The 72,089-nt window shown below is 37.6% G+C and overlaps 1 long non-coding RNA gene and 1 pseudogene across 1 annotated transcript; both read right to left on the bottom strand.

Annotated features, from left to right (window-relative positions):
- Positions 1-27,750: 27,750 nt before the first annotated feature.
- Positions 27,751-47,645, bottom strand: LOC114501380 (annotated as a pseudogene).
- A 1,127-nt stretch (positions 47,646-48,772) lies between these two features.
- Positions 48,773-68,555, bottom strand: LOC118501863. Its single transcript, XR_004904525.1, has 3 exons — positions 68,545-68,555; positions 63,981-63,985; positions 48,773-48,941 (listed from the first exon to the last, which is right to left on the bottom strand). It is a non-coding gene; the product is annotated as an uncharacterized LOC118501863 (long non-coding RNA).
- Between the last annotated feature and the right edge of the window lie 3,534 nt (positions 68,556-72,089).

Here is a 72,089-nt window from a genome sequence, read left to right as displayed (position 1 = left end):
ATAGGATAGACCACATGTTAGGACACAAAACAAGTCTCAATATATTTAAGAAGTTGAAATCACATCAACTAACCATAATGGTATGAAACTAGAAATCAACCACAGGAAAAAAAATCTGAAAAACACACAGTCATGGAGGCTAAATAACATGTTACTAAACAATGAATGGGTTAACAATGAGATCAAGCAAGAAATCAAAAGATACCTTGAAACAAATAAAAATGAGGGCACACAACCCAAAATCTATGGGGCATAAGAAAAGGAGTGCTAGGAAAGAAACCTATACCATTACAGGCCTATCTCAAGAAACAAGAAAAAACTCAAGTAAACAATATAACTTCACACTTAAAGAAACTTCAAAAAGAATGACAAACAAAGCCCAAAGTGAGTAGAAGGAGGGAAATAATAAAGATTAGAACAGAAATAAAGGAAACAGAGTTTTAAAAACTGATACAAAAGATAAAAGAATCCAAGAACTGGTTCTTTGAGAAGACAAACAAGATTGACAAACCACCCAAAACTGAGCATTGTGGCTCAGTTGTTTGGGCATTGTCTCACAAAATGAAAGGTCACTGGTTTTATTCCCAGCCAGGGCAAATACCTGTGTTGTGGATTTGGTCCCCAGTCAGAGCACACATACAAAAGGCAACTGATAAATGTTTCTCTCTCACATTGAAGCCCTGGACTGGATGGCTTCAAAATTTTACCAAACTTTCCAGAGAAAGAAATAACACTTCTCAAACTATTCCAAAAAATTCAAAAGGAGTGAAGACTCCCAAGATCATTTCGTAAATCTAGCATTATTCTAATTCCAAAACCAAATAAAGACTATAGGCCAGTGTCCCTGATGAATATATATGCTAAAATCCTCAAAGTAATAACAGCAAACCATATCCAGCAGTGCATTAAAAAGATCATATACTGTGATCAAGTGGGATTTATCTCAGGAATGCAAGGTTGGTACAATATCTGCATATTGATAAACATGAAACATTACATAAACTGAATGAAAGATGAAAACGACATGATCATATTCATAGACGCAGAAAAAGCATTTGATCTAATCCAGCACCCATGTTTTACGATAAAAACTCTCAGCAAAGTGGGAATACAGCAAACATACCTCTCAACTCAATAAAGGCCATATATGATAAACCCACAGCCAACATCATACTAAATGTGCAAAAACTAAAAGTGTTTCCTTGAAGACTGAGAACAAGACAGAGATGTCAGCCTTTACCACTCTTATTCAAGATAGTCTAGAAGTCCTAGCCACAGCAATCAAACAAGAAGAAATAAAGAGCATCCACATTGGAAGGGAAGAAATAAAATGGTCTTTCTTTGTCAATGGCATTATAATGTATATAGTAAAGCCTAAAGACTCCACCAAAATGCTACTAGAACTAATGAATATATTTGGCAAAGTAGTAGGATACAAAATTAATACCTAGAAATTGGTAGCATTTCCATACACCAACGATGAACTGTCAGAAAGAGAAACCAAGAAAACAATCCTACTTACTACTGCAACAACAAAAAAATAAAGTACCTAGGAATAACTTTAACCAAGGAGGTAAAAAAAACCTGCATTAAGAAAACTATAGGACATTGAAGAAAGTAAACGAGGAAGAAGAGGATTTCCAGCCAAGATGGAGGTGTAGGTAGGTACACTGTGCCTCCTTGCACAACCAAAAGAAGGACAACAACAAATTTAAAAACAAAAAACAACTAGAAAATCCAACTGTATATAAGCCTGACAACTAAGGAATTAAAGAAGAAACATTCATCTGGTAGGAGGGCATCTGGACAGACAGGACTCAAGGCAAGGGGGTGGCTGGCAGAGTAGGTGAGGCAGAGTCTGGCAGAATGGGAGTTCCCACTTTCGTGTGCAGATAAATCAGGAGGAACAACTGGGGAGCGAGAGAGACCTCTCAACCCAGGGTTCCACTGCAAGGAAATGAAGCCTCAAAGACTCTGATTAAAAACACCTGTGGGGGTTGAGGTGGCAGAAAGAGAAACTCCTAGCCTCACAGAAGCGTTCATTGGAGAGACCCACCAGGTCCTAGAATGTACACAAGCCCACCCACCCAGGAATCAGTACCAGAAAGGCCCAATTTGTTTGTGGGTAGCAGGGGAAGTGACTAAAAACTGGCAGAAAGCAGAGAAAGCATCACTGTTCCCTCTTGGACCCCTCCCCTACATACAGCTTCACAAAACAGTGACTTGGGTTGCTCCACCCAAGCAAATACCTAAGGCTCTGCCCATTACTACATAACAGATGTGTGGAGACAAAAGAAAAATGCCCCAAATGAAAGAACAGATCAGAGTTCCAGAAAAAATACAACTAAGTGACAAACAGATAGCCAACCTATCAGATGCACAATTCAAAACACTGGTAATCAGAATGCTCACAGAATTGGTTGAATATGGTCTCAAATTAGAGGGTAAAAATGAAGGCTATGAAAAGTGAAATAAAGGAAAATGTACAGGGAACCAAGAATGACAGAAAGAAAACCAGTAATCAAATCAGTGGTTTGGAGCAGAAGGAAGAAATAAACAAAGAATGAAAAAACAAGTATTCAAAAAAAAAAATGAGAGGCTTAATAATCTCCAGGACATCTTTAAATGCTCCAACATCTGAATCATAGGGGTACCAGAAGGAGAAGAGGAAGAGCAAGAAATTGAAAACTTATTTAAAAAAATAATGAAGGAGAACTTCCCCAATCTGGCAAAAAAAAAAAAAATAGACTTCCAAGAAGTCCAGGAAGCTCAGAGAGTTCCAAAGAAGTTGGACCCAAGGAGGAACACACCAAGGCACATCATAATTATGTCAGCCAAGATGAAAGATAAGGAGAGAATCATAAAAGCAGTAAGAGAAAAGGAGACAGTTACCTACAAAGGAGTTCCCATAAGACTGTCAGCTGATTTCTCAAAAGAAATCTTTCAGGCAAGAAGGGGCTGGAAAGAAGTATTCCAAGTCATGAAAGGCAAGGACCTACATCCAAGATTACTCTATCCAGCAAAGTGATCATTCAGAATGGAAGGACAGATAAAATGCTTCCCAGATAAGGTCAAGTTAAAAGAGTTCATCATCACTCAGCTCTTATTATATGAAACGTTAAAGGGACTTACATAAGAAAAAGAAGATAAAAATTATGAACAGTAAAATGACAAAAAAATTCACAGTTATTAACAACTGAACCTAAAAAAATAAAAACAAAAACAAACTAAGCAAACAACTAGAACAGGAACAGAATCACAGAAATGGAGATCATATGAAGGGTTATTGGCAGGGGAGTGGGAGGGGGAAAAGTACAGAGGATAAGTAGCATAAATGGTAGGTAGAAAATAGACACGGGGAGGTTCAGAATAGTATAGGAAATGTAGAAGCCAAAGAACTTATATGTATGACACATGGACATAAACTAAAGTGGGGGAATGCAGGTGGGAGGGGGTGTAAAGGGCAGAGGGGAATAAAGGGGGGGATGGAACAACTATAGTAGCATAATCAATAAAATATATTTTTAAAAAAGAAGAAAATAAGAAAAAGGGAAAAAAGAAATAAGGAAGATAGAAATAAGCAGAAGCATATAATGTGTTCATGTACTGGGAGAATTAATATTAAAATCTCCACAGCACCCAAAGCAATCTACAAATTCAACACAATTCCTATTAAAATACCAATGACATATTTCTCAGATATAGAACATATATTCCAGAAATGTATATGGAACCAAAAAAGAACCCAAATAATCTCAGCAATCTTGAGAAAGGACAAAGTTGGCAATAACACAATACCTGAGAGCAAACTATACCACAAGGCCACTGTAATATCAACAGCCTGGTATTGGCATTAGACCAGACATATGCATTGGTGGAACAGAACAGAGAGCCCAGAAATGAACTTATGGCCTATATAGTTAATTAATATTTGATAAAGGAGGGAAGAGCATACAATGTTGTAAAGATAGTCTCTTCACTGAATGATATTGGAGAAACTGGACAAATACATGCAAAAAAAAATGAAACTAGACCACCAACTTACACTATACACAAGAATAAACTCAAAATGTATAAACAACTTAAATGTAAATCACAAAACCATAAAAATCCTAGAAGAAACTATAGCAGTAAAATGTAAGACATCTCTCAAAGCAATATTTTCATCAATATGTCTCCTAAGCAAGAAAATAAAGAAAAAAAAATAAACAAATGAGACTACATCAAACTGAAAAGCTTCTGCAGAGTGAAAGAAGGCATCAACAAAATGAAAAGGGAACCCACTGTATGGGAGAATAGATTCACCAGTGATATATCTGAAAAGGTGTTATCTCTAAAATATATAAAGAACTTATACAAGTCAACACCTAGAAGACAAGCAATTCAATTAAAAAATAGGCAAAGGACCTGAATAGACACTTCTCCAAGGAGGACATACAGATGCCTCAAAGACATTTGATAAAAATCCTCAATCAACATTACTAATTGTCACAGAGATGCAAATTAAAACCATAATGCGATATCACCTCATACCTGCCAGAATGGTTATCATCAATAAACCAACAAAAAACAAGTGCTGGCCAGGATGTGGAGAAAAGGGAACCTTAGTGCACTGTTGGTGGGAATGCAGACTGGTGCTGCCACTATGGAAAGCAGTATAAAGTTTCCTCAAAAAATTAAAAATAGAACTGCCTTTGGTAATACATCCTAAGAAACCAAAACACCAATCAGAAAGAATATATGCACCCCTATGTTTGTAGCAGCATTATTTACAATAATCAAGATCTGGAAACAGTCCAAATGCCCATCAGTAGATGAGTAGATAAAGAAACTGTGGCACATAGGCAATGCAACACTATGTGGCCATAAAAAGAAGGAAATCTTACCTTTTGTGACAGCCTGGAAGGACATGGAGAATATTATGCTAAGTGAAATAAGCCAGTTAGAGATAGAGAAATACCATATGATCTGAGTTATATGTGGAATCTCATGAATAAGATAAACTGATGAACAAAACAGAAACAGAGGCATGGAAACATGGCACAGATGACAGCAGTCAGGGGAGAGGTGGGAGGGAAGAATGGACAAAAGGAGAAGGTATTAGCCAAAGAATGTATATGTATGACCCATGGACACAGACAACAGTGTGATGATGGCCTGAGGGAAGGGGGAGATAGGGCTAGGAGGAGTGGGGAGAAGTGGGGTGGAAATGGGGATATCTGCAATAGTGTCAACAATAAAAATAAAGAAAAAACTTAGAATGCTGAAGTTGTTTTATTTAGTTCAATTAAACTTGAAGTGAAGCATCTCATATTTAGAATCTAAATACAAATATGTATTGAGTGTACATATTTGCATATATCATTCATGTTTATTATTTGTGTATAAAATGTACATATACATAGACACACACATATATGAATATATATGCATATACACATATTTCAGTATCCTGGAATAAGTGATTTGTATATTACAACATCATAAGTCAACTAGAATGCGAATTATTGCTGTATTCATTTCTACAATTTGTTTGCTGGTTCCTGAACTCCAGGGACTCTGTTTAATTTTACACCCCTTGAACCGCTATGTTTTGCAATAAATAGTCACTCAAAAACTCTTACCTAATTGAATTCTAATCCTTTTAAACAAAGGATACTTTATCATCATAGCTACTTGAATATACAACTTATTTTAACTTCGCAAAAATAAAATGTTAGGTTTTGGACTCATGTATAAGAAAAAATATGTGCTTTGTATATGTAGAAACCATAATGTTATTCAATATTGTTTTAGGCCTAAATTTTAAAAATGACCTGTGATGCCTGCATACTGCTTGTTCTTCATTACAATAAGTGTTTAAGGCAGTTAAACACTTTCTGAGGACGTATACCAGAAATATTCTTTACTTAGATAACAATTACTTTGCAAGTCATATAAATTTTCACTTTCTAAGAATATATGCATAAATAGAGGAAAATATGATTAAAATTCATAAGCCACATGGTAATGGAAAATACTTCAACATATACTGTATGCATACGTTTCTTATTTAATGTGTCCCTAATGAGGACCACTTCAGATAGCAGGATTCTTTGTTCACACTGAAGCTGATCAACTAAACTAAGAAAGGAACATCATCTTTTAAAAGATGTCAGACCTTTTAAAGCCTTGTTTCCCAAGTTTCATTATTAATCACTAATTAAGAAACCTCTTCAACTAATATTTATCCATGACTCCTGATGATAAGACAGTAATTTCCACACATTTATCATTAACTAAATTTTCAAGATGTTTCAATTCATTGTGTAAAACTAGATAAAAATTATTAAAATTATATGCATCAGGTTTTATTTCATCAAACATGTCACTATTATGATTTTATTCCTGATTTAATAAATTAGTTTTAATTAAAAACTTTAGTTTAGTATTTTAGTCTATTCTAACCTTTCTCAGAAGTCAATCTCAGATATTTTATGTATGTTTCTACATAAAATATCACATACTATTTTATCCAGTAGATGTTCAAATAGTCCAGTAAAATCATTACATGCTTCATATAAATAATTAATGAAACACAAAAAAATGAGAAAAGTAAAATTACCTCTTTCATTTGTAGATTTAAAAGATAGTGTGAAAATTAAGATGAGATTGCTTGTATAACAGCTTAGGTGTTAAAGTTATTAGAAGAGGAAACTGTGTGAGCTCCGAAGTTGATTCATACTTCAGTGTGAACCACAGCCTTGGTTCTTACTTAATGCTCACATTTACTTGCTGTGCAGTCTCACCTGGGTATCTAACCTCTCTCCCTCAGTTTCCTCATCTGCACTATTGAGATAATAGTTTACACCTTTAAAAAGTTAGAATAAGTATTAAATGATTTATGTGAAGTGCTCAGTGTCTAGCACAGAGAAAGTGCTTAATAAATGTTAGTCATAACAGTCAATAATTGATAATAGTAGTAGTGTGTGTGTTCATAATATATGTGTATGTGTATATATACACATGTGTATATTTATGTGTATGAAACCTGCAGCAATACAGATGAATATATAACAATATTATTGACTTCATAAAGACAACTCAAGAGAACAAGAAATCTCAGTATTTATTAAGTTCATTTGCCTTGTGCCAGACTCTGTGCTGAACACTTTAAATGCCATTTTACTGAAGTCTCACAGCATACCATTCCCGTGAGCCAGGCGGACTCAGGCTAGCTGGTTAACATGCCCAAAGCTGTACATACAGGTTTGAATCAAGTCAGCTCCAAAGTTTGAATGCCCTTTCTATTGTCTCACCTATTTAAGTAACACAAACTTGATGAGAATAATTTTGCAAACATGTTTTGAAAGACACTTTGGTATTCCTGATTAATCAAAGAAAATAGCAGATCCCATGCTAAATTTTCACAGACATACTACACAATACCTGAGTAGTTCTTAAACTAATTTGAAATGATTACACAAAAGATACAAAAAATGTGTATGGACACATTAAATATAGTATTAATTCATTTTTACTTTCCTGGTAAGAGAGTATGTTGATATGAATAAATTCCTCACTTGGGAGTATGAGTATTTCAATAGAATTACAATCCCCTCCTTTCTTTACCACAAATAAAAAGAACCCACAGGAGTTGAAAATAAATGAATTTGGGAAAAAAATTTGCAAATGAAGAAATCTGAAAACTTCCAAGTGAGAAAATTAAAGAAAAACATTTTATCCACTATTCTGAAGCTGACAAGTGGTAAATGTCCATGGTTTAGAGAAAAATGCCAGTGTCCTGAGCAGAAAAATGGAAACAATATATTGAACCAGAGGATCATATTTGAAAACTTCCCATTATCTTTGAACTTCTCATGAGAAACAGAAAATAATAATTAAAAACTTAAGGACTTGGTCATACTATGTATTTTCCCTTAGCAAATTAATAAGTATATTTACTTCATTCATCTAGAATCAGCTTACCAGTAAAGGACAACTAAAAGAGCTTCATCTCAGAAAATCCTCTGAGATGTTGGAGTTTTTGTAAAATGTCTGCTGTGAATTGTCACTCTCAAACTACAGCTATACTCCCTGAACTTCACTAGGGTCTATTGTACCAACTGTTACAGGGTGCAGCCAAGAGGGGGGACCCCAAACGAGCATTTTAAAATGGGGTCCAGAACTTAAGGTGTCCAGGAGATTTTAAGATGTCTCCAACCCCCCCCCCCCCAGGGTGTGGGTTGGGGGAAGGGACAAATGAAGCAGGGCCATTGAGAGCTGTTTTGCATAGAAACAGCCTTGCAGCTAACCTCTGGGTTGGTCATTTAACATATCTATAGCCTTTGGCTGGTTGCATAGATAGGTTAAGTAGCTGTGATCAGCTCTAAGACAGGGGAACAGAAGTAACTTCCCCACCCAGAAGTAACTTCCCCACCTAGATGTAAATGGGGGGGTGGGTCCCCTGCCTTACAGCGCCTGTGCCTGCGTGGGAGCTCAGAGAGGATTGGCTCCAGGACATGGGGCCACGCCTGCCCAGAATCACGATGGCAGCCCAGAAAAGCCGGAAGGACACAAGTTCTGGCATGTGAAGCCGAGTGTGGGAGGAGTCGGAAATGGGGCTGCAGAGGAAGATTGGCCGCGGGGATTAAAAACCAGATTTGGCGGCCATTGAGGAGAACCATGATGCTTTAGAAGGGAGAAGCATGCTGCTTTAGGGAGGAGAACCATGTGCAGCCTTGAGAGGAGGAGAGCCATGCACAGCCCTGAGAGAGGGAGAACCTTGAGCAGCCCTGGAGGGGAGAAACCACGCGGCCTTGACGGAGTGGAGACTCCTGCAGCCCTGAGAGAGGGAGAACCACATGGCAGCCTTGGAGGAGAGAACCATGCAGTTTTGGCAGAGTGGGGACTCTCCCTTCCTGCAGCCCTGAGAGAGAGAGGACCACATGCCTGGCAGAGTGGGGCCCCCACAGCTTTAGAAGGGGGAACCACCACCTGGTTTTAGCAGAGATCCCGGTGACTCAGCAGAGGGTGCCGGGAACCCAGGGAGGTCTCCCAGTCGAGATGGAGTTCTAACTGGGAAGAACCAGAGGACTGCCTAAGCCATGGACTTCTATTTCCTTTCTTGAGATACGGTACTCTGGACTGGGCAAAGGGGGGAAGGAAGGAAGGACTGTGTGTTTGTGGGTGTTTTTAGGGACTTGGGGATTTTGGTAAAGACATTAGGTCACTGCTTTAAGTTTGTATAGCATTAAATAAACATTTCCTTTCCTTTTCACGAATCTCTGGCATTGAGAGACGTCTTTCCTCTGGCGGCGGACATAACGGACCCGGGGCCTTCTTTCAATAATAGTATATCATCCCAGGCCCCCCTTGTTGTGTTCTGTAACACAACTACCAGAGCTCAGCAGGATATTGTCCTCTACCTTCCTGAGTCCTTGCAGACCAACCCAGCTGACACTCTTTCATCACACATTAAACTCACACACATATATGCTAAAAGACATTGGCTAAAAGCCCAAAAGCCTATATTTCATATTTACTACACACACCGCCAAGTTTCAGTGTCTGCCTGTGGTTGTCACAGGATGTACTTAAAATAAAGTAGGGGAAAACACTATTAATTGTGCATGTGAAAGAATTCTATAAGCTGTAACATTTAATTACCAGCATCAGTATTGTTGTTGTATTGATATTCACTAATGTTAGTGCTCACTCACCACAAAGAGTTTAAATTCCATAGCACAATACAAAAAAGTCTCTATTTTCAGGCCCTTTCCTATTTTGTAAACTTGCTCTCCACCATCTTTCTATTTTATCACATATTGGGTCCTCACAAGATCATAAAGCCGACATAATTACTTTCACATGCACATGCTATTCCTATTAATAACAGGTATTTTCTTTACTTTCAGCTTCTCTTGGGCAAATCTTTACTCTGTACAGGAATAAATTCATAATGGTAGAACATTTTTAAACCTATATCTGATAAGGACTTTTACCTATTATACATGTAGAACTTTTGCATCTCCATAACAATAAGACAAACAACTCAATTTTTAAAAGGTGGTAGGGAGATGGATAGGTTTTGAACAAAACTTTAAACCAAAGAAAATACATGCATAGTACATAGCTTATGAAAAGATGTTCAGATTCATTAATCATTAGGGAAATGCAAACTAAAACCACAATGAGAGATTGTCACACACCTTTTACAAGGTCTAAAATTAAAAGACTGGCCATACCAGGTGTTGGGAAGGATATGAATAACTGGAACTCTCAAATACTGCTGATAGAAACACAAAATAGTACAGTTACTCTGGTAATTAGTTTAACAGTTTCTTCCATGTGATCTAGCCATTACACTCTAAGGTAATTATATAAAACAAATGAATGTATATGTTCACACAAAGACTTTGTAGAAGAATGTTCATAGCAGCTTTATTTGTAAAAGTCAAAAACTGGAAACAATCCAAATGTTCACCTACAGGTCAATAAATTATTAAACTTTGGCACGTCCATACAATGTCATGGCACTCAGGGGAAAAACTGATTAATCCAACAAAACGAATAAACATCAAAGTAACTCACAATAGAATATTGTATGATCCCATGGATATAAAATTCTAGAAAACACAAATTAATTTTTAGGGGCAGAAAGGAGATCAGGGGTTATCTCAGGAGGAGCCAGAAGGAAAGTTTACAAAGGAGCATGAAGAGACCTATATGTCACTGGCTGTATTGCTATCTTTATTGTGGTGACTATTTCATGAGTACATACATAGGTCAGAACTTTTTAAATTGTGCACTTTAGCCCTGACTGGTGTGGCTCAGTTGCTTGGACATCATCCCTCAAAGTGAAGGTGACTAGTTTGATTCGCAGTCAGGGCATATACACAGATCCCAGGTTGGGTCCCCAGTAGGGGCAACTAATCAATATTTCTCTCCTTGTCTTTCTCCATCCTTTCCCTTCTCTCTAAAAAATATTAAAAAATAAATAGATAACATAAATAAATAAATATGTGCAGTTTATTGTATGTCAGTGGTACCTCCTAGATCTCCTTGGTTAAAAAGGAATATGGGCTACTGACACATCCAACAAGATGGCTAAATCTCAAAATTATTATACTAAATAAAAAGAAAACAAGACACAAAATGCTACACACTATATGATTCTATTTATGAATTATTATAGACAAGCAACATTAGGGACAGAGGGGAGATGAAAAGGGGGCTGAGTGCTAAAGGGCGTAAGAGAACTTGAGTCCGAGGGGGTGCAAAAAATGTTCTATATCTTCATTGCAGCAGTGGTTACACAAAGGTATACGTTTGTCAAACTTATTGAAGTATATGCTTAAAAAATGGGTTTTACTCAATGTAAATTATATCTCAACATAATTACCTGAATGTAACTATATCTCAATATTAATAAATTATATCCCTATTAAATTGAAAATAAAGCATTCATATGTCATCTCTTATGTAACCTGCCTCAGAAAAAGTTAGTGGGGCATTTACTAGGTTTCTATAATCTTTCTCCAGTACTCAACATTTTCATCTATCAGAGTGAGTAATAATAATTTCATTCATATCCCCAACCAGACATGAAAATCTTAGGAGAGAATTGTTTCTAGTCATTGCTTAATCTCAATATAGAATTCAATGCTTGAAAGTGAGGTTCTCAACACACATTTTCACTCTATTGGTATTTTACCTTCCTTCTCCATTACAATTACTAATTTATTAAGTGAATACACCCACGTTATGCTTGTTTTTAAGGACTGATTTAAAAAGTGGGCCAGAATAACAGAGATGGTAAGTATGACAGGGAAAGAATGAGACACATTAAATTGTTGTATGTGGGGTCAGGAGATTAGAAAAGATTTTGAAGGTGGTATCTGAGCAAAGACCTGCAAAGCAAGTGGAAGTTGGCTATAGTGATGAGAGAAAAATGATGGAGTTGGTGGCTGAGTGTTTCAAACAAGAGAAACAGCACTTTTGAAGGCACAGAACATGGTGCTTTTGAGAAACTAAAAGATTTATTCCAGTTAAAGATTAAAGTGTAGTATCTCAAGAATGGAGATGGGGCTTGGAGTAGAAGTCACATGGGGTCTAGAGATGTGAATATACTTGGACTTCAGGCAAAGAACATTAAGAAGTTAACAAATTGTTTTAAATTGAGGGGGAAATTATCCAATTGGCTTTTTCTACATCACTCTAACTACTATCTGGAGAATTGATTGGAGGCCAGGAAGATAAGGAAAGGGGAGCAGTTGGTTGTTACAAAAATTCAGAGTAGAAATAATAATTAGTTTGCTGAAAATTAGCCCAAATTAGGAAAAAATAGGCTTCTTACGTACCTAATAACCTTACAATGACCAAATAAAGTTTATTTCTGCCACACAAACTAAGTTTTAAAACATGACCAACTTGTAAGAATACAATAGCTAAAACACTATAAATCCATAACCATGATCAAATCACAGCTTTCCGTACCATCCTAAAGAACACCAGTTTCAGGTCAGCTTCAATCCCTCACTTTCTCTCATCTTCCACACTGGACAGTTCCTAAATTCAGTTTAAAGACCTTCAAAGCATCTCTAGAATCTATTCTATGCTCTGCACATTTTTATTGTGACTGGATTATTGTGAAAGCTCCCTACTATTTTCCTGCCTCTTGTCTCTCCCTGTTTAATCCATCCTCCAAAATGCTGCCAATTAATCTGAACAAAAAAAAAAAGAGAGAGACAGCTTTCATAACCTAATCTGCTACAGACTTCTGATGGCCCAAATGTCATAGCCCAAATCTTTGTCACCCACATTCACAAACATCAGAATCTAGCCAAGTATTTCTTCCCCACTTCATCTCTTGTTATTCCATGTATTCCACAAGTAATATCCTCTGCCCCAAGCGTTTTTCTGATTCTTCTCTATGCAGCAAGTTCTAATCTGGAAGTCATTAACTGCTCCATGAAATCTCTCCTGGCTTTTTAAACTATCCTTTGTGCTTCCATTTCCCATGGTTTTGCTATCTATATACTAATGCAATAGTTATCACCTTATGATGGAGAAGGCAATATGTGTTTTCCAAGTAAATTATTTGTGTTTGAGGGTGAGGATGCTGCATTTTTGCATTTGTATTCCAGGCACCTAGCAAAGTGCATATAAGTTCATTCCTGTTAACCTAATATACATCAATTATTTTCAATTTCTAGCCATGACACAAGAAAGTCAAGAACATAAGCAAAGCAAACTCAATATGCAATCATAGGAGAACAACACTCAAAGATTCAAAATATTAAAAATAACTAAATTACCAGGTCTAGTGATATTATCAATCAACACTTTCAAGTGATGGGAACACAATGCTTAGATGATACTTTGCTATCACAGATAAATGTGATTCTTCTATATTAAAATAGAGTGCAGAGAATGCATCAAACACTCAATAAATAACATGTTTGGCTTAAGTAATACTAGAATTATTCCACATGTACTTTTAGAGTAAGGAGTATTATTCTCATTTACTATCTTTTAAACTAAGGCAAAGACATTAAGTAACTTGCTTGGGACACACAGCTGTCAGAAGGCAGAGTTGAGATTTGCACAAAGGTTTCAATGATTGCAAAACCCTTGTTCTGACCATTGGAATATATGGAGGGCAATCCTTGTATACATCGCCTAGCTAAAAGCTCCATGAAATCAGGGACTATGTCTATCTTATTCATTATTGTTTCACCAAGGCCTATTAGAGGCCTTGGCCAGGTTTCTAAGGACCCATAAACACATGAAGTCTTATACAGTTTGTTGGTGTATGTAAATAAAATTTCTCTAGGGAAAGGGTCAATAAAAACAGGTGACACATTAAGAACTTACTATAAATTGAGCAGTGTTTAAGATGCTTTACTTATTCTATCACAAGTATAACAACAACACACAATACATATCAGGTATTCAATAAATGTCAGGCATTGTTCTAAGTGTCTTCATGTATTAACATATTTAATCATCATACCATGTGTATGAGATAGGTATAATAACCACATATACTTTAAAAAATGAGGGAATTGGGCCTCAAAATGTTAACTTACCCAAGTCCCCTAATCTCTGCCCCCTTTTAGTAAATAGGTTGGCAGGAATATAAACCTCCCTATATGACAGGAAAGATTTCTCTCTTGGATTTTATATGGCATGAGTTGGTCATCCTCAGAGACCTTCATTTTCCCAAATGTTAAGATACACACACACACACATACACAGATGAACTCCTTATGCATTTTCCAGAAAAACGTCTTGATAAAACCAAAGGTTTTCACAGCAACAAATCATCAGAGGCTCTGAGTTAAGTCTCCCATGTCACAGCATACTGCATCACCCTGTATTAAATACAAGGTAGGAAAGACATGCAGTAAGTAAGCCTGGTATCTTCTTTAAGGTGTACCCATAATGAACGGGCAAGACAGTGTTAAGTTCCAAAGGTACTTATGTAAATATCTGAATGTGTATACCTGTAGATCCTGATACATCAGGAGCCAGGTGCTGTGGCCCTTACAGACATATTGCAACCTAAAAAAGTGCCACCTCCTGCAGAGAATACCCAGCCAAGCACAGGGGGACATGGCTTGCCCTGTGGGTCTGGTTAAGGTTCAGATCTTTATTTCCTCCTCAGTTGGGCACCCCTACCCAGTTAGCAACTGATGACCATTTGGGAGCAGCCTGGTTACTCTCATGGCTCAGACCCATAGTGCCTGGAAGTGATTCTACATGGTGGCATTGTACACTTAGGGGTTTTTCTTGTTTGTTTTGTTTTGTTTTGTTTTGTTTTGCATCTGCAGCTTCTTAAGGACCTAAAGCTATGATATCTCGTTTAAGACCCTACTTTCATTCCCAGGGAACTGAATCTTTTTTTATGAAGGTGGAAAACATATATGTTAAGAGCCACAAAATTACAACACTGACTAATGGACACACTGTAGTCACATGTTTGCAACATAGACATTCTTACTTACCATGTACCAGGACCTCCAGCCATCCTATAAATGGATAGATGGTGACTAATGCAGTGGCATCTTTTAGAAGCTCCAAATATTATAGCCTTTTCAAATGCAGTCAATTCCCCTTCTACTTTATTTTACTTTTAAAGCAAAATTCTCAAACTCTCCAATCAGACGTTCCAAGACTGGTTCATATAATTCCTAAATATTAAACTACAATGAGAAATAAAATTTCCAACAATCAAATGCTCAAGATCTTATGTCATTATAACCCATTGTTGGCAAGAGCATGATCAATATACTGTGGCTATTGAGGAAAGTTCTTTGCAATATTTACCAAATTTAAAGTGAATATCCCTTGGAGCCAGCAACCCTCTCAGGATAAATAGTCTGCACACCCATGCAAAGATAATGTACACAGGTATTGACAGCATCACAATTTGTAATAGTGAGAAACTGGAAAAACCAAGTGAAAATTCTAGCATTCTAGGGATATTGGCTGGCTCCTTTTGGTAGATACACTTAAAAAAGAAAAATTTTTCAGTTATTGACAAATAAATATTTGAAAGCTACTAAAGAAAATTAAATTTCACAATGCTGGTCTGATTGGACTATCCAATTTTTTGAAGTAATGACAGAAAAATTTCTGTGGTTATATAGTTGGAGGGACAGAAACCCAACTAACAATGGTGGTGTGGAGTGGAACACGGAAGGGGTCACTTTATATTCTACTATAATTTTTTCATGTTGCTTTATAAGCCAGCAGTCCTTTCAAAATTCATACAAATAACAAGAATTTTTAAAAGAAACATAGAACTCAAAAATAAAGCTATTATTTACATGCAGGTATTAAGAAAAGTCTTAGTAATTTACAAAATTAATTTGTGTTCTCTTACATTCTTATCATCGCAATTGTAGAATAAAATGCTTGTGAAATGTTAACAGACACACTTTAGTGGAAGGGCTGCACTAGCTTCATAAAGCATGTTGGGAAAATTCCATATTAGTAGGTCTATAAATGGACCTTAGTAAGGATGGAAGAAGAGAACCAAAAGCTCTTCCCCCTCTACCTTGAAAAGTGAAAAGTGAGTAGTTAATACCACTGGCCAACTCTCTCTCTTCCACTCCCTCCCCCAAATGGTACCAGAGAGGAGCCCAGCCCACACTTGGCTTCTGACTTCAAAGGCACAATAAAAACACTGATAGTGGATGCATAGATAGAAAAATGGAGGAGGTGTGGTGGGAAATTGGGGACTGCAGTATTATTGCAGAAAAATGGTGATAGATGGAGAGGAAGAATGTTTTAATAATAAATAAATTCTTGTACAGGAAGAGAAAAAACAAGTAAAAGGAGTGGAAAACTGGGGTGAAGTAACAAAACCAAAACAGGAATGTTTCTATCAGTGAGGCAGGTATTTAATTTGCAGGGCCTCCCAGGAAGTTGAGAGCATCAGTACTCTGTACCCTGTGACCCCAGCCCTCATCTGAAAGCTGACTGGAGACTGTCTGCATATTGGACAGGTGCCTTTGATGGTTTTCAGCAAGATATAGAAGCACAATGCACCAGGTATGAAGCACTTATACATTCAATTCAAAGGTCTATCACTGCTAGCTTATCCTGTTAGAGATGGAACGATGATCGCTTAACTAGCACACCTTTTAAACAAGCTTGCAAGGGACATTTCTTCCTAAAGGAAGCTAAATGGTTCAAATAGTTAAATCTATCCATCATCTATCTATCTATAGATAAGTATACATATATACACACATATACATGCAGGTAAATATATATTTATGTATATATGTAGGTAAATATATGTTTATGTGTATGTAGGTAAATATGTGCACACACACACATTTTTTCCTATAATCTCCCTAGCATCCTCACAGGAAGAAGCCCACTCTCAAAATGTCTCTGAGAGAACAGATGGAAGCTGAGACTGGTGCCAAGGTCTTGGGGTGGTGCTCCAGGACCCTCCTCACAAACCTCTACTGTCCGCAGGCATCCAGATGCCCTAGCCTTGCCCCAAGCCACAAAAACTCCACCAAAGCCCCCAGAGACCTGGCAGCCACGTGACCCGCTGTCAGACATCAAAGTTTTCTCTCCAAACAAATCCAACTTTCCTTTCACTTGTCGTGCAGAGTGGACCTTGAGGGCCCCACTGCTTCTCCTCCAGCCCTTTCTTCTTGGCGCTCTGCGCGCTGCGGGAGGCCTCGGGGCATCTGCTTTCAACCTGACAGGCCTAGGGACCCTGGGCTCAGCCCCTCCTGAGCGGCGCCCCACCTCCCGCCGCCTGAGGGGCTAGAAGACTCTCGGAGGGCTTCGCTGGCGACACTTACCAGCACGGAGCAGCTCCGGAACTCCCGCGTCGCAGTCAGCTGCACTCCGGCCGCTGCATCTCCCAGCCGTAGGTCCCCCACCCACCCCAACAGCCCGTGTCCGAGGCTGCACTTTGCAGAGCCTGGGAAGTTGGCCGAAGGCGCAAAGGTGGAGGGTGAGGGAGGAGCTGCGTGTTGGGGAGAGGAGGTTCAAGGATGTGGTTGTTGTTTGTTTGTTTGTTTGTTTGTTGTTCCCGATCTCTAGCAGAGACTTTAGACCATATGCTGGGAGGATATTAGCTTTGCTGGATGGTGACAAGACAGCGGCCTGACTCTCAGAGTCCGATCGATTTACTGAACAAACTGAAACGTGGGTGGGGATGTTAAACAGTAACCAGCAGCCTCGGTGAGAACTGAGAGCTGCGAGGCCACTCATTTCCCTGTTCCCAAGGCCCGGCGACCCTCGGGAGGGCCGGCTCATCCCAACCCTGGCCTCCGCTAACCGTGGCGGCTCTCCCGCCTCCAGAGGCCGATGGGCCTCTGCGGCACCTGCACATGTCTGCCGTCTCCCCCCAGGGCGAGGCGCCCGCGGCTTGACCGTTTGGGGCCGGAGTTAAAGCTCCCCTGCCTTCTGCACCCGGGGAGACCAGCCAGGTACTGCCCACCGCCAAGGCCCAGAGCCATCCCCGAGACGCCGACCCGTGCCCAGGCAGCGCCTAGGCTCGGGCGGTGTCAACCCTGGGGCAGTGCGCGGTGGCTGGGGACCTCAGAATGCAGATATAATTCCGAGCCAATGAGGTCCGGGAAAGGGCCGGAAGTGTTATTAAAGGGAATTTAACAGGTTCCTACGGACAGCTCTGCAGCCACAGCATTAGGGGAACCTGCAACCATTTCCTGAAACTGCACCTAAGGCGCTGGGCTTCACTGCTGCCAGTCGCTTGGGCGAGAGGGAAGAGGAAGAAGAGTTCCTAGTCCCGGGCCAACGCAGCCACCTGTAGCTTAGGTCATTAACCATCTCTTTACACCGCACTGATGGGAAGCTTCCTATCTCCCTCCTCTACTGTAGGCACCTTCCCAAGCTTTACTCTTGGAGAAATGATGCTCAGACCCATCGAGAGGCGCTGGCCACCTGGATCAGGCTTTTGTTAACCAAGCAATATAGACAGAAACTGTGGCATTTAAAAACATTTCAACAATTTAACTTCGTGGTTTCAGGAATGAATGACTTGAGGTCAAACAACTTATTATCCTCATGAGATAAACAGTTATTAATCCTCTAGGTTTTTCTTTTCTGACCAGGGGGTTGGCAGTTATTTTAAGACTGTGATAACAATGCCAGACACATCAAAGAGCTAGGTATTTTTTTTCTTTTTCCTTTTAGATCGAGTTTACTAAACTTAGTTTCCTCATTCTGAATTTCTTGCTGAAAGACTCTTTTAAACAACTAGTAGGTTGTTTTAGAAATTAGAACAAAGCAGAGAAATCACTGTACTCTTTACATCGAACTTCGTGATCAAAACACATTCTTTGGGCCCTTGTTGCTCACCTTCTCTGCAAACCGTGTAAGGAAAGTGGCCTCTGTCCATCGGAAAACAGCCAGAGAAAGCTGAGGAGGAAAAGTAACAATTAACAGGTCCTGTTTGTTATGCAAATCTTTCACGGGTGTGTTGTTTATACAACACCTGTGCACAGTCTCTTTAAAAATATTCTCAGAGACGTAGATAGTGGAGGCTGTCTTATTATATGCCAAAAAGTTAAGTATCTAGTTCCCATAAAATGCTGAAAGTCTGAAGACAGAAATTCTCCATCCCCCATTCACGGCAGCTTAATGCCACCAGACATGTGTTTCCACCAAAGAAACAATATTTTAGTTCAGTAGTGTATTTCACTATGATGTCTCAATGTCAGTGGATTTCAATAATCAGCGCAACATCTCTGTGTGTTGAATTCGCTGCTCTACGAAGAAATGATTATCATATGTTCTGTGTTAAAATTATTTTGACACTATATTTAGAAGCTTAGCGGGAGAATTTTAGCACCAAAAGGATTTTGACTAATGATAGCAGTCCATTCTGGTAAGGCTTGGTTATTATCTAAGAGAAGCATTGCGTTTGTCCAATGCAGAAAACTCTCTAAGAGTTTATGGAAGAGCGCCAATCCTCCCGCGTCCTCGGCACGAAGGGAGTAGTTTCAGATGACTGACTAAATAAGCAAATAAGCGGCATTAAGAGGAAATGGCTGGGCTCCGGGGCTTGGCAATTTTTACTAGATCAACCAATGCCAGTTGATCAAGCTTTATAGAGCATCACTTACATTCTTCCTGAAACTAATTTATTAGGATTTCTCATGGCATGGGTTTATGAAGCGAAATGGGGAGGGAAAAAAAAGTACTGTATGGCGGAGAGCTGCCCCTGATGCATAGGGGCTGAGGGAGGCGCGGCGAGAAGAAAAGAGATTAGGATAGACTTTTAGTGAAAAGTTCTCAGGTGCTAAGTTATTTTTCAATAGTTAGTGCTTAGGGGGAAATTACACGCATATGTATTTATGTCACATTTGATCTTTTAACATAAAATTCGGGGTCAAAAAGCCCTTTACTTCACTTTCCTGTTAAATGTCATACTTAGCCTATGCTTTTCCTTTCCACTTTGATCATCTTTTTGACACCATTTTTTCGCCTTCTTAGCTCAACCAGGTCTAGATGAGAACTTTGGGTTTTCCCCCCAGCTGTTCTGATACTATTAATTAAAAGCCGTGGCCCCGGGGGCAGAGCGCTCAGGTAGGGCGGGCACGGGCAGGCGCTAGGGACCCGGAGGGAAAAGGTCTCAGCAATACAAGCATCCAGAGACCCTACTTCCGAGTTGCCCTGGACAGAAAACCATCACGAGATGCGAACGGGAAGTGCCCTCTTCCTGCCGCCGCGCTGCACCTTTGCTGAGCTCGTTGAGCCCGGGATCCTCGGCATCGCTGTGAATGTGGCACACCCACAGTGGATCCAGCCACGACTGGGCGCTGGCGCAATTCATAGGGACTACCGCCCACCCTCACGCTCAGGAAAGAAAAAGGAAAGAAAAAACTCGTACAGTTCTCTACCTGCCGGTCCTTTTTGGGTTTGGGTAAAGCCCAGTGACTCCTTCCAAGCCACTTGTTTGTAAAGGACCTCAGGTGGGAAAAGGCCGCGGGGACCTCAGTCTGGAGCTGCTCTAAGTGCGTCCCCAACTCAACCAACCGTTGGGCCTGTGTTTGACCCAGGGGGCGAAACAATGGATAAAACAGCCTCCGCCAGAATTGCAAAAACTCCCTGGAGGCCACTGAATGTTTTATGCATCAGAAGGAAAGGCTGGGATTCCGGTCACCGGGACTAGGAGTGGGGAAGGGCTTAGCCGGCGTGGTGGGGCTGGAGTGGAGGCGAGAAACATCTGAAGACTACCAGGCCCGGGATGCAGGGGTCTTTTTCTATTGCCGCTGACCACTACCCTGTCTCTTTAAGGTACAGCACAGTCCTTTTGGTCCCTAGCGCAGCCTAAAGCGGCGACACATTGCCAGGCTATTAAGTTGCAGGCTCCAGCCTCTGGGAAGGGGGACACGCAGCCACTGCATCTTCTCCGACCCTGCGCAGGGCCTCCAGCGAGGTCTGCCCCTCACCCCCGGCTTTAGTATCGCGTCTGCTACTTGCTTTGTCGGATTTGTCGGATTCGCCACCTTTAATGCACCGAATTTAACGTGGTCAAACAAATTAGTAGAACAGTCAGATCGAATAAGAAAGAGGGATCAACTAGTGTCCCTCCAGCACCAACACCCTGTAGATCCTAAAAAGCAACGTCCAGACTCTTGCCTGGCTCTTCTGGGGAGTCAGGTGCTTATAAACACTTTCGAAAAGCCGCAGGCATGGCCTCCAGGAATAGGTACCCTGCTTGGCCATAAACTAACACATGCTCAAGGGACAGATCAGGAGCACCCAGAGAAAGCCCATGTGGGTAAGATCACAGGAATGTCCCCAAACTATATAACCTGGTCATATAAATGTAAAGCCAAGATTTTAGAGTAAGCATCTAAATTGAAACTGCTTTGTATGTATATGTTATTCATCTGGCTAAGGTTGTGAACAGCGAATATTCAATAATTTTCAATGTCAACGTAAGGTTCCTTTGCCAAAAAAGCAAACTGCTAGACTGGCTCTCTCCTCCCCACCCCTTCTCTTTGTAGGTTTCCTGCTAAAGTATTGATTGTCAAGGTCTCTGCAGGATTTGCAAACTTTTACAGTCATTTATGATGCATGCAATAAAAAAGGGGTGATATGAGCATGCTCAGTCAAGGTGTAATGCAAAGATGTATTTGGTGCCCTTGGCAACTATCAGTGAGACCTGTTTGTCTTTGCAGAACACACCCTTCTCTGCAATGAACCCCTCTGTACAAAGATTGACCCTTTACATTTCCAAAGCTTTGGCCCCTCAATGAAAAGACACATGTGTTCAAACCAGAAAATTCAGTTATTTCAACCTCAATTCAAATCGGGGGGGGGGGGGGGGATGCAATAAAAACTGTGGAGCAAGAAAGAAAAAGAATCTTTTTAGATTTCCCTACTGCTTTACTATCTCCTATCATAAAGAAAAGAAATAGGAAATTAATCTCCAAGTTATAGTGTAATCTCCAACTGCCACTTATATAACAGGGATCCCCAGGACCTTCCCACTTTGAGAAAATAAAAGGATTGAGATTATACAGAGACAGCGTGCCACTTTAGAGTGTATGGGACCAAAGGGGAAATAAAACATTTTTAATGTTCTACAAAAAAATTCTTGGCTAGTTATGTAAAGATTTGTTGCTAGGTTTTAGTTTTACATTTTTCAATAAAGAAAATATACACAAGACGGCTGTTGTTTCACTCTGCAATTGTAGATGGCACCTGAAAGCTTTATTAGAAACCTTATACTCCTTTACCAGTTTTACCTGTTCTCTTTTTTTTCAAGGCTCTGTGTAGGAGAATGAGGGGAAGAAAGAGAGAGACTCCTTTCTAAAATTTTCTACTTTGAACTCCAATAGGTTTTGTCATCTAGTGCTGCAAATAAGAACAGCTACCACATAGCTTCTGAAAGGTATTCAGAATCCTACACCTGCCATCTAGTGGACATAGGAGAAAATGCTTATTCTAGTCATCCTGGACTCAGTCTCTTGCTGTTTCCATATTTAAAAACCAGGATAAGTCTAAGGGATGAAAAAGAAAAATGTAACCTTAAAGCTAAAGGAAAGAAGATAATTGCATCAGGGACTTTACAACATAATCACTCAAATTCATCCCATTTTCCTCTGTTTTTAGTAATCATTAAGGTCATCAATATTTGCAGTTAATTTATTATTGTACTCATTTCTGCATATCCTCTTCATGTAGATTTTATGTTGTTTGCCTTCTTTAGTATTAAACTTATTAATGGTTTTAGATACACTTAATATCCATATTAAAAAATTCAAGCCAAGGCTATTAAGTATCCCTTCTTTTTTGGATTCAATATATCCATAAAAGCCATTCCATTTTACAAGACAGAAAAAGGGAGAGAGGAAACAAAGAAAGAGAAAGAGAAAGGGATAAAGGACGGAAGAAAAAATAAAGAGAAAGAGTTGTAATTACACACTTTACACTAGCTTTGGATGCCTTGTTACAAGTATTACAGTCCTTCAGAAATTGACTTCCTCAAGTATCAAACACAAGTAGGTTAAAATCTAGTTGGTTATGACAACATAAAGTGTGTTTTCTTGAGCTTCACACTATAAAATATTGAGCATATGTAGAAGCTATGCTAAATATTTAGCATATGTAGGAGCATATACTAAATTAAATAGTCACTAAAAGATCATGACCATATTTTAATAACTGCTGATTTTTTTTGGGGGGGGGTGCTTACAATGTTCCAGGCACTGTTTTATGGACTTTTAATCAGTTAGCACATTGAGTACTTACAACAATCCTAGAATAGTTGTATTATTGGTACCATTTTTACAAATGAGGAACCTGAGGATCAAAATTATGAAACTGTTACGTGCAGACAAAAGACATAAAAAGAGACCATTGTTATGGGATAAAACAGACATAAGACACATCCACCAGAAGCAGTTGTTTTAATGTTTAATTTTGGTCTGAAAAATTTCAGATATTCACATGAAAAAAATAAAAATAAGTTAATTGCTACTCATTGTAAAAAAATTAAGTACTAAGAAATATATATGGTAATAAGCAAATGACATTCATTTACCTCATCTGTTTAGTACAGTTTTGGACAGACATCATGCAAACCTTTACCATAGATTCATCCTAGAGTCTAAACCCACTCAAACTTTAATTTCAAGTAAAGAAGGTACCAGTGAGTGCTATGACAAACAGGCCTTGAAAAGCCCTCCAACCTGCTGCCAAACATTTATCCCTGAATTGAACTGGCCCTAAGCAAAATGCAAATACATTCTGAACATATTTTTTCTTCTCCAATTATGCAAAATATTCTCCTCTTTAAAGGACAGCTACTTTATAAATATGAACTGATTTAAGAGTCAAGAATCTGAGATCATTACAATTAAATGTATTTGAATTCTCTCCATACAGCTGTGCCATGAGAACCAGCTTTCACTTCTAGAAGCATATTGATAATTTTAGAAACTGTAGGGAAATGTTCAGTCTTTGACCCAAGGTGCTTTGTGTTTTGTTATTTCAATCCACAACATTTGAAATGTTAATTACTAAGTAGCACTGTACTACGTGGGTATGATTTTAAGAGCAGTGAATGTTTTCCAAAGCTGACAGCAGCTGGCTAAGGATCCCTGCTATGGTTTAATCCTCACAAGTGATGTCCCTAGCTGTGTCTTCCTGATCTCTCACATACCTCCAATCAAGATCAGGCATCAGATGAAAGCTCCAGACTACAGCAGTCAGGCCCTTTGTGTCTCTCTCGTGTATCCATGTAGATCTAAGTGCACCTTCCCCACTCAGGAAGATATATTGATGCTCTCACAGGAAGAGGAGATTCAACTCCCACTTAAGGTTAATCCCTCCACCTGTGTTCTTGATCTCACCCTTCCTGCCTAGGCCTGGCCTTGTTCTATCAATTGTTTCTTTTTCTTGTATGTTCAAACTTTCCCCTTCCAGCAGCTCCTTCCCTGAAGTCTATAAATATGTTCAAGTCCTACCAACAAACTAAAAAAAAAAGTTTTTTAAAGGAACAGAGTTTGCTCTCTCTCTCCCCTCTCTATCCCCTATTCCCTTTTGGTATTATTCTTTTTTTGGTCCTTTGCAGCCAAGAATCACTAGCCAGGGTGATTTCACAGTCTCTGGTCTGTTTAGCAACACCTTCCATTCACTCCTCCCCCTACCATAATCTGGCTTTTGTGGGCCCCACTCCACAGGCTCTGCTCTTTGGAAGGGTCTTAGTGACCTTCTGGTTGGTAATCCAACAAGCACACATTCAGTCATTGTATCAATTCACCAGAGTCTACAGCTAACCTTCTTAAACATTATTTTTTATCTCTTTTTCTTAACATTTGCTCCAACCTTCTATAACAATTAATATTTCCTAAGACTTTTTTATCTTAGACTTCATTCTCTTCATTCCATATATTTTTCCTGGGGGATCCTGAGCACTCTAACAATGTTCTCTACCACAAAATTGGTGGCTGATTGCTAAGTTATATTCAAACCCAGAACTTCTTAAGTATCAGAAATACAGGAACTTTGGAGGGCCAACCACCTTCTAAATAGTGTCTCTTTTCACATACACTTCAAACTCAGTATTTTCAAAAGTTTCCTAAGTTATCTTCCTCTCTAACTTTCTCTTCTTTTTGGATTAATGGCACCATTATTTATCCAGTTGCCTAAGCCAGCAGCATACATGCCATCAGCACCTCCACATTTTCCACTATCCTAAATTAGTATTTCAGTTCAACTTGCCCCTGGGTGAAAGTAAGGGCTTAATTTTTCTCACATAACCAAAAATCTTCAGGTAAGTAGTTCTCACCTGATAGGGCAGCTAAACAATGAAGTTACTACTCAAGCTCTTTCTATCTCCCTCTATCTTTAGTGTGGGATTCTCATGCTCTTGGTTTATAATTTGCTTCCTTTATTTTTATCTGCATTTCAGGCAGGAAGGAAGAGGAAGAGCAAAGAGCCAAAAGATTGTACCAACTATCAGAACGGCCTCCCTTTAAACTGCTTCACTTGCAAGTGCCAATCAGCTATTCATGTTTATGCCTGGTTAGCGAGAATTGGATCACAAAGATATCATTTCCAAGTACACATTACAAGAAGGTATCTTTGGTAGCCAGATCATCAAGCAAAACATGTTTGGGGTCTTGTTAATAAGTATGTTTTTGTAAATTGGATTTCACTGTATAACAAGCTGTCTCAGAACTTGGTGGATTAAAAAGCAATAGTTATTATGTCTCCAAGTTGTTTGGGGATGCAGGTGGGGTTGGGGCAATCTGAGAAGGCTCAGCTGAGGCTAGATTATCTTTGGTGGTCTCATGCTCACATCTAGGACCTAAGCTGAGATGGCTGGGCATCCTTCTCTCTCCATGTGACCTCTTATCCTTCAGGAGGTGAGGGCTTCTTCCCACAGTGGTCTGAGGGTTCCCAGAAGCAAGAGAAGGCAAGCCTCAGTGCTCTAATACACTTGAACCATTTGCTCTATATATTTGTTAATGTCTCATCAGTTTAGCCATTCACATGGCCAAACCAAAATTCAAGGGGTAGAGGGAAATTCTATTTCCTGATGGGAGGATGGTACATTTACAGTGCTTATAGGGATGGGAGGAACATAGGGCCATTTTCTTCCAATTTACTAGAGTAAGAAACTAGAGGAGAATATGCATTGGGTGGGCAATAGTAGTGACTTGCTCATCTCTCATATTTTAACCCCATTTAATCTGCCAGTGTCTTATTAAATGGCACTTTAAAAAAAACTTTGTACATTCTATGCATCCCCTTAACTTTCTAATTCCCTGGCTTTAGTTCTTAATTAACTTTCACATCCATGATTGTTAAACTTTCTTGAGTTTGGGTCACTTTGAAAATATTATCAAAACTATCATCTGTTATGGACTATTTGTGTCCTCTTCAAATTTCTATGTCAAAACCCTAACTCCCAGTGTGGCTGCATTTGGAGATGGCACCTCTAAGCATGTATATAAGATTAAAAGAGGCCATAAGAGTGGTATCCTGATGCAATAGGGTTAATGTCCTTATGAGTAGAGAGAAGAGACATGAGAAGGTTTTTATCCTCTCTCTCTTTCCATGTGCACATTGAGAAAATGCCATGTGAGGACACAGTGAGAAGGTAGCTGTCTAACAAGCAAGGAAGAGAGCTCTCACCAGAGGTGGTTTGCCAACACTTTGATCATGAACTTCTAGCCTCCAGAACCATGAGAAAATAATTTTCTGTTCTTTAAGCCACGCAGACTATGGATTTGGTTATAGCAGTCCTCACTGACTAGTACACAGTCTCTTTCTCAGAGAAAGTAAACAATAGTACAACACACAGACCTTTGTATGTAATAGAAGAGTGACTTTGCATACCTAGAATGCCACCTTCAAACCTTGAAGGCATTCATGATCCCCAGGATACAAATCCCTGCTCCCCAACAACATCCAAGTCTTTCCTGTAGTCTTCCCATCAAGACTGCTCCAACAGTTAGTCAGTTTTTCTTTCTATGATGCCTCTATTTTAAGAAACATGCTAATTTATTTTAACAATAAAAAATTTTCCTTTATTTTAAGAAGATGTGTTTTTTATAGTGGGTTATGAAATTTTGACCACTTTCCACTAAGATTTATATGTTGATGACCATTACTAGGGTTCATGGTTTATATCAGATATAAAAGGCACTAAAAGATAAAATAATAAACCACTGAAGGATGTACTTTCTAATGAGAAAAAATATATATCATAATAATAAAGTAGAGGGTGTGTGAGAGACAACCACACATTGATGTTTCTCTCCCTCTCTTCCCCTCTCTAAAAATAAATAAATAAAATCTTTAAAAAAATAAAGGTAACATGATACTATTACACAGCTAGTGCCTTTCACATGAAAATTATCTTTCTCTTCTCTCTCTCTTTCTCACACACACATATCCACCCTTATCCTTTGAAAATTTAACATGTAGAAAAAGAGACAGAAAATTCCAGGGCAAAAAAAGAGGAGACACATTACCAAAATCAAACATTTTGGCAGGCCTTCTAAACAGTAAAGAGAATTAATTATATATTCAAAAAAGTAAAAATCCACCAAAAATGTCATCCATGTTTCATAAGATAGAGAATAAAGACACACTCACATTAGATTATTATATATATTTACAAAGCTCTTATAACATAACTACCTTTAAATGGCCAGATATTGATACTCCTTTGGGGTTCATTCATTTCTTTTTGTCCCTTAGAGAATGGTTTATAGCTTAGTTAAGCCTTGGGAAATTAGCTTACTGAAACCCACCATGGTCAAAGTGAATGCTGCTTCTGCGATTTGGGTCAGAGCATTCCAGTTCCTCCTCCTGTGAAGCTAGGAGGATCCATCTTTTAATTTCTATCTCAGTGACCTCGGGAAGTCAGCACATAACAAGTGTCTAAAGCATTGTCCACAATTCTTAAAAGCTAATGGCCAAAGGCTAAGACACAGCTTGATTAACCCTTTGAGAAGCCGCACATGATAAAGATGACCCATCCTTCATCACAGATGTTGTCATTGTAGCTCAGGTCAACCTCCTGCAGCTCGGCCCAATGACCTGCCTGTACTACTTTCCTAAAGGCCAGGAGAACCACATCCTCAGTCACTAAGAAACAGCAGCTTGGCCTTCCTCAGCACTTGAAAGGACATTGGAAGCTTTAGTGTTTTCAGAAGCATCTTCAGGTTGTCACCAACACACTTATTTCAAGAAAGGCTATTTTCAGAGGAGGGAGGTAAATTGATTCAGCAAGGGCAGTTAAAGTTTCACTTTCTAAATTAGAGCACAGTTGTTGATTAGTAACTACTTCAATTCTGGTAAAAATCGGAGACTGCTCTGTCAGTTTCAGAAGAGCTGTCCGTCTTTTTGTTAGAGGATAAATTCAATTCCTGAAGGCTTGAGAATAGAGATATAACCCCGGTCAGTAACCCCATATCATTTGCTGTTTTGAGCACTGGTTAAGGTCCAAAACTTCCAGATGCTTCAGTGCGGCCAACCGAGCTGGTGAGTCTTCAAACCTTCACCCAGCTCCTTGTTGCAGGAGAGGTAGGGTTTCCTTATCTGAGACACCCAGTAGTTAGACACTTTTTTAAATCTCTGAGCAATACTGTTTAGACTCTCACCCATGTTTCTGATAATGGAAAGATAAGTATTTCAAGACTGTGGATCACAGGTAGCAACTGACCCACAAACACTCCATCTTATGATTTTAAGGCACAATCCACAACTGCAAAAATTTGTATCTTGCTTGCTTCTGGGAATTTCTGGAGAATCAGAGGCAAGTTTCCTCCCACTTTACTGATCCAGGACAAATTCAGCTCCTCAAGTTCAAGTATTGCTTTGAGTGCAACTCTCAGTGTTCCAACAAGGTCAAAGGTACCGTAAGTCTGCACCTACCCAGCCTCAGGATTTTTAACTTGCAGACAAGATGCATTTGCTGGGGGGAGTGAATGGAGGGTTCCAACCCTAAAATCAACTCCAGGAAATAGCCAGTTTACCCAAGTCTCAGAGATAAGTCAGAGAAGCAACTATTTCCTTCATGTTTGCTGTTGTTAATCTGCAGTTATTCAGATCTAAATATTTGTTGATGCCTTTTGCCCAGCTTCTGCAGGATCTGCTCATTTTTCTACAGCCTGGAAATCAATTTCATTTCTGAAGTGAGAGGCTTGGCTCTGTTCCTGCCTCCACGTGCTTATCACAGCACTCCAGTGACCCTTTTCTTAAACAAGCTTGAGGAATTCAGTGGCTTTTCTTCCATGACCTAACTTGGACTCCCTAGCTTATAGATGGAGTTGTGTTCCTGGATGAAGAGCTAACCTTGTTAGCATTTAAGAGGGGCATCTTTGGTGAATGCAACTGCTTGGAACAGGGGTGAGGGAGGCTCCCGTAATTGCCTTCAAACAGAACAAATGAAGGGGAAGCATTGCAAATATCTTCTGTTCAGAAGGTGGTCTTTTGTTTTGTTGATGGTTTCTTTTGCTGTGCACAAGTTCATTAGTTTGATGTATTCCCACTTGTTATATTTCCTTTTGTTGCCCTTGCCTTTGGAGTAGGATCTAAAATATAATCACCTGACCAATGTCAAGGAAGTTACAATCTATGTTTTCTTGTAGGAGTTTTTGGACTTAAGGACTTATATTCAAGTTTTTCATTTATTTTGAGTTAGTTTTTGTGTATGTTGTAAAATAGTAATCTAATTTCATTCTTTTGCATATGACTGTCCAGTTTTATCAATACTGTTTATTGAAAAGACTGTCCATTCCCCATTGTATATTTTTGCCTCTGCTATTGTAAATTAATTGACCATACATGCATGGGTTTATTTCTGGACTCTCTATTCTGTTCCCTTGATCTGTGTTGATTTTTATACCATTACCATACTTCTTTGATTACTACAGTTTTGTAATATAGTTTGAAATCAGGGCACATGATACTTCCAACTTTGTTCTTCTTTCTCAAGATTGTTTTATGGTTCCATACACATTTTAGGATTTTTTGTTCTGTTTCTTTGAAAAATGGGAATCTTGATAGAGATTGAGTTAAATCTGTAAATTTCATTGTGTAATATGAACATTTTAGCCATATTAATACTTCAAAATCAAAGAGCATAGATTATCTTTCCATTTATTTGTGTCTTCAACTTCTTTCCACAATGTCTCATAGTTTTCAGTGTTTAACTCCTTGGTTAAATTTATTCTTAGGTATTTTATTCTTTTGGTGCAATTGTAAATGGAATTGTTTTCTTAATTTTTCTTTCTGCTAGTTCATTGTTCATTTGTACGAATGCAACAGACTTATATATTAATTTTGTATCTTGCAACCTGACTATTCATTTATCATTTCTAATAGTATTTTTAGTAGAGGTTTTAGGATTTTTCAAATATAAAATCATGCTATCCACAAATAGAGGCAGTTTTACTTACTCCTTTTCAATTTAGATGCCTTTACTTCTTTTGTTTACCTAATAACTGCAATGACTAGGACTGCCAATGCTTTGTAGAGTAAAAGTGGCAAAAGTGGGCATCTTTGTTTTGCTCTTGATCTTAGAGGAAAAGTTCAAGGTTTTTTTGTTGTTTGTTTGTTTGTTTTTTACCATTGAGTATGTTAGCTTATGGGTTTGTCATACATGACCTTTAATATATTGAGGTATTTTCCTTCTGTTACCATTTTATCAAGACTTTTGTCATACATGGATGTTATATCTTATCAAATATTTTTCTGCATCTACTGATATAATTATGATTTTTATCCTTTATTATTTTAATGTGATATATTGTATTGATTGATTTGTGAGGTTGCAGCATCCTGTACCTCTAGAATAAATCCCACTTGATCATGGTGTATATTCTTTTAATGGATTGTTTAGTTTAGCTTGTTAATATGTTAAGGATTTCTGCAACTATGTTCATTAGGAATATTGTCTTGTAATTTTCTTCTTTTGTGGTATCCTTGTGCCTTTTCCATATAATGCTGGCCTCCTAAAATAAATTTGAAACCATTCTGTCCTCCTGAAATTTTTGGAAGAGTTTGAGAAGGACAAATTTTAAATCTTCTTTGAATGTTTGTTCTTGGGCTTTTGTTCATTGGGAGGTTTTTGATTACTGATTCAATCTCCTTAATAATAGTTGGTATATTCAGATTTTCTATTTCTTCATGATTCAGTTTTTGAAGGTTGTATGTTTTAAGAAACATATCAATTTCTTCTACATTGTCCAATTTGTTGGTATATAATTGTTCATAATAGTCTCTTATAATCCTTTGTATTTCCTAGGATTTAATTATTATAACTTGTCTTCTTTCATTCTTGATTTTATTTATTTGAGCCCTCTCCCTTTTTTTCTTAGCAGGTGTAGCTAAAGATTTATTAATCTATTTATCTTTAAAAAATTAATAATCAATTCTTAGTTTTATTGATCTCTTCCATTGTCTATTTAGTCTCTATTTCATTTATTTCCACTCTGATCATTTTATTTTCTTCCCTCTACTAAATTTAGGCTTTGTTTATTCTTGTTTTTCTAAGTCCTTTAGGTCATGGATGTGCTGGTGGACACCATTTTTGTGTTCTTTATCTACCTGGTTAACGTGAGCAGGTATGCCCTTGCCCATGCTCTCCCACAGCCAAACTAAAGCCAGCAGGTACACGAGTCCACACAAGGGATACCTTTTGAGCACCTGGCTTTAGTGGCCAGAAGGGCTTATATTTTGGGGCCCCACAGGACTGGAACAATCAGAGACACAGTTCTTGGCAGGCTACCACCCCCTGGGTATGGCACAGACAACAGACTGAAACACACTCCCAAATGAAATGTTTCAGTGAAGTATTTGGTAAACTGTTGCTTATATTAACTTGGAAGTCAGATTATATACTTAATTACCTTAAGTGCCAGTAAACACTTTCTGAAAGTTAATATTAAAATATTTTTTTCATTTTTGGTTATGTTGCAAGATAATGCAAGAAAAAAATAACATAATTTAAAAAGGTGATTTGGCCCTGGACAGTATGGCTCAGTTGGTGGGGTGTTATCCCGGAAAGCAAAACTTGCCGGGTTGACAGGTTGATTCCCAATCAGAGCACATGCTTGGGCTGTGAGCCTGGTCCCTGGTTAGGGTGCATGTGAGAGACATCTGATTGATCTTCCTCTCCCCCTCTTTCTTCCTATTTTCCTCTCTCTCTAAAGAAATAAATAAAGTCTTTAAAATAGTGATTTGACTGATTTATATGTAAAAGTAAAAAGGAATAGAAAAATTTAGGAGATTTGTAGAGTTGAAAAATTCACATATTTCTTAACTACAAGAATAAAAAATATACCCAGTTCATTTGGCCCCTGGTGGGTGACAATGGCACCATCCTGGCTGGTAGATGAAGTCGCAATAATCCCTGGAAACGATGTGTATTTCTAGGCCAAGAGATTTAGTTGCCAAATATAGTTTCTCTCTAAAGTGGCAGCCCTGTTCCTCCAGCCTAGATTCTGAGGTAAAGACGTCACAGAACAGCTATGTAACATACAAAAATTATCCTGCATGGGCAGGAAATTAACCTGTGATTTTTTTTTTATTTTAATCATTGTTCAAGTACAGTTTTCTCCCTTTTATTCCCAATCCAGCCCACCCACCCAACCCTCTCTTCTTCCTTCCCATTACCACCCTCCCCCTATTTTGTGTCCATGTGTCCTTTAAATTTGTTCCTGTAAATCCTTCCCATTCTCCCCTGAAATTCCCTCTTCTCTCCTCTGGTCACTGTCAGCCTATCCTTTTTTTCAGTGTCTGGTTATATTTTGCTTGCTTCTTTCTTTTGTTGTTTAGGTTCCTGTTAAAGGTGAGATCATATGGTATTTGTCTTTCACTGCCTGGCTTATTTTGCTTAGCATAATGCTTTCCAGCTCCATCCGAACTGTTGCAAAGGGTAGGAGCTCCTTCTTTCTTTCTGCTGCATAGAATTCCACTGTGTAAATGTACCATAGTTTTTTGATCCATTCATTTACTCATGGGCATCTAGGTTGCTTCCAGCACCTGGCTATTGTAAATTGTGCTGCTATGAACATTGGGGTGCATAGGCTCTTTTGGATTGGTGTTTTAGTGTTCATAGGATATAGTCCCAGTAGTGGAATTGCTGGGCCAAGAGGCAGATCCATTTTTAGTTTCCTGAGGAAGTTCCATACTGCTTTCCATAGTGGTTGTACCAGTCTGCAGTCCCACCAACAGTGTACTAGGGTCCCCTTTTCTCCACAACCTCTCCAACACTTGTTTGTTGCTTTGTTTATGATGGCCATTCTGACTGGTGTGAAGTGGTATCTCATTGTGGTTTTAATTTGCATCTCTCTGATAGCTAGCGATATTGAACATCGTTTCATGTGTCTTTGGATTTTCTTTATGTCCTCTTTGGAGAAGTGTCTGTTCAAGTCCTTTGCCCATTTTTTAATTGGGTTCCTTGTCTTATTAGAGTGTAGTCATGTATATTCTTTATATATTTTGGAGATTAAATCCTTGTCTGAGCTATCATTGGCAAATATGTTTTCCCATACAGTTGGTTCTCTTTTTATTTTGATACTGTTTTCTTTAGCTGTGCAGAAGCTTTTTATTTTGATGAGGTCCCATTTGTTTATTCTTTCCTTTATGTCCCTTGCTCCTGTGATATTTTTTAATTACTTTATTGTTGTTCAATTACAATTGTCTGCATTTTCTCTCCAGCACTCCCCCTCACCCCAGCCATACCCACCATCTTCCCTTGCTTCCACACTCACCCTTGGTTTTATCCATGTGTCCTTTATAGTAGTTCCTGAAAACCCTTCTCCCAACCTGTGGTATTTGAAGTCATACAAAGTTTATTATCTGAGCACAATTCAGCCCAGAGTTTCTCAGCCCAAATGTGCATCTGAATTACCTGAAAGATTTGTTAAAACACAGACTGGGAGGCTTTACCAAAGTCTGATTCAGTAGGTCTGGGGTGGTAACCAAAAATTTACATTTCTAAAAAGGTAATGCTAATGCTGCTGGTCCATCAACCACACTTTGAGAACCTGATCTAACCAATCCTGACATGTCCCAGTATTGACTCTAGAATTCTCTTATAGCCTGTATAACTATGAGCATGCAACAGTTTAAGGACAAGCTTAATGGAGGTCACTTTTCTACACAATGAGTATTCCATTCAGCTTCTAAACAATTGGAAAAATTGCTTTTCCCATCAATGGAAAGGGGAAATAATCCCATATTTACTTTACAGAGTAGACAATATACTGAGTCAGCAGTCACAGCATATTCAGTGAAAGACAGAATACTTTGGGACCAGGCAAATAGAAAAGCAAGCATTAGCTGCTGTATTGGTTAGCATTTAGAGAATCGATGTACTCTGGTTAGTTTGAACAGAAATTGATTTAGTACGTGGTATTAAATAGCTTATAAAAATGGTAAGATAGGTGAAGTAAGATTTAGAGACTGTCATTCTGTTCATTACTGTGTCTCTACTATCTACAGGTAACTTGTACTTAATACATTTTTTTTATTGAATAATGCCAATAATTTGTGACTTTAATTGCTATCACTCTGCTCATTGTGCCTCATTATCAGAAAATGTGTTTATATTCTATTTGGATATAGCCAAAAACTGCTCAGCATGAAATTATTTTGACAGAATTTACTTTTATGCTCACTTTGCATCTGTTAGGTGGTAGGTAAGATGTAGAGTCTATTTGGTATTCTGAGAATTAAATGTCTCAAGAGGTGATTTAGAGATGCTGTGGATGACTTTATAGAAGCAACCAATTCCTAGTTTTAACTGGAGCCATTCTTTAGAGAGCCACCGATAAGCCTTGCTTTAAAATTGGTGTAGTTTTGTTGAACTGTAACTTCAAATAAATCAGTTATATCATATGTCAATTACACCTCAATGATGTTGGCTCCAAAAGTACACAGAAAATAGGGACTTTATATTTGTTTTCAGGGGTCTTTGGAAATGTTAATAAAAACACATATGAAGACCCTGAAAATGAGTGGAAGTAAAGAACTAACCAAACACTAGTAAAAGAGACTTTTATACCACATATTTGTTTAATGAATTTTTTTCCTGTTAAGGAAACTGAGTCCTTGTAACCTAATTTATTTCTTCCCTTTGTACTTCTTATGTATCATATGATACTTCACTTTTAGAAAAGCAAGATCAAATTTAAGTTAGTGTTTAAGAGTAAAAGAGCTACTTCTGTAGCTGGACATTAATTTTTTAAAAAATCTAAAAACCAGATATTTGAAACCTGAATGATGAAGAGGGGAAAGAGTTAAAAGGAAGATCATTGTTATTAGGTCCATGGTTACATGGCACCAGACTCATAAATATGGGGAAACCTACTTTTCCTGAATCCTCCTTATTTACGTGAGTAAACCCTATTCATTCATGAAAGCAACACATCCTACCAAGCACTGTTCATATATCAGGCAGTATTCAGTACACATATTGCCAGCTCTCTTTCATTCTCTATTAATATTGGTAGAGCACAAGTTGATGATTGTGTGGTAACTAGGCAATTAACTCATGTCACCATTGTACTTTTTCATTAGCATCACTAAGAGTAGCATTACCTTCTCCATGACCTCAGCATAAGTGATAACATCCTTAGCTGTTAAAGTGAAAAAAAAGTTAAGTGAATTTAGTGTTAGAGACAGGAGCCCTTTTTCTCTTATCACGTGGCACAAAGAGTGAAAATTCAAACCTTTCTAAGTTGCTTCATTAGTACATTTCACCTCTTTTCTCCAAGAACAAATTTCTTACTTATTCTTTTACTTGCTAAGATGCCTTGCAGAGATATCCATTTTGTTCTTGGATTCTTCTAATGGAGGTCAATGGCTGGGAGAGCCCTCCCAGAGTCACTGCTTCATTTGGTTTTCCTGCTTCTGGACAGCACTCACACTAAAAAATACACTGGGTATATCTGTTCTTAAAGCACAACTTAGGAAATCCTATGGATTATCATTTACTAAGTGTCAACTTGGGATGTAAGCAAAAACTATTAAATATTAAATCACATTTACAGAAAACTATTACATTCAACATTGATCAAGTTTTTGTCCTTTAGGTTCATTTTGTCTCTGAGAATAAAATTGAAAACAGACTATTTATTTAATAGTGTAGATTTTCTTTAACTATGAGATACCATAGAGGGAAATTTGAGCTAGAGAGTAGTAGGTATCTTACTGATTGAAAGCATGGGGTTGAAAATCAGATTCACATGGATTTGGATCCATGTGCCCACATTACTGTTCAGTGAGAACATATAACAAAGACCCAAGTATTAGGAAATACTTCCCTGAGGAAATATCCTTTTTACCTGTGACACAAAAGAGAATTAAGAGTTATCTAGGCACAGAGAAGAATGTTAGGACAGACAGACTAAGAACCTGTCATTTAAAAAGGCCTGATCATGAGAGACAGGTCAGCGCATCCATGGGTTCCAAATGTGCGTGTGGTATGTGTGTTGTGTGTGAATATCAAGTGGGGTAGGTGGGGACTGTGAGGTACAGCAGAAGATTTTAATAAAATTTGTGATTTTAACAAATTGTACCTGTTGCAGTGTAGTTTATAGAGAAGATAAGAATCTATTGGTGGGTCATTTAAAAGGATATTGCAAGATTTACAATAACAAATGAGATTTCTGGCTGAGATGGAGGCATAGGTAGACACAATGTGCATCCTCGCACAACCAAAAGAAGGACAACAATTTAAAAACAAAAAACAACCAGAGCTGACAGAATTGACCTGTATGGAATTCCAACAACCAAGAAGTTAAAGAAACATTCATCCAGTCTGGTAGGAGGGGTGGAGAGGGCTCGCAGCAAAGCTGTGCCTGGCAGACTACGTGAGGTGGCGGGTTGTGGAGGGGCACAGTGCACAAGGTGACTGGTGGACCGGGCGGTTCCACATTTGCACTCAAATAAACCAGGTGAAACTGGGGAGAGAGACAGACCTTGCAACCCAGGGTCATAGCAAGGGGAAATAAAGTCTCAAAACACCAATTGAAAACACCTGTGGGGGTTGAGGTTCTGGGAGAAACTCCCAGCCTCAGAGAAGAATTTGTTGGAGAGACCCACAGAGTCCCAGAACATGCACAAACTCACCCACATGGAAATCAGTATCAGAATGGCCTGATTTGCTTGGGGGAAGTGGGGAAAGAGACTGAAATCCAGCAGAAGCAGAGCAAGCGCCACTGTTCTGTCTTGGACCCCATCCCTACATACAGTGTCACAAAACAGTGATGTGAGTTACCCCAACCTGATGAATACTTAAGGCTCTGCCCCTCACTACATAACAAGCATGTCAAGACAAAAAAAAAATGGTACAAACAAAAGAACAGATCAAAGCCCCAGAAAAAATATAACTAAGCAACAAAGAGATAGCCAACCTCTCAGATGCACAGTTCAAAGCACTGGTGATCAGCTTGCTCATAGGATTGGCTGAATTTGGTCGCAAATTAGATGAAAAAAATGAAGGCTACACTAAGTGAAATAATGGAAAATATACAGGGAACCAATAGTGATGGGAAGGAAACTGGGACTCAAATCAATGGAGTGGACCAGAAGGAAGAAAGAAACAACCAATCAGAAAAGAATGAAGAAACAAGAATTCAAAAAAGTGAGGAGAGGCTTAGGAACCTCCAGGGCATCTTGAAACATTCCAACATCTGAATTATAGGGGTACCAGAAGGAGAAGGGGAAGAGCAAAAAGAGGAACAGTTATTTAAACAAATAACAAAACTTTCCCAATCTGGCAAAGGAAATAGACTCCCAGGAAGTCCAGGAAGCTCAGAGAGTCCCAAAGAAGTTGGACCCAAGGAGGAACACACCAAGACACATTATAATTACATTACCCAAGATTAAAGATAAGAAGAAAATCGTAAAAGCATCAAGACAAAAGGATGACAAGCATCAAGACAAGACGGTTATCTACAAAGGAGTTCCCATAAGACTTGTCAGCTGATTTCTCAAAAGAGACCTTACAGGCAAGAAGGGGCTGGGAAGAAGTATTCCAAGTCATGAAAGGTAAAGACCTACATCCAAGATTGCTCTACCCAGCAAAGCTTTCATATAGAATGGAAGGGCAGATAAAGTGCTTCTCAGATAAGGTCAAGTTAAAGGAGTTCATCATCACCAAGCCCTTATTATATGAAATGTTAAAGGGACTTACCTAAGAAAAAGAAGATAAAAAAACATGTACAGTAAAATGACAGTGAACTCACAATTATTAACAACCACACCTAAAACAAAAATAAAAACAAACTAGGCAAACAACTAGGACAGGAACAGAACCATAGAAATGGAGATCACATGGAGGATTAATAACAGGGGAGTGGGAGGAGGAGAGAGGGAAAAAAGGTACATAGAATAAGTAGCATAGGTGGTAAGTAGAAAATAGACAGGGGGAGGGTAAGAATAGTATGGGACATGTAGAAGCTAAAGAATTTATAAGTATGGCATATGGACATGAACTAAAGCAGGGGAATGTGGGTGGGAGGGGGTGTGCAGGGTGGAGGGGAATGAAGGGAGGAAATGGGACAACTGTAATAGCATAATCAATAAAATATATTAATATATATCAAATAATTTAATATATTTATTATTTAATATAAATATAAATATTTAGTATAATTAATTTAATATAATTAATCTGTTTATTAAATATAAATACAACTATTTAATATAAATAATTTATAAAATATATTTTATTGATTATGCTATTACAGTTGTTCCATTTCCCCCCTTCTCTCCCCTCCACCCTGTACCCCCTCTCCAATCCACATCTCACCCCCCTTTAGTTCTTGTCCATGTGTCATACTTATGAGTTCTTTAGCTTCTACATTTCCCATACTATTCTTGCCCTCCCCCTATCTATTTTCAACCTACATTCTATGCTACTTATTCTCTATACCTTTTCCCCCTCTCTCCTCCTACCACCCGCCTGTCGCTAACCCTCCATGTGACCTCCATTTCTGTGGTTCTGTTCCTGTTCTAGTTGTATACTTAGTTTCTTTTGGTTTTGCTTTAGGTGTGGTTGTTAATAATTGTGAGTTTGCTGTCCTTTTACTATACATGTTTTTCCTTTATCTTCTTTTCTTAGATAAGTCCCTTTAGCATTTCATAAAATAAGGGCTTGGTGATGATGAACTCCTTTAACTTGACCTTATCTGAGAAGCACTTTATCTGCCCTTCCATTCTAAATGAGAGCTTTGCTGGATAGAGCAATCTGGGATATAGGTCCTTGTCTTTCATGACTTGGAATATTTCTTTCCAGCCCCTTCTTGCCTGTAAGGTCTCTTTTGAGAAATCAGCTGACAGTCTGATGGGAACTCCTTTGTAGGTGACTGTCCCCTTATCTCTTGCTGCTTCTAGGATTCTCTCCTTCGTTTTTACCTTGGCTAATACAATTATGATGTGCCTTGGTGTGTTTCTTCTTGGGTCCAACTTCTTGGGGCTCTCTGAGCTTCTTGGATTTCCTGGAAGACTATTTCCTTTGCCAGATTGGGGAAGTTCTTTATTATTTGTTCAAATACGTGCTCAATTTGTTGCTTTTCCCCTTCTCCTTCTGGTACCCCTATAATTCGGATGTTGGAACGTTTAAAGATGTCCTGGATGCTCTTAAGCTTCTCCTCATTTTTTTGAATTCTTATTTCATCATGCTTTCTTGCTTGGTTGATTCTATCTTCCTTCTGGTCCACTGTATTGTTTTGAGACTGTTTCCTTCCCTTCACTATTGGCTCTCCTCCTGTATCTTCCTGCATCTCTTTTATGGTAATCTTCATCTTTTCATCTAATTTGCACCCAAAATCAACCAATTCCGTGAGCTTTCTGATCACCAGTGTTTTGAGCTGTGCATCTGATAGATTGGCTATTTCTTGGTCGGTCAAAAGGGTGAGTCCTGGGGGACTGATCTGTTCTGTTTGAAACATATCTCTCCCTGTCTCTCCTTTTTTTTCTTTTTTTTCCCCAGTCTGGTCGCTCCTGTTATGGTGGGGGGGGGGGGGGGTGGAGCCTTAGGTGTTCACCGGGGCTGGGCACCCCAGTCGCTCGATTGTGACGTTATATGTGGGGGCGGGGGTGGGATCGGGGATGGGAGGGAACATTGGCGGTAGTTCCATTCTCCTGGGATCTCAGTCTTTTCTCTGGGATCCTGGGCTGCAAGCTCTGCCCTGGTCCACAATTGCCGCCTCACTGGGTCCACCAGCCGCAGCTTGCGTACTCAGGGACCACCGCTGTGTTCTCGCGCGCTGGATGGCTGTCGTGCCAATTTCATGCCAAGTTTTCCCCCCGGACCTCCACGCACCGCCTCACCGTGCCCACCGGGCTCATCTTCTCCTACGTGTCTGGATGTAGGGGTCTACTTCAACTTCTTGGCTGTCCGACTTCCATTCAGATAAATTCTCTATCAGTTCTAGGTGTTATTCTATCTGTAAATTATTGTTGTTCTAATCTTGGCTGTGTGAGGAGGTACGGTGCATCCACCTATTCCTCCATCTTGCCGGAAGTTGCATAATCAAGAAAATATATTTTAAAAAATAAATAAATATTAACCCTTGAAAAAATAAAACAACAAATGATAGTAGTCTGTATTAGGGTGCTGGCAATGAAGATGGAAAGAGAGGTATAGATTCACGGGCTATTTAGGAACCAAACTGATAGGACTTGGCTACTGGGAGGTGAGATGAAGGAAGCCTATAGAGGCCCCTCAGGTTTTGACTTCTGGGACTAGATGGTTATCACATGGAAGATAGTACAGAAAAACAGATTTATGTGAGAAAACCTTAGATTTCTCAAGGTGATTTTACATCTCTTAAGAGATCATGAGCCCACTGTATTTTGCATTCACTTTTCTAGTAACTTGTATCCACTTTGTCCCTCCCCACCCATTTTCTGAAGTGAAGACAATTATCTTGCAAAAACCATAATGTGATTGCAACACTTTTCCTCCTGCTTGAAAGTTTAAATTACTTTTAATTGTACTTCACACTTTTTAAAAAGTTATTTTTTATTTTTGAAATTTTATTATATTTTACCCTTGCCATTTTTCTACCCTATACCATCTGCATCACCCTCCCCCATATCACCACACTATTGCCCATGTCCATGAGTCATTCCTTTTTTTTCTTTTTTTGCTTGATCCCTCCACTATCCCCCTACCCGCAGAGCTGTCAGCCTTTTCTCTATCCATGAGTTTGTCTCTATTTTGCTTGTTAGTTCAATTTGTTCATTAGATTCCACATGTGAGTGAAATCATATGGTATTTGTCTTCTCTGACTGGCTTATTTCACTTAGCATAACCTGCCTGGCCAGGTCCCTGCTTCTTCTATTGGTATGAGATTTATGCTATTCTTCTCCTTGTTCATTATACATCCTTCACATTGGTCTTTCAGCTTCTTGAAAGCATCATGGGCTGCAGCCTACGTGCTCAACAGTCTTGGCTTCTTTTCCTTCCACCTATCCTTCAGTTACCAGCTCAAACTTCTTTAAGAAAGTTTTCCTCTTACACATTCTCCTGGCCTTTATAATTCTCTTTTACAATACTTATTCTTGGTGGTAAATTTGCAGCTGTGAGACTGCAAAACTGTAAAGTCTTTATGGATGTCCACATTTCTGATGGTGGAATATCATGAATATCATGGTTTATCTGGATGCTGTGGTAGACAGAATTTTGGTCCCCCCAAGATTTCCACTCCCTAACCTAGAACCTTGACTATGTTACTTTACATAGCAAAAGAGATTTTGTAAATCTCTTTTATTTAAGGATCATTTATTTAAGGATCTTAAAATGGGGATATTATCCTGGAATAACTGAGTCATCCCATCACATGGGTCCTAAAAGAGGATTCCATCTGTGGTCAGAGAAAGAGATGTGGTGACAAAGATAGAGTCAAAGATGTGCTGCATTGTTGATGAGGGAAGAGGGACACACGCTAAGGATGCAGGCAACCTCTAAAACCTGAGAAAGGCGAGAGAGTGGATCTTCCTCGAGACCCCCCAGAAGGGACCACAGCCCTACTGACATTCTGGTGCTGTCCCATGAGACCGTCTTAAACTTCTGACCTACTGAACTGTAAGAAATAAGTTTGTGTGGTTTTAAGCCAGTGTTTGTGGCAGTATGTAACAGGAAGACAATTACAAATTATGTTTGTACAACAATTAATTCCAAGTGTATTTCTGTTCCATGGGTTTCTAATTTAGGACTTACATTGTTTTATCAGGATGCTAAGTCTCATGAAATATGGTATTTTGAATTATCAATATAAAAATGATCTTCAACTTTGATCTTCTTAATTTCATTCACAGTAGCATTCATAATGTCAGATGTTTCACTTAAGAAAAAAATAAAACTTTCTAAGCTCTACCTTGATTCCACAAATAGTATGAAGAATTTTTTTCTTTTCAAATATTTTGATCTGCAATTGGTTGAATCCATGGGTTCAGCAGACCCAGCTGATATAGAGGGCTGGGTCTAAACATATCCTGCCATTTTCTCCAAAGAATTTAAGATAAACTCTAAGAAGATCTAAATTGTTATTCCAGCTTGATGGTGTAGGGAGAGAAATATCTTGTCCCTTCAGTATCTTTAAGATATCTTTGCGGAAGCAGTCAAAGCATCCCCTTCTTTCCTCTCCCCTGATTTTATACTTAGTGGCATAAATTCACCTGTGTGTTGGGGAGTCAGGGCTCTAACATTAACCCTCTTCTTTCCCAGACCTTAAAGAGTATAATAAAACCCTGACATCAGTAACTGTAAATATAAAAACGCATATGTGGCAGACATTACGCTTTCTTCGTAAACTACCCTTAAAGCAATAGTAAGGCATGTTCTGCTGGAAGTTCTTAGCATTCCATTCTGATTCTTTACTGCCCACAAATATGAGCTGAAAGATTGTATGTTTAGAACTATGATCAATATTATGCAGATTTAAAGAGAAGCAGAAGGCACGTCACTTCAGGTAGAAAAGTGTACAACCTAATTGAGACAGTCTAGACATATTTATAAGAAGTGATTAAGGAAATAAACACCCCGTTATTCTGTGATTTCAAAGGAGTTATCAAATTTCTACTTTGTGGCAGTACAAAAAAAATAAGAAAAGTAGAATCAGTGAAATCAGAGGTTAATGAGGGCTGGAATTCCATAAATCATCAAGATTGAAAGGAGGGACAGAAGTTATGCTTGAAATTAAGCATCAGATTTGGGGAGACAGACAAAAGAGAAGACTTTCTAGCTGTACCACTGTCATAAATCTATTTTCCTATTCCCCATTGCTGTTTGATGTAAATTTTCAACTGTTTTAATATTTTCACATCACCCTCTACACATCCTGTCATTCACTGATTTTTTAAATACTGGTATCCATTTCACCAATGTTTAAAAAAATAGAAAAACATCATTTCAATTGAGCCCAAACATAATTGAAAAACAAAACAAAACTTCTTATGAATATATTTTTCAAACTCTATAGCTTTAACTGATAAATTTAGCCCATAGATATTTCTTATCATCCGAAGAGCTCTGAAACCACTATCTTTGTTCAGAAGAGAAATAGGGGAAAATAAAGACACTAAAGGATATGCTATAGATCCTGCTTCCCAGGAGCTTGCTGTTATTCATCTACCCAGACTTCTTCTCCTCTTGTGGGTAATATCAGAACCTTCTTGCTCCAACTCCCATGCTCACACAACATATGGGGCCTACTTCACAAAACCCTCAGGATTCTGATTTGTTATCATGAGTTGCCAATCAAAGTACTCTGCACCAGCCTATGTCATTCTCCTGCCACAGAGGGGAACATATCTTAGGCTGTCCTTTCTTGAATTTATATATTGGAGTGAAATTGTACCTTTATCTAGGATCATAAGCTGTGAAGACATAAACCCAGAGGTACCCGAGTCAGAAATAGGAAAAATAGATTTAGAGTGGTGGTGGTAGTGGTAGGTAAAGAGAGAAAGCTAGAGAGAAAAATTAAGAGAGAGAACTGATGCTATTTGAATTCCAAACTCCAAGTTGTGTTACTCAAATAAATTCTACTCCTATCTTTCTGTGGTTTGGTTCTATAAGCCAATACACTTACTTTTATACTTCAGGTATTTTGAGTTGGATCTCTATCATTTGCAACGGGAAATTTCATAATACAGGATTCAAGATGTGTGAGTTATAGAATAAGATAATATATATAACAAAATTATATAACTCAGAATCAATAAACATTAATATAATTGGTGTTTATATGTTTAACAGAGTCATAAAAAAGGAATCTTAGAGTACTAAATCTTAATCAGGATTGAATGGAAGATCTTAAATATTTTTTTAATTAACTTCATTGGGGTGACACTGGTTAATAAAACTGTATAGGTTTCAAGTGTACAATTCTATGACACATCATTTGTATTTACACTGTGTGTTCACCACCAAAGTCAAATCTCCTACCATCGCAATATATTTGACTCCTTTTTCTACATCTACCCACCCCCTTCCTTCTGGTAACCACCAAACTATTGTTTTGTTTGTTTGTTTGTCTTGTTTATTTATTTGTTGCTTTCATTTTTATATTCCACTTATGAAAGATATTATATGGTTCTGAATCAGTCATAAGGAACAATGAACTACTGTCATTTGGGACAATGTGGATAGGTATTGAGAACATTGTGCTAAAGGAATGAGTAAGATGGGAAAAGAAAGAGAAGTTTTTATTGATAAAGAGGTAAAAAAGTATTCTCTCTTTACTTATGTAAGTGTATAAGCAAATATGTGGAGGCAGAAAGACTATCTGAAATACACATACGAATTTCAACCATGCACATAATCTTTGAGAAGTGTGTTTGATTTTGTGACAATTACCTGAAAACTCATTGATTTGAGTCTAATTTTGGATAATAAGCCTTTTTAAAATATCGTCTTTTTAAAAAAAATATCGTCTTTTATAAGATTATTAGTGATTGTATTATGACATAAATTAACATGATAATTTCAATTCCCCTTAAGATACAGTTGATAAAAAGCCTAGAAACCAAGAAAAAACACAATATTCTTAAAGAAGAAGAGTGGAGAACTTGACCTAGCAATGATCAATAGTTATTCCCAAGATGCATTAATTGAGACAGTGAAGTATTTGTACAACAATAGAAAAATAGGCACCCACACTTGGAACTACCCAAGAGATTTATTTTTAAATTTTTAAAACTTTTGATAAATTGAATTCTCTAAATTTGTATTGTAGTTCTCTTACTTGAATCAACAATATGACCACAGACAAATGGCATTTCTCTTAGGATGTAGAGCTAATGTAAGAAACCCTTGCTTCTATAGCAACAAGAGAAACACAAGCAAAATAAAAATCTTAATTTTCTATGCAAGAAGCAAAGCACAGTGGACACAGGGAGACTCAATGAACTGAATTCCAGACTGACTAAGCTCTTCACACATGCGCAGAGAACCAGGGTATCAGCTTCCAGCTACTATCTTATTCCAACTATTCTGTAAGAGAAAAAGCCGTGAGAAGACCAGTAGTTGCCAGAGGTTGAGAGCTGGGAGTTGGGGGATGAATAGGTGGAGCACAGAGGATTTTTAGGGCAGTGAAAATAGCCAGTATGATACTATAATGATGGGAATGTGTCATCACACATCTGGTGGAACACATAGAATATGCAACACCAATATGAGGCTTAATGTAAACTGTGGACCCTGGGTGACTGTGATGTGTCAATTTAGATTCACCAATTATAACAAATGTACCACTTTTGGTGGAGGATGTTGCAAGTGTGGCAGTAGAGGGTATATAGAAAATCTCTGTACCTTCTCAATTTTTCTATGAACTCAATCAAACTGCTCTAAAAATATAAAATCTTTAAAAAATGATGTTACCGTTTTTTTTCTTGGCTTGAGAATGACAAACTTAGAGTTAGAAGTATGGAGTTGAGGAAACCAGTTAAAAAGTCATAAGTTTTAATGAGAATTTATTCACATGAGCATGTCTAGACTGAAATGTTAGAGTTGAAAAATAAGTGTTGTTAAGTGTTTTAATATTTTCCTTGGTTATCAGATAGATTGTCTCCTAAATTTGCATGCTTGCCAGATTAAAACTTTGTACATTGCTTCTATCAGCTTTATTGACTGAAAAATTCACTGTTCATAAAATTGGCAATGAAGGCATACAGGATAAAAATATTACACATTTAAAAATCAATTCTAAGCAGGTTTTCACTGGGGTAATATGTGTAGACAGGCCTCCATATTTAAGTGAATGTTACATTAAATCTCTTAGGCAATGATGCCACAAGAGCCTAGCAAAACTCTCTGTTACCCATAAAATGATTGTGTTATGCAAATACATTTCTAACTTCATACAACTGTTTTTTTGCACAACCCTTATATTTGAAAATATTGAGAATTCTGTTGCCTTTTGGGGAAAAGACATACCACATGGATTATTTTTCATAGCTTTTAATTTATTTTCCTTTCCTTCAGTTCTTTTTTTTATAGACATATAGCAAAAACAATCCTGTGACAAATTTATACATTTGTCTTGGCTCTGCCTACAAAATTCACCTAGACTATCTATATTTTTTCATTTCATAATGGTCATATTAAATTATAAAATTGTTTTTATATCCTGCTTTAAATAGCTACATTGAAAAAATTCTTTTTCTAAAAGATATATTCAGAATATTTGTAAAATTATGTAAATGAGATATAGTATATGAAAGATCTACATAGGCATGTTATTTTTTTTTGCAATTACCTTTCTTTAGAACTACATGGTCTTTCTCTGATTTTTTTATACTTTAGTGAAGTTTAATGATGTTAGCATACACTTATATATCTTTACTGATATACTTTTTTATGTTATTTATAAAACTTGGGCTTATGCTTTTCATATAATTACAAAACCTGGTACTTAGAAGTATATTTGTATTTATATACATGTACATTGGTTAAGCAGTCCTGTATATAAATATGAGTAACATATATGGATATTTATAAAAAGATGATCCATAATTATCCAGTTTTAAGAACATAGTCTATGTGAGGCTGATATTTTAGGGGAGCAATTATTTTGAAAATATAACAATGACCTAATATACAATAAATAGCAAAGGACAATGACATATTTACTAGTATTAGATGGAAAAAGCTTTATACTTTCAAGAAAAATATAAAATTAAATATAAATTTCACAATAAATTAACATGTTTTAGATAATATTCACATCTATACAAATATTAACTTAGTATAAGAATTATTTATTTTCTCTGATACGCCAATATTCAAATAATGTTGCTGAGAAGGTTCAGATGTATTTCCCAAAATAGCCACCAGATGGCTACATGGGCTTTTTCTTGATTTTGAATTTTAGTTTTTAGGATTATTTTTTCGTAAAAAACTAAAGATTTAAGCAATGCCTCACATAATCTTTATGGAGTTATGGAGTATTATGATATACTGAATATTAAAACAATGATATGTGTGATTTGTTTTTTCTGATTTTAGTATAAAAATTGCAGAGTCATGAGATAAATCTCTTCCCATCTGAAGATGTCTTCTCTCTTCCTTTTCTTTACCTCTCCTTGATGGGGAAGAAAGTTTTCCGGTTGGGCTGCTGTTTTCTCAGGCCATGCTGTCTCCATGGCAATGTCCCTGGTGCCTTCATGTCCCTGAGTATCCTGCAATAGTGTCACTCTGAGAATCCTGGTCCACCGGGCTTCTCCTCATTTCTGTGTCCCCTTTCTAAGCCCCTAAGAACCTCTACTGTGTACCACAAAGACTATGGAAACCCGGCCCACACTCCTTAGTGACTTGAAACTTCTGTTGTCACTCTGCTTTGGCTGCCCACGATGTCATGATGAGCCCAATAACACAGTCTCCTTCCAGCTTTCCAGAGTGGGAGCCAAGCACAAAAACATCCTTTGCTTTCAATTTCCACATCACCTCCCAGTGTTTTATTCCCTCTCATCAGAACATCCTATCTTCTCTTTCAGGGTACAGTTGAATGGTTGAATGAAAGGAAAGTTGTTTCTGCATCCTGAAGGCATCTCCTCTAAATCTTCCCACTCCATCCCTCAAATTTTCCTTGTCCCTTTTAATTTCAGGGACTTTTCTTATATTGTGCCATCCTCTCTTTTATGGTTTTTGTAGGAATTCCTACACTCAGGCTCTTAAGTTTTTTGTTTGTTTGAAGATTTTATTTATTCATTTTTAGAGAGGAAGGGCATGAGAGAAACATTGGTCAGTTGCCTCCCATATGTACCCCTTCTGTGGACCCAAGCCCACAACCCAGACTTGTGCCTTGAATGGGAATCGGACCAGTGAACTTTAACTCTGTGGGACAATGCTCAATATACTTAGTCACACGAGTCAGAGACAGACTCTCAAGCTTCACTCAATATTTGTGAACTGAAAAACGATTCCCTTGTTTTCTTTTGTTTTTCTTTCTTTTTTTTAGATTTTATTTATTTATTTTTAGAGAGGGAAGGAAGGGAGAAAGAGAGAGAGAGAGAGAGAGAGAGAAACATCAATGTGCGGTTACTGGGGGCCGTGGCCTGCAACCCAGGTATGTGCCCTGACTGGGAATCGAACCTGCAACACTTTGGTTCGCAGCCCATGCTCAATCCACTGAGCTATGCCAGCCAGGGCTTTTCTGTATCTTTCTGATAAAACATTTTCTCTTTTAATGAACTCTAGTGCTTAAAACTTTTATTTCTCTATAAAAGTATATAAAAATGTTTGAGACTCAAATTTGAGGAATAAGTACCTTTGTTGGGAACAAGAAAATTAAGAACTAAATGTGACCTTAGTAAACAGGAACCACATTGTAGCTAAAAGGAACTAACAAGGGAGACAGAGTGCAGGATGTAGTTGAGCAAACATCCTGTGTCGTGCAGATGTTCTCCCCTGGGTATGCTAGATAAGCAATGCTTTGTTTAGTTTTAAAAGTTTGAATTTTCCCCTGTTCCCACGCGCAGTCTCTGTAAGCAAATAGCTAACTGCCACATCAGCTTCTGTGAAATGCTTGCTTGCTCGCGCCAAAACCCCTATATAAGGACTTAGCTGTAAGGACTCGGCGCGACTCTCATCTTCAGCCCCTGAAGGCTCTTTAGAATTCTTTTAATTCTAAAGAATTAAAGAATTTCTTTAATTCTTTAAATAAATAAATGTCTTTAAATAAATAAATAAATATGTCACCTCACAGATTTATTTAATTCTTTAATTTCTTACTTCACAGAGGTAAAGTGCATGAGGTTGTTGCATCCAGCAAACTTGAGAACAAATATTGGAGACTTTCAGGGTATCAAAGATGTTGCTTTATTGGCCAAGTTTAACCTGCGCAGGGGTGAACTCTCAAAGTGTCCGGAGACACGGTACCCACAGGGGCTGAAGACGAGAGTCGCACCGAGTGCTTACAGCTAAGTCACCTTTAACAGGAACCTAAATAACAAAACAAAGAAACAAGCAAAATATAACCAAAGACACTGAAATAGAGGACAGGCTCATGGTGACCGGAGGGGAGAGAAGAGGGAATTTAAGGGGTCAGTGGGAAGGGTTCACAGGAACAAACTTAAAGGACACATGGTCAAAAACTAAGGGGAGGGTGGTCATGGGAGGGAAGTGGGGAGGGGTGGGAGGGGGGGCTGGATTGGGAGTAAAAAGGAGAAAACTGTATTTGAACAATGATTAAAATATAATAAAAAAAAGAAAATATGGAAAAAAAAAGAATTAAATAAATAAACAAGGAAAACCAGAATCTGTGTGAAAAAAACACCCATTGATTTAATATATAAAATTTGCTGTTACTGTTTCATTATTAAGATTTTGTAGTAAAAACTCTCATGCTTAGTCAATATATTCCTGATATTTCTGCATAATTTTCAGCAACAGCGCTGCAATGGCATAAAATTTGTACTTGATAGCCAGTGTACTTTGCTGCCCACCCATCTAGCAGGCCATGAGAAAATAAGTCTGTCTAATGTAAAGCCTCATTCACTTATTCATTCATATATTCATTCATTCATTGACTCTTCATTCATCAGCTTCCAGATGGATATGAAAAGGAACTGCAACAAAAATAACAACACAATCTCACTTTTAGTACCACATTGCGGTGTTTAAAGATGCCTTCAGGACAATAAAAGGGCAAAGTCAAGGCATCAGCTTATGGTTAATTTCTTCATAGTGCAGTAAACTTGAGACAATCTTCTAGGAAAGAAACTGATTCTGTTTAACTTGTTATTACTCTTATAATCAGAAAAAAAAAAACATAATAAAAAGACATGATTTTGATCTCACCTTGCCCTATAGTTTGGCACCTCTAATTAAAAAATGAGTGTACTTGATATCTCACAGAATAAAATTCTTTTGTAACAAATAAACTTTTGATGGAGAAACCAAACTGCTTATGCACCAAAAATTAATTTTAAGGCTTATCTTGAGTTAATGCCATGGTAAATAGAAGCTGAAGCTTCTTGCCCTTCTTTTCTCTACTAAGGAATCAAAGCAGATCTATTTCAGCATTTGGCTTTTACAAATATTCTACTGTAAATTTTATGCAGTTAGCAAGGGTAAAATCCTGTCCAGTGACATTTTGGAACAAAAATGAGAATTCTGGATGTAGGGTTGTGTAGCGACTAGATTTTAACAATCCATACAGAAGAAGCCTTATGATGAGGGCAGCCAAATTTCATACTGAAAAGTTTCAAAGAGTTGTCAACAGTTCATTTAAGGGAACATTAAGGAAACATCTAATTCTTGAAATTTAATTTTGACCCTATCTGTAAAAGTTGGAAAGCCAGAGTATTTATGCTTTAATTAAGGAAGTTTTTTTGAAACCTGACTTTGTCTCCATAACTTAGTGTATAGAGCTGTGACTCCATTAATGGTAGTTTATTTGGATAGGAATTTCAAACTGGGTAGTTCTCAAAAATCCTACCATGACAAGTTAATAGATAGAAAGAATTTCAAAAGTCACAAAAAAGTTCTAAAAGTACAGATTCTAATGTTTTAACCACTGGTAATTTTATTGTGATAATTAAATGCCCAAAAAGGGCAATTTAAAGCTGCACTTCTTGCCACAATAAACACTTCAAAAATATCACCAATGAGTACTTATAAATTAATAAGCTCAAGAGATCTTAAGCAGTTTTTCATATGCTACTTTGTGTAATAATATTATATAATATCCTCATGCCCTTTATAATTCACAAAATCATTTATACATTTTATCTTATTTGGTCTCCTTATGATGTAGGCTGGCTGGCGTTTTAAGTGAATCATGAGAATTAAGTACCTTTAAGAAAGTTATATAATGAAACAGTGGAAGAAACAAAATACACTCAAATGCAGGATTTCTGATTTCAAAAATTTTGGCAAATATTTTTCCTTCAGTGTAAACATACCACTCTTATTTATAAATGTGTCTTCCTTCTTCTTATTCAATGTTTATATCACCAAGATTTCACATTGGTTTGATTAGGTTAGTTGTATTTAATGCACCTCTTCTTAGCCCTTAACCACTCCCATTCAGTTCCAATCAGTCTCTCCTATGAATGACATCTCTGACTATGGAAAGTAAACTCTGTAAGATAGATTTCTGGTTTCTTTTCCCATGTAAGGAGCTTAGAAGTCACCTCTCCATCCTAAAGATCAGTAAAAAAGCTGAATAGACTGAAAAATTAATTCTTCTTGATCCACAAGAGAATAGAGGACAAACTGCTGGTCCTAACATTGGAGATACAGACAAGTGAACACAGGGAGTCACAGCTTGCCAGAGGAAAGACTCACCAGCAGAAACTGCTGCTTGAACCAGTGCAGGGGTAAGAAAACCCAAACTATAACTGACAAATTGCTGGAGGCATAATGTGGACAACTGTTCTGATCATTAAGAATTTCTAGGGAACCCACTGAGGGGTCCCCCACACTTCTGTGAGTTTAGCTCTAGGAGTCTGACAAAATCTTCACAGTAATTATTAGATAAAAATCCACTCATGCTTCAGGCAAAAAAAGGGGTAAAGGAATCATTTTGATATAAGCCAGAGAACTTGTTTTTTTAATCCTCACCTGAGGATATATGATTACTGATTTTAGAGAAAGAGGGAGAGAGGAAGAGAAAGAGAGAGACATCGATGTGAAACAGAAATACCAATCAGTTGCCTCCTGTAAGCAACTGGTCTAGAATTGAACCCACAACTTAGGTATGTGCCCTAATGGGGAATTGAACCTGCAGCCTTTGGTGCACAGGACAATGCTCCAACCAACTCAGCCACCTGGTTAGGGCAGAGCACTTGATTCTTTTTTTTTTTTTTTTTCCTTTATTGATTCTAGAGAGAGGGGAGGAGAGGAGAAAGAGAGGGAGAGATTCACAGATGTAAGAGAAACGTTAACTGAGTGCCTCTTATCAATGCCTGCCCTCAGGGGAAACTAGTTAGCCCCAGCCTAAACTGCTGAGGTATTATCAGAGCCTACCCAACCTGGGGGAAGGGATCTTCCCAACTCCAGCTCCCTCTATCTATCTTATTTTACCTAAAGGGGAAGAAAAAAACAGAGAGCAACACTTGTGAAGTTTACAGTCTAGAGTGGGGGTATCAAATTCATTTTCACTGGAGGCCACATCAGCCTCAAGGTTGCCTTCAAAGGGCCGAAATAATTTTAGAACTGTATAAATGTAACTACTCCTTAACTGTTAAGGAGTTGAAATTACACTCTACCATTTAAAGGCAACTTGGAGGCTGATGTGGCCCCCAGTGAAAATAAGTTTGATATCCCTGGTCTAGAGGCATAGCCTCTAAAAGATTAAGAACTAATCTTAGAACTACAGAATGTTTTCCCTTCCCCTACTCCTCACCACCACATTACTGAAGGCCAATTTATCACAAGTTTTTATGCAGTACATTACATTGTAACAGGGTGCAGCCAAGAGGGGGGCCCCAATAGGGAATTGTAATGGGGTTCAGAAGAGCTTGGAGATGATTGGCTCCACACCACAGGGCCACACCTGCCAGGAATGCTAGCAGCTGTGGCCAATGAGGCTACAGACAAAGATTGGAGCTGGAATGTAAACCCAGGTGTGGCAGCCACTAGGCGTCCTTTCAGGGACCACAAGGCTTTGGCAGAAAATTGGAACCACCCGACTTTGGCGTCTTTTCGAAGACTACGCAGCTTGGGTGAGAGTCAGGACCACATGCTCCCCTTTGCCATGTGGATGGTTCCGGGGCCCTGAGTCATGGACTTCTACTTCCACCAGGCAGAGGGAGAAGGAAGGACTGTGTGAGTCTGTGGGTGTTCTAAAGAAGTTTGGTCTGTATAACTTTTAAATAAATAATAATTCCTTTCCTTTTCACAAATCTCTGGCATTGAGAGACATCTTTCCTCTGGTGGTAGGCAAAGTGAAGCTGTTACAGAACACACAAGGGGGGGCCTGAGATGATATGCCATTATTGAAAGAAGGCCCCGGGCCCCTTATGTCCGCCGCCAGAGGAAAGACGTCTCTCAATGCCAGAGATTCGTGAAAAGGAAAGGAAATGTTTATTTAATGCTATACAAACTTAAAGTAGTGACCTAATGTCTTCACCAAAATCCCAAAGTCCCTTAAAACACCCACAGACACAGTCCTTCCTTCCTTCCCCCTTTGCCCAGTCCAGAGTACTGTATCTCAGGAAAGGAAATAGAAATCCATGGCTCAGGCAGTCCTCTGGTTCTTCCCAGTTAGAACTCCATCTCGACTGGGAGACTTCCCTGGATTCCCGGCACCCTCAGCTGAGTCGCTGGGATCTCTGCTAAAACCAGGTGGTGGTTCCCCCTTCTAAAGCTGTGGGGGTCCCCACTCTGCCAGGCCGCGTGGTTCCCTCTCTCTGGGATGCGGGAGTCTCCACTCTGCTAAAGATGCATGGTTCTCCTCTTTCTCAATGGCTGCCAAATCTGGGTTTTAAATCCCTGAGGCCAATCTTCCTCTGCAGCCTCATTTCCGACTCCTCCCACACTCAGCTTCACATGCAGAACTCGTATCCTTCCAGCTTTACTGGGCTGCCATCATGAGTCTGGGCAGGTGTGTGTAAGGAGTAGGAATAAACTTAGACCATGAGGAAATAGGAACCTAGCTAGTTAGAGCCAGGAGATTACTAGGTTACTAAACAAACATCCTGCCTTCCCGCCTACTGTAAGAATGCTTGGTTTGAAATTCCCGCGCGCAGTCTCTGTAAGCAAATAGCTGACCACAGCGTCAGTTTTTTATGGAATGCTTGCTTTCTCGCGCCAAAACCCCTATATAAGGACCTGGATATGAATATTGGCGCGCCACTCTCTTTTTGTAGCTCTTTGTGGGCACTGTGTCACTTAACACTTTGAGAGTTCGCCCCTGCGCAGGTTAAACTTGGCCAATAAAGTAACATCTTTGATACCCTAAAGGCTCCGATATCTGTATTTGCGTCCACTGGGTGCTACAGTGTGGCCCCATGTCCTGGAGCCAATCCTCTCTGAGCTCCCACGCAGGCGCTGTACCGCTGTAACACAGGGGACCCGCCCCCTTAGTTACATCTGGGTGGGGAAGTTACTTCCATTCCCCTGGCTTAGAGCTGATCACAGCCACTAAACATATCTATGCAACCAGTCAAAGGTTATAGATATGCCAAACGACCACACCAGAGTTTAGCTGCAAGGCTGTTGCTATGCTAAACAGCTCTCAATGGCCCTGCTCCATTTGTCCCTTCCCCCAACCCACACCCTGGGCGGGGGGGATGGAGACATCCCAAAATCTCCTGGACACCTTAAGTTCTGGACCCCATTTCAAATGCCTATTTCGGGTCCCCCCTTTTGGATGCACCCTGTAACAAAGCTAGTACAGGGGAGGAATACCTGGAGAAAAAGGGGGGTCTTTTATATCATTCAGCCCCCACCCCCTGTCTGTTCTGTAACAATATGTGTCTATGAGGGAAAAAATTACAAGGCATACTAAAGGCAAAAAACACAGTTTCAAGAGACAAACAAGTATCAGAACCAAACATACAGAAATGTTCAAATTAACAGACAAAAATATAAAACAATTATGACATATGTAATACGGTCTCTGATAAAGTAGAAAACATGCAAGAATATATGGGAAATGTAAGCAGAGAAATGAAAAACTTAAGGAAGTACCAAAAGTAAATGTTAAGAGATTGAAAACATAAGAAAAATGAGGAATGCCTTGGCAGGCATTTTAGTAGGCTTCACACAGCTAAGAAAAGAACTTCTGAGCTTGAGGATACCTCAATAGAAACCTCCAAAAGTGAAAAGCAAAAAGAAAAGAGACTGAAAGAAAAAGCAGAACAGAATATTCCAGAACTGGGGGAAACCACAAAAAATGTAATATAGACATAATGGGAATACTAGAAGGAAGAGAAAGAGAGAAAGGAACTAAAGGAATATTTGAAAAAATGATTGGGAATGTCCCCAAATTAATGCAAAACATCAAATCAGAGATACAAGAAGCTTAAGGAAACCCAAGCAAATAAATGCTAAGAAAACTATATCTAGGCACATCATTTTCAAGCCTCAGAAATATTAAAGGAAAAAAGTCCTGAGAGGAGCCAGAATAAAAATAATTTTCTTCCCTATAGAGGAACAAAGATAAGGATTACATGTGACTTTTCCTCAGAAACCATTCAAGCAAGAAGAGAGTGGAGTGAAATATTTAAAGTGTTGAGAGATAAAACCCACCAACCTAGAATCTGTACCTTGTGAAATTATCCTACCAAAGTAAAGGGACTTTCTCAGACAAACAAAAACAAAGGGAATTTGTTGCAAGTAGACATTGTGAGAAATGTTTAAAAAAAAAGTTCACTGGAAAGAAAAACAATGGTATAGGTGTGAAAGTAAAATCTACATAAAGAAAGGAAGAACATCGCGAAGGAATAAGTAAAGGTAAAATAAAAGCTTTTATTTTTATTCTTTTATTTATATTAATATTTTTGTTCTTAATTGATCTAACATATAATAATAGCAACAGTAATTTCTATTATATATATGCTTATATACACATCTAATGTATAAATGACTATTTATATTCAGCTTATATATGAGCAAAATGACAGTAATTCAACAAGGGACAGGAAGCAGGAATTAGAATTATTTTATCCTTATAACATACTCATGATTCCTGTGAAGCAGTATCATGTTCTTTGAAAGTGGACTTGAATTAGTTGTAAATGCATATGTCAAGTCTAGGGGAAAGAATTAAAAAAAAACATTAAAAAAGAAGTATTATTGATATGTTAAGATTGGAGAAAAAAATGTAATCATATAAAACGCTCAATTAATACCAAAAAAGGCAAGCAAAAAGTAGAAGTCCAAAATACAAATAAAGAACAAGGGCAAAAATAGAAACACTAACAAATGTGACAAATATTAATTCAATTATATTAATAATCACTTTGAATGTCAGTGTTCTAAATGCACCAATTACAAGACAGATTATTAGAGTTTATCAAAAAGCAAGAACCAACTGCATGTTGATTACAAGAAACCCTCCCCCTAAATATAATGACATACAGATTAAAGGTGAATTGATTTTTAAAAATATATATGATGCTAACACTAATTAAAAGAAAACCAGAATAAGTATATTAACTTCAGACAGAACAGATTTCAGAGCAAGTTATCAAAGGTAAAGAAAGGTATTAAATAATGATAAAAGGTTAATTCTTTAGTAAATTATAATAATCCTTAATCTATATACTTAAAACCATAGAGCATCAAAATATGTGAGGGAAACCCTAGTAAAACAGAATAAAGAAATAGATGAGTCCACTATCATAGATGAATTCGTATCATATCCTCTCTTAGAAATGAACAGGCATAGCAGGCAGAAAATCAGTAAGGACATAGTTGGACTCAATAACACCATCTGTCAGTTGAATGTAATTGATATCTCTAGATTACTTTAGCCAACAACAGGAGAATATGCATTCCTCTCAAACTTACACAAGTATTCACTAGATAGTCCACAGTCAGGGCCATAAAACACATCTTAACAAATTTTTAAAAAGTAGGAATTATATAATGTCTGCTGTCAGACCATAATGATATTAAACTAGAAATTAATAACAGAAAGACAACAGGAGTTCAGTCAATACATTCCTAAATAATACATGGCTTAGAAAAAAAATCTCCAAGGGAAAATTAAAAAATTTTTGAACTGACTGAAAGTGAAAATATAACAAAACTTGTGTGTTACAGCAAAAGTAGTACTTAGAGAAAGTACTTAGGGAAATTCATAGCGTTTGATGTATATTTAAAAACTTAATCTACAATAAATGATATAATTATTTAACTTAAAAACTAGAAAAAACAGAGGAAACTAAATGCAAAGTAAGAATAATAAAGGAAATAATAAAAATTAGAACATAAGTCAATGAAATTGAAAACAAAAATTAATAAAGGAAATCAACAAAACCAAAAGCTGGTTTTTTGAAAAGATCAATAAAACTAATGGGACTCTATGCAAGCTATCCAAGAAAAAATGAAAGACGATGCAAATTACTAATATCAGAAATAAAAGAGGAGCTATAACTGCAGATCACATGAACATTAAAAGGATAATAAGGAGATACTGTGAATAACTCTATGCCCATAAATTTGATAACCCACATTAAAAATAGACCAATTTCTTGAAAGACACATCTGTCAAAACTAACAAGAAAACACAGACACTCTGAATATGCCTATACTTATTAAAGAAATTGAATCAATAATCATCCAAACCCCAAAGTACCAGGCACAGGTGTGTTCACTGGTGAATTCTACCACACTTTTAGGGAAGAAATTATACCAACCTTCTACAATCTCTTTATGAGGATAGAAGCAGGGGGACGCTTCCCTATTCATTCTATGAGGCCAGTATTTCCCAGATACCAAAAACAGAAAAGGACTTTCCAAAGGAATGTATCTAGGGTTACTCACACTGAATATCTGCATCTAGTAAAGTGCATGGTATATAGTAGCTCCTCAATAAATGCCAATGGAAGAAAAAAGGAAGAAAGGAGAAAAAAAAAGGAAGGAAGAAAGGAAGGAAGAAAGAAAAGATAGGCCACTTCTTCATGTGGAAACAAATAAATACTACTTGTTTTCTTTGTTGTCTGCTCTCAGCACTAGCAGTAAATGTGGAACATTGAAAACAGATTACAATATCCCCATAAAAAAACAGAAATTTTTTACTGCTAGAATTGTGACCTTTCTTCCTTTTTAACATGTTTCATAGTAAGGGTCATGTGAGCTGGCCTGAAGACTGGGGCTGTGGGAGATAGTCTGAAATTGATGCAATCCTGGCACTTGAGCCATGGGAGCTCACGTGGAGCCTGGGCGGTAGGATAGGCCTGGTGCTCACTTCCCTCCTCTTCCCTTATGGGGAGGGAGACTGTTTCTCTGCAATGGCTTTTTGGGAGTGGGGTAGGGTGATTGGTACGGTATGTGACTCTCTTTCCTATGCTTTGCAATACACCCTTTCTTATTTTTCTCTCCCCTCAGGTGCTGTTATTCCCCACCTGGAATCCTCAGCTCTTGTGAAGATATTTTTGTGCATGGTTAGTGGTTCAAAAAGATATTTCTAGGAAGAGATCAGTACTAGAGATACCTATCCCACCCTCTTGCTGATGTCACTCCCACATTACAGGTGCATTTTTGAAGGAGCTCCACCAGATGATTTTGAAACATACCAATATCTAAGAACAACTGCAATCCAAGACTAACATCCACAACCTAAGCCAGGTATTCTGTGTTCTTAGCTTTTGGACCCCTCTTACATCCATCAACTCATTTCTGCCCTATCTTATAGTTTTCTTGATATAATCTCTAGTCCAATCAAGCCAAATTCATTGCCATGTCTTGAGTTCACTACATTTCCCCCCTGAATCTGTGCCTTTGAGCATGCAGTGCCTTCTGTCTGTTTTTGTGCTACACAGATTTCTCTAAGTTAAAGATGCATTTCAAGATCTCCCCAGTACCCAGAACCTCTTAAAGGAGACATTATGGAAACATAGTAACTATTGACTGCATGGCGTCCTGCACTGTACAGACCTCATAGATGTTCTCATTTTGGAATTAAGTAAATTGGGGAATTTATACCAAATAGTGTTTCACTTAGTCATACACTTTTTGACTGTATACATGTCACTTTCAGGTATGAAATTTATCAGACAAGCTTAACTATCTAGAACCCCAAAATTAGGAAACCCATAAAAGGAAAAGATCCCTGAAAGTAAAAAAGGAGAACATCGATGAATTCTGCACAGTAAGGGAAAATCAACCCAAATTGTCTATTTACAGCATACTGATTCCTTGGCATTCTGTGTGCCTACAGGTTTTTGTGAATTTCTCAGTTTTATCTGCACAACGCCATGAGATGTGCTATCTCCATTTCCCAAAGAAATCTGAGCTGTAGAGACATTAACAAATTTCCCAAAGTTCTCAAGTGTTAGTGAGAGTTTTGAATCTGCTTTTGGTACATTTAGGGTGGCCCTTAATCATTATTCTGTATTACAAGTTCTACTAGTACCCAGTGAATCAATTTTATGTTCATTTATTCATTTATTCTATTAATTGTTTAGTCAGTATTTGGCACTGTGGATATAAAGAGAAAAATAAATACTAACTTTCCAAACAAGGTACAACTCATGATGGAGTCACATATGTAAAAATACAAGTACAATGTAGGTGGATAAAGTCTCCAATGGAAGTGACTTCAAGGCCTAGAATATGTTGTAGAGACACGAAGAGGGAGGGATCCAACCTTCCTTCAGCTGGAGATCCAGAAGGGATCTGGGTGATTATATAAGACATCTATAGTATAAATGAAGGCAGTCTGGCTTCCTCACCCATGTGTCTGGGCAACTAAGGGAAGCAGTTTCCCATAACCTTGAGAATGGGCCTGATAAGCAGTGTTCTCATAGCCTGGAGTGGGCTCACATATGTAATATGAAGCTCTGCTCCATTAAGATCTGTTGGCATCCTGCCAGCTTTGTTTGTATCCAGTATTTAAGGAGCTGGGGGACAACATGTCATACTGAGGTGCCATGCAAAGGGGCTGGGGGCAGGTGACATGCATAGATATGCAGGGAGACACACAGCCTGCAGCATGTGTGACTCTCCCCACCTTTGAATAAAGATATGTCAAAGGTATCCCCACATCTCTGTGAATATTCTTCTGTCTGCCTGAGTACTGTGGACCTGTCAGGCTTTGAATGGTCAAGACACAACATGCCAGAAGTTGAATTCTTCAGCTAAGCCTTAGGATATGGATGAGATTGTCATGCCGAAGATGATGCATACACAGAAAGTTAAAATTGGATTAATATATAGAAGGATTAAGAATGAAAAGTTTAAATATGTGTATTAAATTTTAATTATAATACTTGAAAGTTAATTTTGCATTTAGTGTATTAGTGGTACAATATTATTCCATTAAGAACTCTTTTTCTGAATGTAAAAAGAGATTTATTCTATTAACTGCAAATTTTGGAATAGGGAAATTTTTTTACAATGTGAAGCACTATTCTAAACATACCAGAGTCTCAAAGTAATTAAATTTTGTTATATAATATATTTAAATATGTCATAGTTTTAAAATAGGAATTAAGAGGAAGTCTTCAGTGTGATGCCAATGTTTAAAAAAAGATAAAAGAATTAAGATGCAAATGAGATTTCTATGAATATTTTTAATTTTGAAGTTTTAGCTTAATACTAACTATACAAAATAAAACACATTTATAGTAGAATACTAAAGTAATACGTAAAAGTATATTGATTTACATGCTAATTAAAAAAATTTGCTAGTGATAATTAACTTCAAAAGAGGACATATCAGTGTATTGATATGGAAAGCTGCCTTGATTAATTTCACACATTAAAAACATCTTGTCTTTCAATCAGGATATAGTGAGATTTTATATGTGTAGGATTCTAAGTAATATAGGAAAAACAAACAAAATGCAGTGTTTGTTTTTGAAGAGTTTACAATCTCATTGTTCAGAAAAGACATTCAGGTATACAAAGATAACATCAACAACAAACTAGGCAAATACACACCATAGGACTTTATAGAAATGTGGTCATTTAGGATTAATGGTTATGAACACTGTTACAGAGCAGACACAATGTGACCTAGACCTTGAAGTTTTACTGGCACTTGAATAGGTATAAAAAAGGGAGAAACTACTGAAGACAGATAAATTTGCAAGACATCAGCGAACAAATTTTGCTAAGGCTACCCCAACTAACCTTCACCTGCTGCACACATTTCCAGTAAAGCCCAGCATTCCCTGCTCTAAACTGAGTTAGTCCTTGCAACCCTCAATACAGCCAATTTCAATCAGTCATGGTTGGTACAGGGGTGAAGCCAGTTTGTCAGTGTTAGGAGAATATGTTCTAAGGTAAAGTGGCAAGAAAGGAAATTGGGAACAAAAATAGAGCTGCTTAGTTAAAACAGAGTTTTTATGATAAAAATAAGGGGGATGGGAAGATATGTAGGGGTTCTAAAAGGCACACTAAGATTTTCTACTTATATTTTTATCAACACACTCTTGTTTTTTTTCTTTAATTACCTCAATATTTGGTACAATAATGCTGGCAATTATTTTTATAACCTATTACTATTTCTGTAATCTCCATTCAGTTTTTTTAATCCTCACCTGAGAGTATATTTATTGATTTCAGAGAGAGGAAGGGGGGGGGGAGAGAGAGAGAGAGAGAGAGAGAGAGAGAGAGGTCAACCAGTTGCCTCCCTTACATGGCCTAACCAAGGATGAATCTGCAACCTAGGTATGTGCCCTGACCAAAGATGGAACCAGCAACATTTTGGTGCATGGGACAATGCTCCAACCAACTGAACCACCTGGCCAGGGCTCCACTCGATTTTGTTTATTGTGCGTTACAGATAAATATTCATTAATTTTACAAACATTTGTTGAGTGCCCACTATGTGTTGAACACAGTGCTGGAGACCAAAGGTAGAGTTCTGTTCTCATGAAGCTAATGATATAGACAGGACAGAATTAACAAAATGCTTATATTCTGAAAAAGTTTATTACAGATCAAGTACAAGGTATTTTACTCTTATCCAAACTTCATAAGATTGTACTATGCTGGCATTTTATTTATTTATTTATTTATAATTCTGAAAAGCTTTTAAAATCTCCATGATTTTTTCTGAATATTTTACTCATTTTTGACATTTCTCTAGCCCTAAAATATATAACTGTATCTTATATTAAAAGGCAAATACATTTTTAAAAAATATTTATGATAGTTCTTAAAATTTGGAACATAACATCTCTTTATTCTTGTATAAAAAAGTATTAGAATGCCCTATTCCCATCATGTTCTCTTGATAAGGTGATGATCCCAGCTCTTATGAGTTATATTGTATCTCAGCTGACTGGAAAATTATCTTACATATTAGGGCCATGTCCTGGTAACCATAGTCTTAGTATGTGAGAGAACTTTAAGAAGTAATGATAAGACAACAAGTGACTTAATCAAGCAAAATCATCCTTGTTCCTTTGAAAACATAGCATGGCAGTACATGCCTCTTCCCATTCTATTTCATGAATTGCTTGTGATTACAGGATAAACTTTTGGGCATTTCTAAATTTAGAATAAAAAATTACCTCTAAGGGATAAAAGTGAAATTGGGAGTTACTACTTTATTTCCAACAAACCATCCTTATTTCAGAACCATGATTTAATTTTCATATTATTTGACAGAGCAGCCAGTATTTCCAGACATATAAGTGAAATCTATGAGTAAACTTGGGTAGCAAGTGTTTTAGTACCCTACACATCTTTTTTATGAAATTGCATTTCAGAATATATTGAATGTTAAAAACCCGATGCCTTATTATCATGATGAGACAAGAATAGAAAATGGCAGAGGACTACAGGCAATTTATTTTCATGACAAGCCTGAAATATCATGAAAAATTGTCAAAATAAGCTACTCTCATTGCCACCTCAAGACTATCATCTTGTCCTCCAAAGATGTCACACCTGGGCTCAGTTATGTTAACTGGTTCACTTCATATTTCTAGATATTCTTGATCAGTCTAGTTATCAGATCCAACTATTTCTGAAATAAATGAGTATTACTGTTGTCTACTTGATTGAAGAAAATTATGCCAGCACAGAATGCTGTTTAAATATTTTTGTACCATCCACTCAACTTGAAGAGAATTAAAGTGATTTTATTAAAAATATAGTTTTTCAGTTCACATTTTATTTTGCACATAAATAAGTAAATTCTAGATAAGATGTTATTAAAATTCTTTTTTAAAAGTGAATTAGCTATTAGAGATGTTTATGTGTGAATGTGCATGTGTGTTAGAGGCATCTGTGGCATAATTAAAGCTCTTATAACCTCAAGTGCCTAAATTTTATTTTCTGACATGAAAACATCAGGTCAGGGAAGTGTTAAAAATTAAGCTCAAATAACCTCACATCAGATATTTAAATACATTTATAATTCAAAACACATTCATATTTATTATTATATGTGTTCTATGGGAATTACAGAAAAATTCTTAAATTTTAAAAAGTTAAAGGGTGATCTTAAATTTCAGTAAACCTATTATTATAATATACTGGATAAAAATATTGTCTTTGAATAATGCATATTTTTTTGCACTCTGTCCTTTGAGAAATACAATTTTAATATTATATTGAGATGAATACTGCTATATGTCTATACATATCTAGACCCAATTTATTATTACAATTTACTAGAGATGATCAATGAATGAACTATGATTTCATTCATTTCTCTTACATGTTAAGAGAAATGTCTGATTAATTTACATGCCTGCTGTCTTATTACCAACTCAAATGCTTTTCTTCAGTTAAGACTGATATTCTATCAAACAAAAATATTTATGGATTTTTTAATGTATTTGGTGAAGAATTCAAAAAATACTTTTAGATAACTAGAGGAGAGCACTTGGTGTTCTTTAGTATAGCTAGTAATTTTTTTTTCAACACAGACTTAGAATTTTAAAAAGCTGATGTAAGGATGGAGAAGTTCTCCCTACAAAAACCCACATTTAAATATCTAACCAAATTTTTCATTGAATTTCATAGGATTCATAGATCTAAAATTAAGATATCTCCTGGCTATAAAATCCTACAAAAAATGATATTGGAGTAGCTATATAAAACTATAGGTAAGTTAATTAAATTCACTGTGCCTTAGTTTCCTCATCGGTATGATCTGAAAATTTTTAGTACTTGTCTGTTGGTATTATTGTAAGGATTAAATGTATTAATATGTTAAGTACCAAGTTCAATATTTGGCTCCAAGTAGTACTATATTCATGTTTGTTCTTATTGTGGTTGTAAAATGCTGTAGGTAGGCCAAAGGGAAAGGTAAGCCTAGCTTTTGGTAAACCTTACTTTATGAGAATATTAAATTTAGGCTAGTTCTTGAGATAATTTTGGATTGACAGAAAGGAGAGCCAAGTGTTTTCAAAAACTCTCATATACTTTTAGAAGTAGGAAAATTATGTGGCAGGAATCACTAAAGTATATTCAACATCATAAGGCTCTGTTAATGGAAATTAGGTGCAGCCAGTGAAGAAGTGAGATGCTCCAGAAGATGAAGAGCTTTTGATACCAGGCTAAGGAAGTTGAACTGGATAAGTCACAGAGGGTTTATGTTTCTATTACATACCTTCCTATCTTTAACCTATTTTTATTTTGCACCAATTGAAAAACTGTAACAAAGAGAAACAGAATATGTGTGCTCAAACTGGTTAAACATAGCTAAAAGTATGTGGGAAAAAAGGGTATTTCCAAAACAGTATCCATGAACTCATGGAAAATTTTTCCAAAAATTATGACATTACACTGAAGAAGCTATGTTGGATTAAAGAAAAATAAGTAAATAAAATATCAAAAGTAGAAAAATGATTTTGCCTCAAAGGCACAAATATCATGTAAAAATAAAGAAGTGTGGAGGTACCATATATAGATTATAATGTTAATGCAATGCATTATCTTCCCATGCATTTCCTATTATGAGGTAATATTTTGAAAAGCATTAATGTCTATTTATCTTTTCCCTTTGAGATGACCTTCATCTTGGCAAGCCAGAGTGTTTGTCCATCTACCTGACAGAGATAAGTAGAAAAAGAGAATTATATTTTGCTACAGAAAGAATGAAACTATGTTCAGCTTTTGATACATAAGATAGAATTCTCTAGCCTAGGAGGAGGATTTCTCATGGTGTCTTTTCTCCCATGACCCATTTTTAGCACATAATTAGTGAAGCCAGAAAGGAGCAGCTCCTAAAGTTTCCCACAGGATGTGGAAAATGCTATTTTGTGTAGGACAGCTGGTCTACCTCCAAGGGAGTTAAGAGGGTGTGGCAGAAATAGGAAGAGAGGGAGCCAAAAGAGAAAAGAAATACCACCTTCATTTCTGGCCTTAAGAGTGGCAAGAAAGAGATATAGAGGAGGATGGAAGATATTTCTCTTGTTTATCCTGAGATTTTGACAGAGATGTGTACTGGATAAGGTGAGGGACACAATGAGGTTTTGTCCTAGCTTCTTGTTTGGGTCCCTAAGAAGGGGCCATACTTCAGGCTTCTTCCAACACAGGTCAATAGATAACAGGCTGTTCATTTCTTGTAGGAGAGCAAACTCTTCCTAGGACTGTTTTAATGATCAGATCAGAGTAGGACTTAGCTTTGATTGGCTTCCCCCTACCCTCCTGCTAGCAAGTGGGTGGATAGTAAGAAAAGAAAAAGCCCAATTACTTAGAAAAAAAAAGGTACTGTATTAATTTTCTGCACATTTGAATATTGATGAGTTAATTTTTTATTCAATCTATTTAATATGCTTAATTTAAAATATGATGTTGAGAAATGTCAAAGAAGAAACATTCAATGACATGTTAAAGCACCGTAAGGAAGACTTTGTTTAAAAGGGGCTGCTATCATGATAGGTATAGAAACCACTGCAATGAAAGTTTGCAGTGGGGGAGTGAGATTTGGCTCAATCCTAAGGACTTCACTGGCAAATGAGAATTTATAGCCTAGGGGTAGGGTGGGTCTGTGTATGAAGAAACATCAGCAATAAGGGTGATCCTGCCTTACCCAGAACACAGACCAAGGCAATCGGAGATCACCTGGGGGATGATGGAAGATAAGGAAGCCAATCAGATATGGAGGAAGTGGTCAGCTACCTAGGGTGGGAGGTTCCTGCTAAACTGTCTTGGCAGGATTCTTGCTAAAGCTGAATTCTTTAAGTGCACAGATGTACCTAGGAGAAGTTCAGTAGCCTGACTAAAGTTTGGTCAAGCAAAGAATCTCTGTCACTACACACACACACACACATCTGTAAGTGGAAAAAGTATATATGTTACAATTATAAAGTTATTGTGCTATATCCCCCTTTCAACATACTGAAATGAAACTAAAGTTCTCAAAGATAAATGTCTTCTTTTGGAAGAATTTAATTTTAGTATAATACAAGGGGGGGCCCCCCAAAAACCTGGAATTACCCCTTGTAGTACAGGCTTCCCCTGCTAGATGAGTGTTCTAGGAATTCCATATCTGTGTACCACTGGCATTGTTGTGAGAGGCTGCATTCAGCTTCAGTGAATTTTTTTGAAGACTTTTTCAACACCTTTGCCCATCTCATGATGAGTGACTTATGAGCACACCTGCCCATATCCCACTAAGTGTTCATCAGTTTTTGACCCTAGTGGCCTATCTTCCCTATTTACCCAATCTCACCCAGAATGACTTTTTTTTTTTGTTTCACCAGGTGAAAAAAAGTCCTCTAAGGGAAACGTTTTGCCAATGTGGAAGTGGTGAAACAAAAGACAGCAGAAGCACTAAAAGGCATCAAAACCAACAAGTTCAAAAACTATTCAGCAGTGGGAAAAACATCTTGATAAGTGTATTGCATCAAATGGGAAGTACTTTGAAGGATATTGAAGTTTAAACATGTAAGAATAAGTACACTCTTTAAAAAATAAATAAATTCCCCCTTTTTTTTTGGCAAACCCTCTGCCCCCATGCTTAAGCAACAAGCAAGTCATTATAACAAAATATCTTTGGTTGTTTTAATTTTTAACTTATTCTATTTCAGTCATATTAGTTATTTTCCTGTTGTCATAAAGAATTGCGAACAAGAAACAATACTATGTTCTATGGTGTTATTTTCTCCAAATTGTGGGACCTTCTACTTCAGTAATCAATGTATTAAAATGAAGTTTTTCTCTTGGTAATTGTAATGTGCTTTACCTTACAAGTCTCTAGGTAAAGTCTGAAAATGTATATGTACAAAACTATTATGACAAAACACTTTCAACATGTGGAATCTTCCACAAAATACCAGGGTAAATTTAGTTCAAGGTATTGGGAGAAGGGAGCATCTGAGGTAGAGTATAGATTTTAAATAGAAAGGCTGCATATTAACCTCCCAGATTCTTAATCAGTAATTATACTGGGGAAAATTTTGATTTTGAAAATGTATGAAAATAAAGACTGATCATTTGAAATTGGGAAGAATTCCAGTGAAATTGTAAATGGAAGCTTTTCACACATTCCTTTTCATGACATTGCTTTTTACATAGTAGGTACTTAAGAAAAATTTACTGAATGAGTCAATTATCCTTCCAAACACCTGGAATCGATTAACCTGATCCATTTACCTGGAATACAGAGTGCATTTTTCCAGAGCTGAATATCTGTCGGTAGCACATTTGAATAGTACAGCCATTTCATTTCCTTCATCTCACTTCCCTTCACTTTCAATCTTGGCTTTCCTGTAAATACCTTCAGCTGTGCTGACAATTTCATCCCAGACTACTCCTCTCCTATGGCCAGGCCCAGACCCACTGGCCTGGGGCACTGCCCTTAAGGAGCTCGATCATTCAGTTCTGGAGTTTGGATGGATTTTAAAATATCTGCCAACAATATACCCACAGCACAGTGGGCCTTTGGACTTTTCTTTCTTTTTTATTGAAGTAATTTTTTTCATATTCATTACATTTTTTAAGAGTCTGCACTCTTTTCAAAAATGTATCCAAAATTAAATTATATTTTTGATGCAACTAAGAAGGAAATCAATTAGATGGCTACTTATTAAAATTTAGTTTAATTTTAGTTCCTGTTGTTCCTCAGGAAGATTTCCAAACACAGTTATGGGTGAATTATTGCACTGAAATTTTAATTACAGTGCCTGTGTACTGAGATCTGTCTTCCCTCAGCTCCTCTACTTATTAATTGAAGACAGTCTACAATATGGAGGGAAAAGAAACAAAAACTAGTTTTGAATTCCAGCACTCTTCTATAAAATCTGCGGCTCAAGCAAGTCATCAGACCTTTCCAAGTTTTTGTTTTCTCCTTTTTACAATGAAAATAATGCAATGAAATGAGGCACTGTGTCCAGCCTACTTGAAATATCTATGAAGACTAGTTTCGCTCTCTCCTTCAACTTCTCACTTCCGATGCAGAGAAGCCCAGTTGCTCTGTTGTTTTCTTTAGTCAGCAGGTTTGCACAGCTCTGTTCTCACCTGTGACTCCACCATCTTACAGTTCAGCAAACTCTAGTGTCACAGATGGAGTTCCCCAGTGACCACAATTTGAAGCAAGGATGCATGGCTGATTCTGTCATTGGGAGTACAAAACAGAAGAGCAAGAGTGAATGCCAAGAGCAGTGAGGCAGGGACAGACATGAAGCTTCAAGAGGAGACACTGTGTCATGTTGGGCTACTGGGCATGCAGCACATTGCTGGATGGACTGCACAGAAATACTGCCTCCAAGTAATCTGCGGGAAGTAGTGTAAAGGAGGAACTTACCTGCACAACTCCACTAACCCCTGCTTTCCCATTGGATCAAGTTCAGTCCACTGGGAGTAAACACTCTGGCCTCATTTCTGGGCGGTGGGGCTTGGCTTCTTCGGAGGCCCTTTAAAAGCCAGATCTTGCGACCTATGGTGATAGAGTGTTTCCTTCTTGTCTACAAGTGGTGACAGGAACTGGTCAGCTGGGTGACAGGTGACCTTGATGAGGAGAGTGTCTAGCACCCCAAAAGCCAAAACTGGTTGGTCCCAGGGAAACCCAGCATGTCTCCAAGAAAGTAAATATGAATCAAAGGAATTACTCAATTAAAAATTATTCTCTGAGCATCCTATTTAAAGGCATTTTCTTTAAGTTAGATGCAAAACTCAGGAGAGACCAAGGTCATGGGTTTATAACTTGTCAGCAACAGTTTCATCTGAAGCACAAGGAAGGTGCTTGTCTTCCATGCCTTTCATTCTTGCCTTCCTGGTGGGATAGTTCCACATCATTTGCACAGTTCCCACAGAGACTCAGTCTGAAAATTCTGTTCCTTTTTTCTTCCATTATTATTATGCAGAGAAAATGATTATCTACAAACACAATATAAACTCTTAAAACAGCTGTGGGCCTGTCCCACTCTCAGCACTTAGCTCAGTGTGCCAATGGCATAGGTAATAAATTACTGAGACAGTTTTTGCATGTTCACAGCAGCATTGCTATATCCTATCTGAGACTGAGGAGGACTATGCCTTTGTGGCTACATCTCCCTGTAGGCAGCCCTTAGGTAACAATTCTCTTTTTACGATGATTAGCAAAATGTCAGCTCAAAGGTGGGCAGGAGCTAATATTAGTGAGAGAAGAGAAATGAAAAAGGGTTTTGACATTGAAAGGCAGATGCAAGTCCTGGTTCTTCAACTAACTAGCTGTTGGGCTGTGAGTATGTTACTTGAACCGTGAGTATATACATCACTTGATCTCCCTGAATTTCTGGATTATCATCTGTAAGAGATAGTAATAACTCTCTTATGGATTATTATAAGCAAAAATGAAAAGGTTTATAAATTGGTTAGCATATAATAAGTTCCCTCTGCATGGTATGTAATATCAGAACCAGAAATCTTACAGTTAGGATATACAATTCTCTCATTTTTCAGTTGGGAAATTGAAATTTGGCAAAGCTAAATGACTGTTCCCAAAGTCTTATGATTATTTAGTAACAAAGACTATTGTATATTCTGCTTCTCTTAACAAAATCTAATGTTGTTTTTACCCTAAAACAGTACCACCTTTATTAGGAGTACTACCAAGATCATATTTCTGACCTGGAGGATGATTGCATTTCTCATTGTGATATGAACAAATTTTGATAATCTTATTGTATATTGGGATTTAAATTAGAATATTCTCTTGTCTAGAGAAAAATTTTGTATAAAATCAAATGCATTAGCAAAGCATAATTTATTTAAGTACCATGTAACTAAGTTCAAAACAACTTGATTTCCTTGGTGCACACTCTGAACTTTCCTCCAACAATCAGAGGATAGTATATTTAAATGTGATTTAACAGTACTTAGTTGATATGTTATTTAATTTATTGCATTGTGTGCCTGTACAATTTCATCATTATACTGCAAAAGCAAGTCTACTGAATAAGTGCCTCAGTTTCAGCTACTCCTTTAGTATTAGAATGTCATTTTCTCATTATTCATGTATCTATTTCATTTTATGCCATAATAATTTTGAAATAAAACGCCATTCCTTACTTTCCTGTGTGTAAATGTATATTTATATAATGTCCAAAATAATCAAGATGAAATGCTGCTTAGTATAAAAGTCCTTTCACATTAAGAAGAAATGGTTTTGTAAACTGAAGGTCCACACTAAAAGCATAGCTCTATGCATGATGGCCTAATGGCTTCCTTGAAAATACCCTGACAACTATTTTTGTTAAAAACAATCCTGCAAAACTAACTTCACTTCTGAAAACACAGTAGTGGTTGGTTCTAAGGTACAGACCTTATAGTGAATGAAGCTTTTTGTCATAACGATTCTGTGGGCGGCAAAATATTTAAAATGGAATTCTGGTGTCTCTGGTACATCAGGATCTTCTTACACTAATTGGCCACTGTAACTCTGAGGAAACCAAATTCTTGGAGCCCCTGGTCGCTTTTCTCTCTAATCATAAATAGGACTTGATAAGATATTTGATTTTCTTTCATCCTTGGAAGAATGTTGTGCTAAATTCATTTTTAAGTTGTATTCTGTTTCATCAGTTACATTGTCTTTGCCCAGCAACTTCAAAATCTCTCCTCCACAACCCTTTTTATCATTCCATCAAACTACGACCTTGCTCTCATAAACATTCCTTCACTAGCCCTAACCCTCTCTTTTTTCTTTAAAAGCTAATTTTTCTTATTTTCTCACCTTTGATTTAACCATATATGAGAGAAGAGAATGTTACAAAAACTGCACTTGGTAGGTGTGCCAGGAATAGAAATACAGACAGATAAAGAGAAAATCAATGCATAATCAGGTGGATTTTCAGTTTCCAGTATGGCACAGGAGCCTGGAAGTTATCATGCTGTCCTAACAACCAGTAAAAAACTAAAACAACAACAACAACAAAAATCCCAACAAACAAAATCCCCCATGAAAACCCACAAGTTTTCTTAGGTCTGTTAAGAGAAGTAAGGTCGCGGGGCCAACTGCTGCCTCCATGGCTGAGAAGACAGACAAGTAGATACAGAGAATCCAACTTACCAGAGCAGAAAGCCTCAGCAGGAAAGTCTCTATAGGAACCATGTTGGGAAAAGGAACTGACACGTATGGTTCTGTTGAGTTATCTGGAAGAACATTCACTGGGTTAAGAATAACAGACAACATGAATGAATGCATTTAAAGATAATAGCTTCCTCATGAACTGCCATTCAATAACAAAGAAATTATAAAAATAACTAAAATAAATTATCAAAGCCCCCAGTAACTGGGAATGCCTAGAATTTCTAGCCACTTCCCTTGTGGTAAGGCACTCTAATTCAAATTTTAAAATATAATATAGCCCTGGCTGGCATAGCTCAGTGGATTGAGCTCGGGCTACGAACCAAGCATCACAGTTTCGATTCCCAGTCAGGGCACATGCCTGGGTTTCAGACCACAGCCCCAGAAACCACACATTGATGTTTCTCTCTCTCTCCCTCCCTTCCCTCTCTAAAAATAAATAAACAAAATCTTTAAAATATATATATAATATAAAAGAGAATAAAAGCAATTATTGCTTTTAAAAATGAATACATTATT

Source organism: Phyllostomus discolor, chromosome 7 (assembly GCF_004126475.2).
Source record: "Phyllostomus discolor isolate MPI-MPIP mPhyDis1 chromosome 7, mPhyDis1.pri.v3, whole genome shotgun sequence".
In the NCBI taxonomy this organism is placed as follows: Eukaryota; Metazoa; Chordata; class Mammalia; order Chiroptera; family Phyllostomidae; genus Phyllostomus; species Phyllostomus discolor.
The sequence above is the reverse complement of the archived record's forward strand: the minus strand, read 5'-3'. Positions and strand labels throughout refer to the sequence as shown.